The following is a 67,580-nucleotide window of genomic DNA, read 5'->3' as shown; positions in this document are numbered from 1 at the left end:
TTGATATTTTTTTAAAGCTATCAGTAGGAAACTTGTCGGGGTTCTCTTTTCATGGAATACTACTTCCTTTGTGTATGGGAACGATTGCTAGGTCTATTTGCATGAATCCGGGATTTGGCCAATGTTAACTGTGTACAGCAAGCGGTCATCTGACCGTTTTGATTTCAAACCCATAACATGTGTTGAGTCTAAATCCTTTAACTAATCATGTAGAAAATATGCGTTCCTTTTTTACCATACATGACGTGTTAAATGTCTTAAACCCAGTTGAGATTTTTAAAGCACTTTTCAGCTTTTGACTCGCTAGCATAATACTTTTCTTTATAGTAACTCTCAAAAGAAGTGACTGAAATGCTGACTCTATTTCAACTAATGAGTTTTTGGATTATTCGATTCTGGATTTGACAAAAACGTTACTTATAGATACCTACTGAATCATAGTTTGATATTAATATTATATATTTACATTCTACTGTGTTTTTCCATTAAATTCCGTGATGTTTAAATGCCTCTAAATGCAACACCTATTCACTGCGTATGAATTTACATGTAATTTACATAAGTAGTTCTCAAACAGTGATTTCTACGTAATCGGTTAAAAAATGTATTTCATAAATGTTGTCAAAACACCATGTTTTATAATTATTCAACAAAACAGTTGACTTTATTGTTAAAAGCAACATTTCAATAGTTATTTTTCATGGATTATATTTTCATGCTCGTCGATCTCATCTCAACGGTCTCTGTGAAAACCAGTTTAAACCGGTATTACAAATCAGCTGTTCTTGCTGTTACTAATTTACTCCCTCCGTGGTCTTCACTTGATATCACTTTATTTCAGTGACAATTGATTTCTTCAGTAAGGGAATGTAAATATAAGCATTAAATGATTTATTTTTGACGTCGTCGTGTCAATAACTGCCGTCAGGTGAGCAGACAAATTATCATAACGCGCTAACGCGCGTTATTCAATTTGTCTGCTCACCTGACGGCAGTTATTGACACGACGACGTCAAAAATAAATCATTCAATGCTATATTACCATTTTTGTCCTGCTTTTTTATTGCTCTTGGTTTCTTTTGTTGAAGCCATTTGCTATATCAAAATATTCTTTAGGTAATAAAAAATATCACAAAATATCAAAATGTATTTTTATAGTAATCGTAGATCAATCCTTTTTTACTTTATTTCCATGAATGAAATACTTTAAAAATAAAATGCTCGATAATGTGCAATGAAGCAAATAGTAGCAATATTTATAGATACCTTTAAGGTTTTTTTTCAGTAAACAATTCCTAAAATATGCTTCTCTGTCGCATGCACAAGGTTTGCATAACTTCATAACTTTACAGTTGTTTATCGCATCATTTTATTGAGAAACTGCAGATGTTTAATTGGCAATAAACGAAATTACCCTAAAATTACAAAACTGTATTGTTATATGCTTTTAATGTATCATCTAATCAATTAGGTTGAAAGTGACCTTTTTCTAATAATTGTATATTTCGGAAAAAAGGACATGTGCAATCAATTCATTCTTTGACATTTTATATATGTTCTTACAATGGCCACTTTACTGGATTATAATTTACATTTATATGATGACTATATTATAATTATATTTATCGACGACTTTATTAAACTACATCTGGCTTTATTACAAATTATATTGATCACCAGACCATATCATAGTTTTCACCAGAGCGTATCATAATTTTCAAACTGAAATTCTGTGCATCGTATTTTTGCTTTATATTGAATTAACCCTGAAGGCCAGTGAGCCTCTTCGACAAAATCACATGTCTAATTTCGTTTTTTTTCCCAGAAAACATTTCTGTGTGTCTCTCTTTAACTTAGTAAATAAAAGGTAAATTGCATGAATATAACATATTAATACAAATCCTTAATGCACAAAAGAGTAACAATTTAATACAAGATATAACGTGAAAAGCGATTTATACGGGATTCCCAAGTTCTAAAATGTGACAGTTGATTTCTTGCAAATTAATAGGTACCGTAAGGCAACCTAGCGTTGGCAGAAATCTGTGTTGTTGTGGGTTTAGGAAGTCTCGAGTTGACAAGTATGAGTTGTTATTTCGAAAGTCTTTAAAGCTATCGGTAGGAAACTTGTCGGGGTTTTCATTGCTTGTTACTTCCTTTATGTATGGGAACGATTACTATGTCTTTTTCCAAGCATATGTGATTTGATATATTTTAATCACTGGGTTAAACATGCGTTGTATTATATACAGTTTTAGTTCTTCCAAACCTCCTTAAAGTACGTGTTTGTTTCAGGAAACTCAATCCTTTTCTGACTGTTATTGTCCGTGGGAAGATATATACCAGTTGTGTACAGCAAGCGGTCACCTAACCGTTTTGATTCCAAACCCAATATCGTGTTGAGTCTAAATCTGTTAACTAACAATCATGTAGAAAATTCGCGTTCCCTTTTTATGTAAAATTTCTTAAACCCAGTTGAGATTTTTAAAGCAGTTTTCAGCTTTTCGTTTTCCTTTTTAGAGTTGAGTTCTTTTAAAAACTTCAAATCGGTAACCAATTTTTCTAAAGTTTAAACTGTCTTGGACTGGCTTGCATTATTCTTTTCTTGGTAACTCTCTGATTAAATGATTGAAATGATGACCATAATTTAACCAATGAACTTTGGGTCATTCGTAAGTTTCGATCTTGAATATGCATCACCACCGTTGCAGAACATATTAAGGACAAATATGTTCGCCTATCTGTTAGGGAGGCTTGATGGTCAACAAATTATCCATAGGAACATCCTAAAAATTTCAAAAGATTGGTATACATCTAATACTCTAATGCCACTGCCATTCAGTTCTTTTTTCACTATGGCTGTTTTCAGTTGTCTTTCGGGTTAACCGTTGTACACTCCCGAACAGCCTTGGTCTTAAAACAACGATATCGTCATTAGACAATTATAAATCTCATAAATCTCAAGCATTTTCTAAGTAAAATATTTGGAAAGACCTGTAAATTAGAGTGAAACGAAGACAAATCTGAGTTTTGATCATATGTTTTAAGGTGGCTCTATACACCACTTTTTGATGACGCAGTACGCAAAAAAGTAAATCTGGAAACATGCATTTCCGGTACTGGCTGATTTAAACTGAGGTGAATTGTATGGGAACCGCTATTTTGAAAAATTTGTTAAATGGATAGATTTAATTTGATAATTGGAAAATTCATTACTTACAAGTAATGTGGTTTGTGACACCTTCACGTTGTGTGGTATTATTTATCGAAATAAACAATAAAATCAAGTATAAATTTTTAAAGAGTTTCTTTAGCATCATCGATATGTTACACCGTAGCGCAGTGGATTAGTGGGTTCACTACAAACCAGTAGGTCATGAGTTCGATTCCCGTTGAGAACAATAAATTTTTTAACTTTCCAAAAACTTCTAAAACGTATTTTTTGGTTGAATACCGTGAACGAAAATTCTAAACAGGTAAAAATATTTCAATTATAGTATACTTTAATGCACATTAATATCGACACCTAACGGGGATGAGAGGGTTGCGTTGAATTTCTCTCAGGTTGGGATACATAAATCCTATTAGCCTAGTCAATGTTCCCCTTTCTTTATTTGACTTAGTTTTGCATTAAAGCGAATATATTCACTTATACAGGGCAAAGTCTATAATGAAATATGTATGTATTTATCATTCCAACATTATATTTAGGAAATTTTCTTCAACTCAGAAATGAAAAGTCCTCAAGGTGTTTGGGCCTTGGGACTTAGGAACGATAACCCTTACATGAGGAACTTTCATACCAAATAAAATTTAAAATATTTTTTGTGTTTATTTGCAATGGTTTTCATTCAATTTTTTATGTCACATTTATTAAAATACATTTGGGGAAATACTAAAAAAAATTGCAATAATAACATTTTTGAATGTTAAGAAGTGATATATTTTTTTTTTATGTGTCCGAAGGAAATATCCATCATATGACAAAATAATTTCTCTCAATTTGTTGATAGCTGTCTTTTTAAAAAATATTTTACAAAAACACGAAAAAACATTAAAAAATTCTTTTAAAATACCTATAGTATCCCTATCGTCATTTTAATATTTGATAAGTATATGTTTTGTGGTCTTCTATTGAAAATTAGAATAAACTGTGGGTGTATAGAGCCACCTTAAAGTTTTGAACATCTTTGTGAATTCACAATTTTATTTCATAGTGTCTTTTATAAACGTTTATTGATTATTAAGTATTTGCATATCTGTTCTTTTTAACGTATACACGATGCTGTCATATAGGGAGATGAGAGTAAAAGAGAAATAGATACTGGATGTAACATTTATTAATCTTCGTATTCAATCGTACTGTCTTTGTTCTTACAAACCATTATTTTAAGAAAAAAGACATTCAAACAAATCCATATTTGTTCAGATTTACCGTTTGTTTGGATTCAATTTAATATATCAGCAAAGATTGATGGTCCTCTCTGCTGGGCATTGCCAAGAACCATCACAATTACAATCACAATCATAAAGGTAACAAGCAAAGGCGAATCTGAATCGACCGGGGGCATAAATTGTGTCTTCTACTTCACATACTCTGCATCCTTTTCCCGTTTCCACTCGGCGGCAAAGGTCCTTTGTCAGGGCAGGCGGACAGTCGTATGTGCCGTCGCAGAGACATTTACATGTGTACTGGTTGCAGTCGCGGTTATATTGAAATGCATGGTTTCCTCTGTACCTAGTCCCATTTACAATGCAATCCCTACACAACCATGGTGGCTGGGCGAAGCACATAGCAGCCACTGAATACAAGAAAATCAACAAAAAAAACTCTGATCATCTGAAAACATAAATAACATATTGATGTATAGAACAAAAGAAACAAACGAACAAACCAAAACACGAAAAAATTAAGCAAAAAGAAGCAAGCGAAATAAATCAGCAAGCAGAAAGATCTGAACAAGTTTAATCTACACCAAGGTCCCTTGCATTAAGATTTTATATTATTTTAATTCATAGCTGAAATTTAGTATGATATGTTATACTGTTTCGATTCATGACTGTAATTTGGTAGATAACACAAACATATTTTTATTTCTTATAATGATTTTATTCATGCATAAATGTACATTTTTCTGAAGCAACACCGTATGCTTTATCTATAGAACAAATACTATTTTGTTTATGGTGAATGAAAAATAATGTATGGCCATTTTAACTACTGAATAAGATGTCAAAAATCTACTTTTTGTTTCTTTGCTGGTATTTTATTGCTCTTGGTTTAGTGCTTTTGTTGAGACCATAATAAGTTACATGTATATCAAAATATTCTTCAGGTACAAGAAAGTATCATCAAATTAAATTTTTCAAAAGTTAATTAAAAATCATCGTAGATCAATCATATTTTACTTTATCTGTATGAACTTTATACTTTTAAAATTAAATGATCGGTATTGTGCAATGGAGCAAATGGCAGCAATATTCATAGATACCTTTAAGATCTTTCTTTGTTCAGTATAAATTGATAAATTCCCTGAAGAATACTTTCCTGTCGCGTTCACACGGTTTAACTTACTTTACAATTGTTTATTGCATTATTTTATAGTGAAGCTGCAGATGTTTTTATTGGCAATAACCGAAATTACCCTTAGGCTAATATTACAAAACTGTAATGTTATATGCTTTTAATGTCTCATCTAATAATTGGTGTTGAAACTGATCTTTTTCTTACATTTAGTATATTTCGAAATAAAAGGACGTCTGCAATCTATTCATTCTTTGACATTTTAACAATGCTCCTAACATGATCACTTTACTGCATTATACTTGACATTTATATGGTGGCTATATTATAACTAATATTCTTATTTATTCTTTTTTATTTCCTATTCGATTGAGCTTAGTACATATTGAAGGAATGCTAAGTACTATGTTACTATAGGTTGTCAACATTCTTGTACACCTTTTATGGGATCTTTTGGTAGCAAACAAATTCAGTACATAGCTAGGACAAGATAACATATTTTGTACACAAGTAGAAACTGATTATTAGTCTTATCTGCAAATCCTCTTATATGTATATTTATAAACGGGTTTATTAAGCTATATTTGGCTTTATTACTAATTTAATTGATCAACAGACCATATCAAAATAACATGTCTTCGTTTATTCAGAAAGATTTTAAACTTCTTCAATCATGTTTGAGAAATCTAAAAAACCATTTGAATAAATACTGCTTAAAGTGTTTTGTTGCTGTTTTTCTAAAAAAAATTCTATGTAATTACGTTACTCCCTATAACCTAGTAATTAAAAGGTAACAAAGTCGTTTAGGAAGAATAATTTCAATATCACTTTATGGAGGAGATGTTTTCACCAAATGTAAAGCAATTAAAAACATTCATGAGAATATGATAAATTACATTCTCAATCGTTATGCTATAGATTGTTATAATATGACCATTTAGGGTATAAACTGCTTTCAGATATTTGTATATCATTGCAATATAATGAGACATAACTTTGTGAGTTATCTGTAATTGACATTTCAGCTCCGCTATACATATGGTCTGGTCACATTACTGAATTTAAAAGTATTCATATAATGAAATATGTTTGATATCCTACAGTTTCTTTTGCTTTGTATCAAACAGATTCCATTTATTTATCTGTTTGAGATACATGTATATGATATTTATTCAATCAATGTATAGCTAGGCACATGTAATATCTAGAATTCCATGGAGGTTCAGAAAAAAGAGCTGAACCTTTTTTTGAATCAGATATGATATAAATATGTTCCTAGGTAATCAAAAACGATTTAACTAATAAATCCCCTTTTTAGAAAATTAAATAAAACCTGAATTTGAAGATCAAACACAAGGACAAAACAGCGTATTAAAGATTAAAAATTGGTTATAAAGTAATATCAGTTGTATAATTCAACTATGTTTTTGGAGTTGACTTGGATATAAAATCAGGTTTTTTTTTATATTTATACGATCTAACATTTCAAATTATTCTTGTCGAAAATCAAATACAAATCAAAGTACTGAAGTACTGACGGGAGTTGATTTCATCGATTATCATTTATTCAAAATCAACGATATGATTTGTGAAACAATGTTTCAGAATACATAGCATCGAATTTATCGATTATTTTCAAGAACTAAGTGTTGTCAGCGGTATTGATTTGTGCTTAGGTCCAAACACTGTTTCACTTTCGCTTTGCCCGAGTAAGTGCATAGAAGAGTTGATTAAAATCAACTCCCCAAAAAAAGTAATTTGTTGATATTTTCTACGTAAAAACAGCACTGATTAAAATCAACTCCCGAAAACAAAAACAATGCCTGTACACTTTAAGCGTTCATGTCTCATTTGACTACTGGTTCTAGTGTTTTGTGAAAGAGTTGAATAAATACATGTATACACACACAGAACAAAGATAGCATATACATGTAGGTCTGGTCATGCATAGAACGAGCAAATGCCATTAATCATCAACTGTTTATATTGATAAATAACCTGTTGATTAAAAAATATTGAAATAGAAAAAAGCAAAACATCATTTACAAAACATTGAAATTCAGTTTGCAAATCGGAATTATCAGGCCCGCGAAAAAACACCCGGTTATGGTTAAATATTACAAGTATTTTTAAAAGGGATTAAAAGGGTTTATCTAACGGTTAATATATGGCTCTCTTCATTTGAAACAGTCTTTCATTTATAATACTAGTAATTCATCTTTGTCAAAGATTATAATACTTATGCAAGGTATTTTTTTATGTTTGTGTATGCCCAATGTAAAATTTAAGTAATCATTCAACGTACATTGAGATGCATACTTTTTATCTTGGTTTACTCAATATAACTGTCCCCCCACCTTGATGTTTATATGTAATCAATAATTAATGTCATTTTAGGTTTGATTTTTTTTTCGTTTACAGAACGTTAAGTGTACATGAAATAAAAATGACATGTCCTTAAAGTTATCAAAATGCCTCTCGACCAACCAGAAACCTTGAAATACATATACAGTTTTGGGTTTTGGGAAGTGTAAATGACTTTGATTTGTGTCCAATCGTGGAGAGATCCTCTAAAAAACAGGAAGAATGGAATACAACGTATAAAAAGAATTCCCCTAGCATATATCAAATCACTTTAAATTTAGAAAAATATAAAATGAGTCTTTTTGTTCTTCTTTTAGTCGAAGTGTTTTACTGTGATGGTAGGTTGTCTTTCATATGATTCACGTAATTCAAAAATGTTTATAGTTTGTTATTTTTGCTAAACTTAAAACTTAAGTTACTGCGGTCGGTATTTATAGCAAGTCTTCTGGAGGGGGGTCAAACTCTGCTTAACTGCCCAGACGGACAATATGTAGGATTCACACATGTAAGGTATTTCTACAATAGCTGTGGAACAGATGTAACCACAGCACTCAATATCAAATATCAGTCATGTTTAATCAAGGCAACCAATGACTGGCTTGGAGTTGATCCATGTGTAGGTGACATGAAAACTCTTGAATGGACCATGATTTGTCGAGGTAAAAAAAAAAGAGAATGATCATAAACTTTATCACTTAAGTTGGCTCTTTAAATATCGTTTTTAGAAATGCAAACGATATTTTGTTTTATGAATTACAGCATGTCAAAAAAAAAAAAAATAGGCGTTGAAAAATTGAAAAATACTATGAAGTGAATCATATAGATAAAGCTCATGAAGCACATTTAAGCATTTAGTTTTGTTTTTGTTATTGAACCATGTAGAGCTTTTTAATCTTAACAGTTTCACAACTTTTAATAATTTCTGGTCCACTTTTCGATACCGTTAATTTTTAATAGAGTGTTGTCAGGAAATTAAGCTCACAATATTCACATATATTTTGCTTTTGTCTTATTCGTAATTTTTGTCAAAAAATGATTTCGTTATTTCGGTTATAACCTCTGTATACCTTAATGTTCTCGATATTTTTAGAATCTTGTTTTATTTGAATAGATGTGCCCGGTTTGTGCTCTAGTGAACCCTGTGGTAATGGCACTTGCAGTAACCAATGCGTGTCTTACTCGTGCTCATGTTATTTGGGATTTGGCGGACAAAACTGTGAAATAGGTTAACATTAAGATTAATGTAAATCAGAGCTTCAAAAGGCATTTTGATGATTTAAATAATACGTGTCAACATTTAATGTTGGTTATTTACAAATTATGCAACTTGTTTTAAGATTTAAATGAATGTGAAAGTTCACCCTGTATAGATGGAACATGCCTGGACGCCATCAACAATTTCGTGTGTTTGTGTGATTCGGGTTACACCGGTATACAGTGTGATCAAGGTAAAAAATCCATATCGACATTTGTTGTCCGTTTAAACCACATATAATCACCGCATATTGATTTGTAATACTCCTACAACAGCAGTAATAAGATCTTAAGAAGATAGTTTGCTTGGCAGAGACAAAGTCAAGCATGTATGTGTATGATTGTGTTGATATTACTTTTAAGTTCAAACTAAATTCAGATATCTTCTTACACGATGTAATATGTGTACCATTTAAATGGTCTTCTTTTATTGACAAAATTTATCTTTCTCTCTATCAAAATAAATTCATAGAAGACAAATCGTTTCCTTTGTTTAATTTTTCTTTGAAAGCAAGTTATAGTTTAATTTTTTGTTTCAACTTAAGTTTTAATGCAAATGTCAAAGGCTGGATTTCCAGTGTTCTTAAAAAAACCAAAAACATGAATACACAAAAAAAAAAAAAAATACTAAAACGCAGACACCCCTCCTTAAACCCGCAGCAAGGATATCAAAGATAGTTTTAACGCTTCTTCAATGAAACAAATGAAGTTTTTTAAATATTATTTTGGTTTATATATTAAGAAGTTAAGGAAATTTTAATATTTTGAAGTATTTTGTAGAAAACATATACATTTGATAATATCAAAATACGTAATATCTATTTTATTTGAATGATTCTTCTGAAACAGTAATTTTTCTTGTAACAGTATATATTGCATAAAAAGATAAGGGATACCAAAGTTTTGATAGTAACATTCAATTGAGTTAAACTTATTTTTAAAAAGTTTTTGTATTGGTTTTCGTTGTTTTCTTGGCTGTGTTTTTTAAATTTTGTTTTACAAGGCAATCATTCTAACATCAAGGTCACAGTGATTCTACCGCTTAATAAAATATTTTGCACAAGGTTCCATAATTGATGCAAGCACACTAATGCTAGACACTCAATTTTAAGATATTGACGAATGTTCAAGTTCTCCATGTATACATGGAACATGCAAGGACGCCATCAATTATTTCACTTGCAGATGTGATGCGGGGTACACCAGGATAATTTGTGATCAAGGTATCTGATTTTACTAAAATATGCCAATGTTAATGAAAGTTGATTGTAACATTTCTATGTATTTCTATAATCTTTACATAAAAAAAATCCCTAAATGCTAGTTATGACATTAATTAATCATTGCATTCAATCGTATTATCTCAATTCTGTATTAGCCATATCAACAAAAAATATTAAACTTATTAAATTTTATAAATTTGCCAATTCTTAAGCAGCATATATCTTTGCATCTGAAGAACAACTTTAAAATTAGAGTATTAATAGGTAAAATTGTTTCCATCGTCTTTTAAATATAAAAAAGGGAATTCTCCATTGGCTATTTTTAAGGCTTCGACCCAATATCATTAAAAATCTGAAGACACGATTAAGTAACGTTCCTTATTTATGAACAATTACTTTCAGATATTGACGAATGCTTAAGTTCTCCATGTAAACACGGATCATGTCAAGACGCCATCAATCATTTCACGTGTTCGTGTGACTCAGGGTACTCCGGTATACAGTGTGAACAAGTTAAAGTTGTAAATTCAATGTTCATTAAATGATTTAGAACTGCCCCAATAAACCATATATTATCGCTACTTATTCATTTATTTATTAAACCCTTACTCCAGCAGTAATACGTGGCCATGACATACAGTCAAATTCAAGTATGAGTTGCTCAATCCTTTATGGGTGCATACGCAATTATGTTGGTCTTATCTATCATTATGTGTAGATCAAATTATTGATTTTCTTTCAGTGGCAAAATTTAAAACGTTGGGTTTCAAGATCAGATTGTTATAAGATTTACAGATACTATACAGAATGGAATATCATATTATATGTAATATAATGTATAATATAATATATAATTTGGTCAACTCTATCATAAAGCCCTCTGCGCTTTTTTAAATTTGACCACGCCCCGACCAGAATTATGACCTTATAATACTCAAAGAATGATTCCTTATTTCTTAATTAACAACCAAGAATAACAACTATTTAAAATCATCCTTCATTGTTCAATTCTCTTTTTTTCTAACTTCTATCGTACAAGAGGATTGGTTTTAGATATGATGTGAATCATGCAAGAAACTTTCCATCGTAACCCGTTTAGGTTATTATATTAATGATAAGATTTTGAGAACAATTTTTAACGGACTCATATGTTTTTTCTGGCTGCGGTTTAAAGCTTAACTCAAGTAAGCCTTTTTGATCACGTTTTGTCCGTCCGTTCATCTGTCTGTCTCTCTATAGTTCGATTCGTCTACTTTTAACTTTTCACATTTTTACTTCTTTACCAGAAACACTTACCAATCTTAACCAAACTTATAAAAAAGTATCCTACGGTGAATGGTACTCAAGTTTGATAACATGAATTGAAGGGACACATCTTCTTTAACGGGGAGATAATTCAAGATTTTTTGATATTGTTGTTATGTAAAAATAAAATTTTCGTATCGCTAACCATTCGGTCAGAAAAGTTGAAACTTGTGTGATAGCATCCTCAGGTATTGTATATTAACGTTTGTTCTAATTCTGTAGAGAATCGTTTTATAAGCTAAAGTTTTAAAAGGGACTCAATATTTCACATGAAAATGTGTGGAGAAAAAGATCTACACAACCAAATTTTCAAGATATTTTGTAGTTGATACCATAAAGCAGATTTGCTCTTGTTGCTCAGGTAGGCGATGTGGTCCCTGGGCATCTTATTTGATTTACCAGCAACAACTCTCATATTGAATCTGCTGTTTGGTTAAATATCTACAATTATAGCATAAGGTTTCGTTATTTCGTTATTCCAAATATGTTAAGAATACAAGAAAGCAAAAATATCCCAGACTTGTTCATTTTAATACAGTTTAAGAGTACATGCGAAACTTAATTACCATACATTGGTACGCCATGTTTATAATTAATACAATCAAAAACATTTAAGTAGTCAATTTTCAGATATTGACGAATGTGCGAGTTCGCCATGTATACATGGAACATGCGAAGACGCCATCAATAATTTTACGTGCATATGTGACATGGGTTACACCGATATACTGTGTGATCAAGGTATGTATTTTTTTTAATACAGCATCGTATATTTAGTCTTTATTTTAACCAATGGTTAACAAAGCAACAATTCTAACCACATTGAAGCGTGGTTCATAATATAAAGCAAAAAGGTTCCATATTTAAATTTCTAGGTGACGTCAAGAATATGAAACATAGCCAAAACAGTCTTAACTTATTTATATCCATAATCTGTAAATGTGCAACTGTAATTCACCATACAGAGGCAAGCTATGCTAATAATTGATGCAACTGATTTTTAGGTTAAGCTCTCAATTTTCAGATATTGACGAATGTGCAAGTTCCCCATGTATACATGGAACATGCCAAGATGCCATCAATAATTTCACGTGTACTTGTGATGAGGGGTTTACCAGTACACTTTGTGATCTAGGTATATAATTTTTCTTAATAGAATATGCCAATATGAATTAAGAGTGAGGGAACATTTCGATGAATTTTTACCAAAGAAGCAGCTATTTTATAAATGAATAAACTCTCCTTTATGAATCCCTTTTATTTAATAATGCAGCAAAATACATTGATATTAAGAAATTTTTTGTCAGTTAGTGTACTAAGTACATGATTATGTATCTGTCGGATATTTTCTAAGAGACGCAATATACATGGAATTCATACATGGATACTTCACTTAATGAAAGTTGAAAGTAAAGTACTTTTAAAGAAGTGAAAAATGTCATCGGTAGTAAATTGTCCACGTAATAATAATCTCATAATAGTGACACGCCAGAACCCTAAAATAGTTTCAAACGAATATCTGTTGATTCATATATGCAAATGCTTTTGTTGTTCATTTATCGTTTCTTTGGATGGTTACATAATATTTTTCTGTTTTGTCAGTAGCGGTATGCCATAAAATTAACAGGACATTTCTTATAAAGGCTTAATTTTAATATAAACATGTATATAAAGTAATTCATCATTTTATGAATACTTATCCAGACATAGATGACTGCTCGGTGGGACCATGTATTCACGGCGCATGTCAGGACCAATTCCATGGATTCATCTGTCACTGTGATCTGTTCCACGGGGGAGAGACCTGTCATCAACGTATTCCTCTACTTTAGTTTGATAAATCTTACAAGTATCACAGAATTCTGTTTTTATTTGCAACCACCAACACTTGTACTGTTATCATACCGTCATTTTGTCCGAAACATCATCTATAGGCGGCGAAATTTCTATATAATATTCTTAAAGGCGCCATTTCTGACGTTTTTCTGTCAAGTAAAGTAACAAAATCGTTGAAGAAGTCAGATATATCGGACTAACCATCGTTATGTTCGTTATCAAGATCACCATTTATTTTGCCTTATCCTGTAGTCCTTTGTTAAAATACTTTTTGCATGAACGTGAATAGTTTTAATAATCTAATTGAATATTCTTTATATGGACATAGGTTGTTTAAATAAAAGAACTAAAGTTTTTCAGTCACAAGAAATGTTTGATACATTTGACTATTTTGCTTATACTGACCCCTATTTTTTTTTTTTAAATTTAAGAATCTTATTGCATGGACAGTTTCAGCCAATCATCGAAACAAGCAATTCTGCAACCAAAATGCGTCTATTTCTCATTGCATACATGTAATTCATTACATGTATTATAAATAAGATTTCAAAAAACTCATATATTTTCGTTGCATTTCAGCTAACATTGTCATTTTAGCAGTTATAACAGCTTTTATTTGTTTGGCGTTGACAACGTTTGCCATTGCAATCATATTTAAATCACGCGGCAAAAGGTAATTCATCCTTTTTAATGTTGGAGCATATTTCGCAGATGAGAAATACCTTTACTACATAGCACATTTCTTTTTCAATTTTTTATTTATATAGTGTTTGACAGTCCTTGTAATTTTTAGCAAAATTAATGTTATTAGCGTATTAAGAGAAACATTTGGTAACGTCATTTATAAAGATGTATTTTGATTCTCCTAGTAAATCTGAAAGGACACTACATGTATTTTCCCGATATTCTAGATTATATTCTACATTTTATTCATATATTGATATAATTTTTTCTCCTTGCAGTTATCACGATCAAGAGAATGATTTCATTCTGCACTTTGAAGATGCACCTTTGGGTCAAGCAAAAAAGAGATACTTTCATCTCATGAGATCGTGAATGATTCACGAGAATCGTTAGCTGGTCATACGTATTGGTTTCTCGTATGTTTGCTTCATTACGAACTCCAATAAATTACATTTTTATATGTACTGAAATATTCATGTTTTATTAAATAAAATAATTTTGTAGTTTAGAATCAACTAGATTTATATTTATTCAAAATACAAACAGCCTATTTTTTCATAACTTGGTTGTTTCGCAACCTCAATTGTATGAAGATCTAGTGCAAATAACATACAGTTTATTTTATAATTAAAAAAAAACCACTGAAAATATTTTGATTAGCAAGAGACCTGACAGAAATCTATTTCATAGACTTGTCTTCCATCAATGCTGTCCCATGTAAAATAGCTGTTCATATAACAGTGCTCGGTCATTGTAGTGGACGTTCTTGTACTATAAAGCTTACACTCACATCATTTATTCAATGACTGCAGGTAAAAGCACCCTACAAGTTTTAAAAACAGTCCATTATTTCATTTAAACAAACGGCCATATTTCTTTTTGGCTAACTTAATCTGAAAAATAGTCGTAAAATCATTGAATATCAAATTTAATAAACATGATTTCTAACGTTACATGGTAACAAACAACTTTCATTGCACACATCAAAACATGAACGCCGAGCTTTCACGCTACGACTCATTAGTTTAAGAAACATACATTTGGCAACCTTTTTTGGTGATTTATACAAACGAAAACAAATATTATCACAAAAGTTATCAACAAATATTGCACAAATCGTGAACTCGACTAAGAATAATATAAATGGCGGGTGATTACGTCAGAGAACGTGAACCTCCAGCTCCTCGCCATCTTGGACCTCCCGCCACTGGTTTTTCAGAAGTAACATAAACTTGTTCATATCTCTGGGGCTCTGGATGAGGATCGTGGACTCCACCTCAGGCGGTGACTGTCGACCGCTAGAATCATTTTCAACACTGAAATGGTCCGATGACGTATCAACGTTAATCTCGTCTGGTTCATCGGAAAATATCAAGCTTAGTTTGTGCTCGTTGTCTTTAAACATAAGTACACGCTTTAGATGGCTAATCTTTTTGATCTCTGTGACCTTGTATCTGGGAGAATTCGGGAGCCCTCGTGCAAAATCTGGAATAGGGTAGTTGATCAAGTCCTCCACTATGAAACAGAGATACTGATTGGTCAGAACCATGTTGCGGGACTTCACGTGGTCAACAGATCCCACATGGTGTTCCTCTGTGGCCACGTAGCCAATGAAATACATCAGAATGTCCGCCTTACGTTTGGCCGATGTGGGAAGATGGAGATGTTCAGTGATTATGAACAGTAGATCAGACATCACATCCTCCCCGGGATAGATGAACTGGACTTTACTGGGATGTACATACTCCATTCCGTCCACCACCGTTTTTGTTCTTCTCTCAAATGCCCTGTAGAAATCTTGTTCAAGGTCCGACGCACTGCTCTCCAGCATTGGAGAAGAGGTGAAAATAGAAAGCATTGTGGTGAGCTGATTGACAAACCTCTCTGTGACAGCGCTATCACGTGTAACCAGCGTGTTCACGGTGTGTCTATCACGCCCAGTCAGCCTGATACACTGATCAAACAGCCCCACGTTGACCTGATGCAGATCTGAGTACTGCAGAATATGGTAAGGTCGGATGATGGTGCCGTGCTGACTACTGTGTATGATTCCCGAGGTATGATGACGATCCGTTTGGACAGGCTGCTGACCAATCACAATGGAGTCCGACTTGTGGCGGGTGTGGGTCATCCAGGACTGTCTTTCTTTCATGGGAGACTTTACCAGCTGGTTTGACACAAAGTATACTGCTTTGGTGCTTAGCATCACACAGGAAATGATCTCACAGTGTGGGCGATCATAAGGGATGACCACAGACCACAATACAAAGTGGAGCTGTTCGTAGTCGACTCCAATCATTGCAATGTCAGAATGAAAATACTGCGCCAACTCTTTCCCGGTCATGTTCTTAAGAACTTTCAGTTTAGATGGAATTTTCTTTGCAAGCTGATAACTTTGAATTGATTTCGTGAGTTGGCTACAGAGTTCATCCGTAAGATAATCAATCTCCGGTGGTTCTGTTTCTTTTACATCTGCAGGGGCTACATTAAGCCTCAGTTCTGAGATGGTAACAGATCGGCTTTTGGGAGCTGATCCGTTTCCCTCTGTCATAGCTTTTTCTAGAAATTCCTTTTCAATGGCATCTGCAGCAGTGACTGTGTCTTCTTCGGCCATTACAGCTTTGTCTTCTTCTGGTTCAACCTTAATTTGGGGTCCACTTGCGGGGGTAGGTACTGTTTGGCTGGCAGTTGAGTTATCAAGGCTATCAGAGGACTCGTTTCCCCCCTCAGGTTCCTCTCGAATGGTCGGGGATAGCCTATGGGCATGCTCAGATCTCAAGTTGGTCAGCCTATCTAAGAAACCATCTCTTGCTTTTGTTGAAAAGAAATACAAGTGCATACCCACAGGTCCCACAAGTTCATGGAAGATAATAGATAAGCCATATTTTTCAAACTGCAATGAGCTTGTGTCAACAGTCTTTTTGGATCTGGAGGAAAGCTTCAGTTTCACGTTCATTTTAATGTCACTCATTTTAGTTGTGATGGAATGGTTTTGAAGGAATGTGAAGTTTGGATTTTTGATATCTTCCAACACACTGAGGAAAGAAGGCCTAGGCCAGAATAGACAATCAATATGAACGAGATAAACCTTGTTTTCAGACAAGATGAGAAGACTGGATTGCTCCACTCCTGCTATAGTGACAAGCATGCTGTAAGCTATTCTACCAGTGCACAGGCCCTCCAAATCCTCCAAGGAAAAAATATGAGAAGCTAAGTCAGAGTTTTGTGAAAAGTTTGCAAGATTTAATGGTCCCAGATCCCCAGAACTGTAAGCTGTTACGATGCTGTGTGAGAAAGATTTACCATCATCAGGGTCGCTAACAACAAGAGTAAATGTACCACTGGCCCCAACAAATGATTCCTCAAGTCTGATATAGCTATAACATGGGCCAATCACAACCTCTTGTACATTACATAGAGGCAATATGTAAAATGTCTCTAGTTCTGGTACACCTGGGTACCCACTCTCTCCAGGCTTCAGCCTGAGGATGAAGATTCTTCTCTTTGACAACACAGCACAGCAGGGCACCATCAGCTCTTGACGAGTGAACTGAATGACACCACACCACAATACATTCACAACTTGTTCTACAATAGCACCAGGTTCAGTGTCTTTACCAAACAGTCTCTCCTGTAACCAGGACATGAACTGTGGGTCCTGATGGGTGGGGAGGGAGCTGATGGCGATGGTGTGGGTGTGTGGGGGGTCATCTTGGGACAGTGTCCGGTATCGAGGTCGTTGTTCCCTACAACAGAAGTATACATAAAGCTCACTCAAAACCAGAGCTTAGAAAATCTGAATGTTATAAAATTTAAAAATAGACAAAATATATATCTCTCATTGGGAATTTTTTTTTTAAATTTGCATTCTCAAGTTTTATAGAATGAGTTGAATAGTAAAGATGATGTTTTGAGGATGATCAACTGCAAAATAAAACAGAAATGAAATGAAAAAGAACAAAAATAGCTCAGTCTTGCTTCAACAATGCACTTAATTCAGTATGAACTAAAAAAATATAGTAATGAAATGATAACAGTGTAAGCTCGGTCTTGCTTCAACAATGCACCAAATTCACAATGAAGTAATTTTATAAAACTTGAGTAAATCAACTGCATAAAGAATGGTATTACTTTGAGAAGGTTTTGAAATTGAAATCACAGAAAAAAGTGTGCAGGAGGGAAAAAAAGGGAAAAAGAATAATAGACCAACCCCTTATGTTCCCCTTCACTGCCTGAAAAACTGGTTCTACTGGAATCGTGGGTAGGGTCCTTCACAAAATAAATTACAGACACTTGATGATAGGAATAGGGCAATTTCAATCCATTATTATAATGGTAGAACTATTCAATTAAACCTACATCAAAATAACATCAAACCAATTTCAAAAATACAAATACTAAGAACGGGCTGTGAATAATCTTGCTTGTATTTATCTACAGTAAAGAAAATCGAATTTTGAGTATCATTTTACAGTTTTTTAAAATCATATTACATATGTGGAACTCAAAATTATTCAAATATATGTTTAAGTATCCGTATTTACTTTCTTACAACCATCAAGTGACATGTTTGAATCTTTTTTCACTTCTTTTATTTATATTATTTCACATTAGAGAGAAAGTTGGATGGAAATTTTAGTAAAAATTCTTAGAAAACAATCCAGAACGTAAATTTCATTCAATGATCATTGTAAAGGACATGCACATAACCTACATGCATTGGACATGTTGGAATTAACATTTAAGAGCATGGACTCAAAATTTCTTCAATTTACCTCCATTTGACTTGCATTAGATGCTGTTCGTGATGAATTTGAGGAGTTCGCTTTTAGTGACGATTCTCCTTCCGACACAGAGGGCGTGGCACTAAAAGATCCATGTGTACTCCAACCTAACTCTGTAACAATAGGCAGGACATATAGCAAAATACATCTGATAAGCAAAATAAAAGTAAATGCTTTGTTGAGAAAACAGACCATAAATTCTGATAAAATTGCCCATTTGTTTGACTACTGTATTGTCAGTTATCTATGAGTAACGTCAGTTATTAATGTTTATCTAGTAATTAAACATTTACATGCACTGGTTCTTTGTAATTAAAAAACATTTTTTTTTAATTTTAAACTCTTTTTCCCCCATAACAGTGGCTTTCACAATTTCACTGGATTAAACTGTTGCACAATTTGAAATAAAAAGTTATCTTAAAAGTTTATTCTCAAATAATTTATCTATATAAGTTCCTAATTTGATCTATTAATGTAACAGACTACAGATTTAATAACTTTGGGCTTATTTCAAAAACTGACTAATTCTGTAGATGTTACCTTGACGTGAGGACATTTTCCCTTCACTACCAGACAGGCTTGAATGTCGAGATCCACTGGACTGAAGCTCACTAGCTGAAAGCTGAAAAAGAAATATCACAGACATACATATATATATATAATTATATATATATATAAATATATATATATATATATATATATATATATATATATATATATAGCGGAACACTCTGTTTTTCATTATTTTATTATTTATATAAATAAAATTGTTACTATTGAATGTCTGTCTTCTCACAGAAAATAATTATGTCCACTCCATATTTTTCTAAATGAATAATTTATATACTGTAACAATACATTGTGTGTTATTATGAGAGATCAAGGATTTTGTAAATTTCAAGTGACTTGAGAGTGTAAGTCATGGTTCTGTGGCCTAAATAAAATTAAACAAGCCGACTTTTGTGTCAATCTCACATAGTAAAAGTGAGACTGGGGTCAAATGTGAGCTCGTTTGAGTTTTAAAACCCCTGTTAGCTTCATTGGCTTACAGTTTCTATACTGTAGGAACAATATATATCTGGTAAGAATGTTTAATAGAATTTATACATGTTATTGTCACAGATGCGATTAAATCATGTAAATTCTGCGTAAAAAGACAAAACTTGTGCTTTGAGATATCTATCTATTTCAATTCAGATCTGAAAAAGTTAATACATTATAATAAATAAATATTTCTGAAGATAATTTATTTTGTAGAGTGAGAAGAAAGGATCGTCGCCGCACGCTAGCGTCGTTATTTCTAGATTTTTGGCAGTCTGGTAGAATTTCATAATTTAGTACTGTATAAAAATTGGCCACGATGCTCTGTTTTACATTTTTTTTCCTTTATTACAAAAAGTAACTAATTACTCTTTTTGTAATCGACGGGGTAGTATATTGGATATTATTTAATGGGTGATAAGTTTGTCAAGGTCTCTTCAAGAAGTCATGAACGTAACTTTATGATATAGCTCATGATGTAATAAGCTAGTTTTCAGTTTCCTTTAGAGCGTATATCTTCTGTCTATTTAATTTATAAATTAACATGACATATGCTTTTATCAGATATTGGAACCACGTTCAGGGTACCCTTTTCACTCGCTCTCAATTTTAGGATGATATATCAATTCTAGTACATTTTCTAGTGATTTCTATCCATGGCAGCAAAAAATCACTCTTCGCATGTCCAGTCTTTTTCGTCCTTGATATTCGAAATAGACGGTACCATTCCCTTTTTTTTTAAAACAGTTAGAAAAAGTCTATAATATATCTGTTTTAAAATATTGTGTTATTTGGGTCTTTTCAAATTTTGAAATTATGTTATTTTTACACAAATACGAAACTCAAAAAAGGCATACATTCATGACGAGGCAATGTCATGTATTTATCAGGCTATAAACATCATTGTTATACTTTCATGTTAAATACTGAAATCTGATCGGTTAAGAGGCAGTTAATAATATTTTCTATTACCCTCAGCGTTAGCAACGCACTTAGCAACGGGTAACATTAAAAAATGTTACATGCGCGAAAATTATGCGCGTACGGTTCGCTGTAGAATTCACGTTAGTCCTATATAAAAGCAGTAAAATTTTCTTAAAAATTAAGACATTCAGTATAACAAAATAAATAGTGCCTGTTTGGGAGGATAACAGTTGAAATTGACACCCCTCGAAAACCATTGTCAACCTCCGCTTCGCGTCGGTTTACAATGGTTTTCTCGGGGTGTCAATTTCAACTGTTACCCTCCCAAACAGGCACTATTTATATAATATCTTGTTAAGTGTTCATCGAAATTTAATCAAAATTTTAAGTTTAATTAGAATTTTCATACGGTACATTTTGATGTATCATTTTATACAATGGCGCCAGTGTTTAACACGGTGCATAGTGTGACATTACTTTTTGATCAACCCTTGTATTATTGTTATTAATAAAAAACAACTCCATCTACAAACCTTCCTGGTCCCAGACTGTATCTTGACCTTGTTTTCTTTGGACTTTCTGATGGCTTGTAACACGGCTACAGTGTCAAGTTCCTTCTGAGACGGCTTCAAGTCATCCAGGCTAACCTATATTTCAATAGAAAGTAAATCAAACACTCTACGCAGCCATACCAAAATGTATTACCACAGTCATATAGAAAAATTGTTAAAGAGTAAAACCCCAAGTCATATACGTGTTTTGATACAGACAATATATATTATTATATTTTCATGTTAAATACTGAAATCTGATTGGTTTAGACGCAGTTGGTAATCTGTTCTATTACCCTCAGCGTTAGCAACACACTTGGCAACGGGCAACACAACGAAATGTTACATGCGCGTAAATTATGCGTGTACGGTGCGCCGTAGAATTCACTTTATTTCTATATAAAAGCAGTAAAATTTTCTTTAAATTAAGACATTCAGTATAATAAAATAAATATTTCGCGTCGGTTGACAATGGTTGTCTCGGGGTGTCAATTTCAACAGTTACCCTCCCAAACAGGCACTATCTATATACAGACAATCTAATTTAAGGAGGCAGGGTAGTCATCAAATTACCTATCCGACTGTCTCAAACTTTGACATGATAATTTTGGCCATAAACTAATATTTAGTAAAGAAAAAATCCAAATTTCTTATATCTTTATACTTTGCTTTTCTTCCTCAAGAAAAAAATGGACATGACCATGGAGTGGTCTTGAGAAGATATTACTCTCTCTCTCTCTCTCTCTCTCTCTCTCTCTCTCTCTTTCTCACCTCAAGGACCCTGTCTCCACACTGTTCCAGTATCTTTGTTCGGTAGTCTAGAACTTGGTTCACAGGGTTTCCCTCGAGGTAGAGGTTCTCTATACAGGGGAGACAACACACATACTGCACCTCTTCTACCTGGAGATAAACAGGTACATGTGTAGATTACAAAATCATCATTAACAAGCATGGCAGGGATTTGTACAGCACAGGCATCATTCATTTTCAATTGCAATCAGCAAGATCATGTATAAGTCAAGCACTAATTAAACCATAAAAAGAACGCAAACAACATGAATATTTTTTAAATTCTAATAACCTTTAGCTGTTAATGCATTTTTAAGCACTTTTCACAGGCTATGTAAAAATCCAGGACTTTAAGTGGCTTGTATAAAGAATGGTTACAATTAATTACAACTTATGACAATTACATATCCTTCAAACACATGTAATGACTTTACAACTATTGTCTACAAGCTAGCGTTAGTAAAATTACCTGTGCTAAATTGTTGTTCCTAACATCTAGAGTTTCCAGGGAAAACAGTTTTGATAAACCTGTATATAGAAGAAAAATTAAACATTCAGGGAATAAGTCAAGTAAGATAAACGTATCCATGAACATAATAAACATGAATTGTTTTTAATTGTTTTGCATAACATTGAGTCAATGTTTAATGCCTTGAAAAAGTCCAATATCTTAAAGCATTATCAGTTTAATAATGGAAACCTTTGGACTACCTGTATATATTATTCAACAGACCTTTGAGACTGTCCATCTTGTTTCCGGCCAGGTTGAGTATTTTGAGGTTGCCTATCTTGGTGTGTAGATTCTCCAGGTCTTTGATCTCGTTGTTGGACAGGTCCAGCTGTGTGAGCTGACTCAGCCAGTTCAGGTGCTGTACACCAGTTAGTCGGTTGTGACTCAGGTCCAGAACCTCCACTCTCGGGATCAGTTGCTGAAATATCAGACAGATTATCAAACATTATGAATGACAAAAATTGGTTGCAATAAACATCTTTTTAAAAATATCTAACACAGAAATGATACATATCAACATCCCATCGCACAGTGGAAAAAGAGTTTTTTACGCAGAAGAAATACATGAATTCCATGAAACTTAAAGATCAAATGTTAAATTCAAACATGAAGCAAACATTTGTAAAAATGACCACCTTATCCCACACTGAAGTATAACAAGCGTAATTGTTTCCAAACCCTAGAAAATTTCTACAACACCATATAGTATCTGCTTCATTAGACCAATCTACACATACAACCGCTGTTAATACACCATATTTTATCTTCCATCTCATCAATTTCTTACCTCATTGTAATTGATCTTCCTAAAAATTACAGCACTTATTCTATTTCCCTATTGGATATGATACCGTCTTAAACATGTAAAACTACATTTGCCTCTTTGATAACTTAGTAAACCATATAATATACTATATCAATCTATTACTACATGTATATAAATACTGTGTATATATCACAAAAAATCCTAACACACCTGGTGATTATTTCACTGATCATTTACTGTAATAGTTGTCAATCTCTCTGACATCTTACTGATTTACCTCCCCTACAGCTTACCACAATTCTGTTTACTCTACAGTCAGTTATCTCATTAATTACTTACCAAACTGTCATCTATCTCACTGATAACTCACAACACTATTGTCTATCTCACTGATAACTTATCACATTGTCCATTATCTCATTAATTTCTTACAACACTATCATCTGTCTTAATATCAGTTATCTCGTTAATTACTTTCCACACTATTTTCTGTCTCTCTGATAACTTACCACACTGTGCATCTTAATAATAACTTACCACACAATCGTCTATCTATCACATGCGCGGATCTAGAGGGGGGGTCGGGGGGGTCCCGACCCCCCCTGGAAAATGAAAATTTATTAAATTTACATAGTAAAATTATCGCGAAAATATGCCTCGGACCCCCCCTGGCAAACACAATTATCCTTCGGACCCCCCCTGGAAAAATTTTCTGGATCCGCGCATGTATCAGATAACTTACCACACTGTGCATCTTAATAATAACTTACCACACAATCGTCTATCTATCTGATAACTATCTATACAGTCAGTTATCTCATTAATTACTTACCACACTATCATCTATCTCTCTGATGGAGTTCCGACTGAAGTCCGCCTCCACCAGGTTCTCCCACTGAGTGACCAGCACCGTTCCATCCTCAGACTTCCACTGAGTTAGGCCATTTAATACCAGGTCCTGTATCAAGGGTGCATAGAGAACATCAGTATGTGTGAACTGTATGATTCATAGCTCTATTATAATGTCATTATCATATCATATGATAATGATATCCATGTCATATCATTAGTATCAGCTAGATTACTCATCTATCAATGGAATGATATTCATACCAACAGACCAAATTTTATGTCTATTAAAAGTTACTTTAAATGGTGTTAATAGAGTCATTCCAATATATTTACATTATCCAGTGTCTTTGCCTGTAATAACACTACGTATCAATTTTGTACTATATAACCCATAATACAAATGACGCCAAATTGAGGCGCCAGCGGAGTTTGCTTATTTATATCTAAATATTTAATCGTATGATGGTTTAAAATTATATAAATATATTAAGTAATAAGGAATCATTCTTTGAATATTATGAGGTGATAATTTCGGTCAGGGCATGATCAAATCTATCATAAAGGCCTTCGGGCTTTATTGGATTTGATCACGCCCCGACCAAAATTATCATCTCAAAATATTCAAAGAATGATTCCTTATTCCTTATATAAAACACATATAAAATTCAGTTTTTTAACATTGAAACTACACCAGGTAATCATTAAAGGCTGAGAAAAACATGTACATGTAGATAACACAGAAGAGTAAATCTCGATCTAAAATGATTCACCCTCTGAAATGACCTTTGATACTGCACACTCTGGATGTCAGAACATTCATTTTAAACACTGTACATAAACAGCAATCTTGACAGAGTCATAGCAGTCACTGCCATTCTTCTGAATAAATTACAAAGTTATTTGACATTGTACAAAGTTCATGGTTTTCTCTGTTAAAACAGACCTACCCTGATATTGGTCAGCCCCTGCTGGATGCTGACTTTTTCTAGAGTTTCTTTCACAGTTTCAATTCCCAATATGTTGGACACATGACAGCACTCTGACTGTTAAATAAAAGTTTTAACCATTGTTGAATATTTTTTTTTATCTGGCATTTGTCAGCACTAAGAAATCCATTCCATACACAGCAAATTAAATGAAAATTAGGTAACATGAAACATACACTATTCAATCTATTGTGCATGCGAAAATTCTATAACATGAGAGACTTGGCAAGTCTGAATCCAAATTCAAATCCAAATCTGCACTAGGTCAAGGTCATAATACTAAAAATTAGCCTTGACATTGGGAAGAAGCATAAGCTACAGATAGTCTGGAAGTCTGTTGACAAGTAAAAAGCATGCTAAATCACTGTGTGCATGATTATAACCTTAAACATCTGCCATTCCATTAGTATTGTTCTGTTTATCTGAACACAGACATGATTATCCTTCGGTATCTCCCTCCTCACATTACCGTTATACTTTTCAAGAAATCCTTGATAAGACCAGATTGAAGAGCGAGATACTTTTCTCTATAGAGTCTTACCTCTAGACATTGTAGAGACTTGAACAAGGACAGGTCAAACTTGAGTTGTGTCATGTCTATATTACTTGTTCCGACTCTCTCACGACTTCCAGCCACCTACATCGCAATACAAAAGTACATTTATATGTTACAGAATAATCATGGTTCCTTATTTATTCTTATCCATTTTCTCCAACTTCTTTTATACTACTCATTTACTATAAAACAGGTATATGATAGGCTTAAATGGCTACACTCCAAAATAATAATCAGCCCTAGATTATTTTTACAAAAAGTTTTTGTTGTGTTATTAGGATAACAAGATAAGGTATGATAACTGATTGTTTAATAAAAATAAGGTACATTCAATTCCAAAAATAACTTAGCCAATACACGGTAAAACTATTGCCATGTAAGTGGCAAGTGGATACCTACCTTTAAACATTTTACTCTGGTGATGAAGTCCAAGATGTGCCCTATGTCTTTCTTAACATCACCACTCTCTGTAATAAACAAAGTGAATTTTTTAATCATAAATTGCTGAAAGAATTTCATCATTTTCAAAAGACCTAGTCACAATAATTTCTTTTTTACAGAGAATCTAATCTATCAATCAATTGAATATTGGTGTCAAAATAAGAAGTAAAAAGTTCCAAGGTAAAGTTGTACTATCCTTGTTAACTCAGTTCTTGAATCTGCATGGGAGCTACAGGTTTACAGGTTCCATTTGGCATTTATATAAAAAATCTGACCTCTAAAAGTGCTTCAATATCAGTAAAGTAAACCAATGATAAATGACTTAATTTGGTGAATAAAAATGATCACAATTTATTTTTTCATTTCTTTTGTTTATGTTTAGAACTTTCCATTCTGCTGTTGTAAATTTTCACACAAATCTTATTTGTTATTTATTTCGGATTATAGCTCTGTTGAGCAGATAAATGCAATAACTGTAAAATATCTGGTAGATATATTTGTAAAATTTCCCTTGGTATCTATACAAAGTATTGATTTGTCTACACAAACATGTACTATAATGGGTCAAGAATACAACACCTATTGAGACTATAACATTTTGTTATTTTTTTGGCTGATAATTGGATAACTTGATTACGATAATCATTTGTCTTGAAAGTTTGTTAAATATTGTTTACAAAACTTTTAAAACAAAGAGTCAAAGTAAGTGCAAATACTTTTTCTAGACTGGAAAAAAGAAACCGTAATGCATTGTAAGTCAGCTGAAAACATTCACAGACATTAAAACAAATCACAAAAAGCTGGACAAAAGGTGACATACAGGTATCATCAAACAGGGGTTTTGTTTAGCAATCTGGAGCAAAACCATACTTTAGATATGCGAAAGAAGGAAGACTTAATTATATGGTGCTTGGTTATAAGGAGAGGTACACAGAGAAGTAAGAAATCATTGGCCAATCAAAATTTGAATATTTGTTTACAGCTTTCTGTAATAAAAATGTGACCATATATATTTCAAAGACAAATGCACTAATTCATTAAACCCTATCTCTGGAACCAGTATTTTTTATTGACTGATGTCAGATATTTATGTATAGTTTATATTTCATATATGGATGTTGTCTTATACATTATATCATGACTAATGTTGAAGATTACCAATGATCTCTGCTCTGTCATACAATGATACATAATTTCTTTGCATGACTCAGTAATATTAAAGCTCATGGACTGAAATAATAACTGATTATTACTAGTCACCTGGGTTTTCATCTAGAATTTCCACTGGTCAAATGAGAGCTTTCAGTGACCCCCCCCCCCCCCCCCCCCCCTCAAGCCCCTTTACTTTTGAGTTAATTTGGCCACTTAATGTGAATTGAATCATTAACCGGTATATAGTTTATCTATTTGGGTAGGAGAGGAGGAGAAAACACAACAATGAAAGCAAGTAAATAAATGACGTACCTTCTATAAAAATGACACAACACCCATGCAAATGAAAAAAAAAAACCTATTAATATTACAACAGAATCCTGTAAATACATGATACACAATAAAACACAGTTTCTTCTAAATTTAATACAGTAAGTGTATTGATTAATATTTGTAGATTCTATATACACTGTACAGGTATGTACTATAAAGTTCATGTACAATTACAAGGGGAAGTTAATTAATACATGTACATGAACATGTAACCTACATTTTCTCAATAGATACCATATTCTATACACTGGTATTAAATTTCTACTATGGTAATACATGTACAGTACATGTACAATTATTCACATTTTTCAAATCTGGCCTATCTGCAAAATCAGTAAATAGCCGCTATGAATTAAAGTTTGGACTACAAGTACATGTACTGTAAGTTAGGATTGTGCAGCAACTTCTAATGATATGCATTATGCATGAGTTATTTCCCTTTTAAATTAGTACATGTTTTGTGCAACAACTTCTAATGATAAGGATTATGCATGAGTTATTTCCCTAGTGGCTGTGAGGGCAGACAACTCACCACATGTGGGTTCTGGAAGCTTGAGCCTCTCGGTCAGGGAGTAAAGCTGTAGGGGGGTCACCACGTAGGGGTCTCGGGACTGCAGGAGGATGTCACCTGCACAACAAAGAGCCAATGTTTTACCTATTTTCCAGGTGAGTTAATTTTATTATAAACTGTGAAAAAGCTGATGCAGTCCTTTTTTTATTACTCCATGTAAATATAACTAAGACTTCACAATGCTGTTACATTATTTTTTGAAAGTGCAACAATTTTTATTCTTAAACAAGAAACAAGTATGACCAAATACTTGCTATTAATTAATATTATAATGATAATTTGTTTGCAGATTTAAATTACTTTCACAAATGACATACTAAATTTTGTAATCATTGTCACAGTACCTCTGTTGTATAGCTCTTCAGCCATGCATTGTGTAATACCGTGAATTTCCTACAATGAAAATTTTATAATAAGCTATCAAATTACTTGCACTTTTAAAATTAAATATGTCACATATATAGCAAGCTCTCAGTAAAGAAACATATCTGTATTCACTAAAAAATCAAGTCATTTTGACATCAAATGCAGACATTAAGGAAAGAAAAGACCATTAAATACATTAACACTATTAAATGAAAATTGATCTTTATCTATATACAAAACACAATTTAATTGTATACAAAACTGTGAAAGAAAACGATGAAGTTCAATGGACATGATGAAACCTTACATATTTATCAAACTGTAGGAAACTGGCTAAGACGGGTGGGACTTTGTGTGCGAGATAGTACAGCATGGTTTGTAGGTACGCCTCCAGGTCCGACTGTCGCTTCTTTATAAACGTGTCACTCTGATTCCCAAACATTTTCTTAGGAGGAAGAAGACACTTGTCAACTTTACATGAATAAACCAGCTGAAAAAATCAAAACAAGAGTCAACTTGTGCTATTTATTCATAAGACATTAGAAACAATCAGCTTATTCACCTATACAATGGTGGTTTTATATATTTGGAATGTAGATTTTGATTACTACCTGATTATGAAGATCATGGAAATCATTGTACCGATGTTTTACTCGCCATACATAGTGTCCAACAGCAATCTCGATGATATAGGTCTAAAATATAACAACATTTGTCATATATGACAATTTTTTTTATTTCAAAGACATGTTCAAAAACAAAAAATGAGCAACATTACTTTAACTTTTAAATTAACAGACCAGTTTATGAACTTAATTTTTTTTTTATTTTTTATAATTGATAATGATGATTCAATGGTCCTAACCTGTTAATCTCAATAATGGTCTGGCCACTTATCAAATACACCGTAGTTGAAGTAAGTGGTGGACACATATTAAACAATAATAAATGTTTATTGACCATGCCCATTACGCACTTTGGTATACCGTATAGACTAGCAGTTTAAACCTTTTGAAATGTCAAGATAAAACTAAAAGTACACCGAAGCACCTCTTACCGTGAACTTATCATTCGTTTCCACTCCCACTATCCTAATCGTTCTTGTGGCACTAAAATTGTCGACATCTTTTCCAAAATGTGCCATTTTGGTGTCGATTTGTGACTTCACTCAGATGTATTATCCACCTTCCTTTCTTTCTCGCAATTTATTCGCCATTTTTGTTCCACAAGAGTTGTCGTTATTTTATACGGTGCCTAGTCAAATTTTATCCACATTATTCCACACCCTTTCACATTTGATCTTTTAAAAATCATTATTTCTCAGCCAATTGTCAATTAATGGCCCGATAGCAAACAAAGATAACGATTTTATTCGAAATGTTTGTATATTTACAGAACAAGTTGTTGTGTATATATTGTAACTTAAGAATTTTATATTTAAAGATGCTTCATTATTAACGTGGTTAATTAGTGTGTGTGTGTGTGTGGGGGGGGGGGGGGTTCCAATACACTAATTCAAATAACTGATTTTCCCCACAAATCTTTTACCATATATAACTTTTACGAAAAAACGTATAAACAAAACGTCCAACAACGTTGCATGATCATTATAATTGTGTATTATTCATTAGATATTAATTTTAACCTCTTATGTGTTTCTTTAATTGATGAATTCTGGGACGTTTATATTATATATATGCGTATATACTAAGTATATACGTCCCTGATGAATTTTGAAATCTTTGTAAGTGTATTGTTATTTACTTGAGTGCTCTGTTTAACTTAAAGTGACCGACACAGTCAAGTAGCATTCGCGCGAAGATTTCCGTAGCAGATTTAACCGGAATACATGTAGCTAGGCCTATAGATTTTAGAACACGTGTTTAAGTTGCAAATGAATGTATAATATTGAAAGTGAATTTATAACATTCAAAGAATGTGTAAAAATGGTTTGATATAACTTATATTCATATGGTTTTCACGAATTAATATTAGTCACTGACATTTTTGCGTTTAATATATTTATACAATGTCCACTTGCGCCTCAACAGTATCATTTGCGTCATTAATGAACTGTACTGAGTTATAGTGTCGTTACAATTGTGATATGTAGTGTGATCACAGACAATGTATATAATTATAACATCATTTCATGTTACATGTATGCATAAATCAAAATAAACCAAAAGCTGGCTCTTTTTTTTTCAAACATTTTGCAGAAGTAATAACTTGATAATAACTTGATGTTCGCTACAAATTATTTATATTGCGATTCGACCTCCCATATCACTTGTACTTCTGTATTCGAATATTTGGGTCAGGATCTCTGATAATCTACATTACTGCATATATAGAAATCGGAGTATATTTTTCTAATTCTTTGGTCAGAAAGGTAACCTATGCAACGCACCTTTAACATGTGGCTGCGTTATTTAGCCCTCGGGGCCATTGTTTGCGTTTGTTCTTGTACAGAAGAACCTGCGAATCTCGCCGCCAACGAAGACGAAAACATTGATATTTTAGAAGAGTTAAGGTTATTACGGAAAATGGTAGTAGAAAATAGAATACTGATCACAAAACAAGAAACGGAGCTAAAGACCGTGAAACGCGAGCTCGAAGAGACAAAAAGAAATTGTCATTGTGGATCAACGTCTGATGAAAAGAAAATTACAGCCAAAAAAGTAGAAGTCCCTCAGAAAAAGGCAACGCTAATCCGTAGAGGTAAATTTTCATGCAGTGTTTTTTTTGTTTTTTTTGGCTTTATTTCTGTGCTATTAATGCAAACAATCAAGTATATGTACATGTATTATACTTTGCACATACCACTCATACAAACTTGCAAACATCACTCATACCAAGATTAACAATATATATTATTGGAAAAGTTTAAACGTTATGCTGATATATACATGTAAATAAAGGGAAAAAAAAAGGATTTCCATGCAGTTTTACTCATTTATCTGGATCCTTTCATTGTTGAATTATTGAAATAATCCGTTAACTTGACAAAAATACACCCTTTGCAAAATAAAAAAAATAGATATAAGTGCTAAACTAAATGCAAAATGTTGCAACATTCAACACAAGGCAAAATTGAATATGGACATTTAAGGTGGTATGGTACATCTATCGATATTAATGTGAATTAAATTACATTAAATTAAAATACTCTCACCGGTTCAAAACTTTCAAACTTTACAACAGGTAACCAAAAAATACGTTTAATTTTTTTTGAAAGGTAAAATTTTTTAAAACTCCCCAGCGGGATTCGAATAATTTACAGTTCCGTATATATATATATAGAAGATTATATTGAACGTTTTTCGTGTTTTCTTATTTTACTTTATATATATATATATATATATATATATATATATATATATCTAACCCACTGCGCTACGCTGTTTAAACTTTGTATTTGATTTTATTGTTCATTTCGATGATGAATAATACGACACAACATAGAGGTTTCCAACATCACCTTAAGAAATAAATCAACAAAAGACACAATGTTGCACGTATATGATCAGACTGATTATTATAAACCACTATGATAAAAAATTGAATAAGATTCATAAAATAAGTAACAGTATGTATTGGATGTTTTAGGTAGGATAATTCCCCCCACTTCTCATGATGGACCCGTTGCGTTCTATGGTTACATGTCTACTCCAATGACGAACATCGGTGGCCACCATACTCTGGTCTTTGATGTCATCAAAACTAACTCTGGAAACGGACTACATCCTACCACAGGAGTCTTCATGGCACCGAGCTCTGGATTTTACGTTTTCACTTGGACTATTAGAGAATTTGACAATAGTTACCACAGCGTGGAACTGGTCGTGAATGGACAGGAAGTCGGGGCTCTCTATCAACACGCTGGACCTGGAGAGGACGATATGAGTAGTACCACTGTGGTCATCCATGTCAATGAGGGGGAAGACGTTTTCTTGAGAACCAAAATGGATTTCAACCAAGGAGTGATTAATAGCAGCATACATGGATACTCTTCCTTTGCGGGATGGAAGCTGAATTAAAAAAATAATAATAAAAGCAAAGGATGGTTTATTTATGAAACTTTTTTAACCCTTCTGTAGTGTTGTAAAACAAAAATCCGCCTTTAAGTAGGCCCACTGGAAAACAATCTGTCTAAATAGGGAACATTTTTCAATGATATCTCATCTAAAGTTAAAATCCATTGTCATATAATAGTTTTTAAACTTAAGATTGAACATCAGTATGAACAGGAACCACAGGATAATGAATGCTTAGGATGAAAGCTGACCATGTAACACCGTCTTTAAATTCCTGTTCCTTGCGTCTGAAAAGAATCCAATAGAGGTGGGTGTTTGTTTTACATCTACATCTTTTCGATGTATACATTTTCCTGACTTTTAAAGCCACTTCTTAATTCAGACATAATTTCAATTGATTTCGAATAAACACTTCTGTCTCAAATTACTTATAAAACGAGCTTAAATGATTATATTGTCTTCCTGCTCAATGATAACGAGCATAAAACATGAAATCATCATAACAATAAAGTTATAGTATCAGATAATGAACACCAGATGACTTTACCTCTGCGATTCTTTGGTTCAAAGATTGGAAACATATCAAATAGCTTTCTTCTATGAAAGTGTTACGGGAACAATGTGTTTAAGTTTTTACATCAAAGAATGTACCCCCTTAAAAATAACAACAAAAATGCCCCATCAAAACCATGACAACTTATTTTTGAGGTGCCATCTTTTTGCTGGTTTTGTATATATTGTATACAATTTTGAACAAAATATTATTGTTCTGTAATTTAAGGATATCAACATATTGATGTTATTAAACATTTTGTGTGAACAGGTTTTGGTCTGATCTCCTTGTATTAATTTTTCTTTATTTTCGTCAATTTTGACGAATGACATATTTCATCTCTAACCAGTACGCTTTTACCTGCACTATAAGAGAAATGGACAATAATTACCACAGCGTAAAAATACTCGTCTAAGGGTTAAAAAGACATAGCTCCTCATCAACACACTGTATGCGGTGTGTAAGCAAAGATTTTCTATCATATCCAGTCTCTCACCAGAGTTTATGCTTTGCAAGCGTTCTATCCATCAAAACTAAAATCGCGCATTCAAGAAACGAATTGCTTTATTTTATTCATCCAACATTTGTCAAATCTTAACTTCAATGTACACTCCAAGTAAAATCCCAGTAAATATATTCACTCTTTGCGCAATCATTTAATATCATTTCATTGTAAGCATATATTTTAATTCAAACTCCCATTGACTTTGATCCGCCAATGCGTTTACACCACCTTGTTCTCATTATGCTATTTCGGGCTGGTTTATCGAAAACGAAAGTAGTTTTCCCCCCATTAATTTCAATATAACTACTTATCAGGTGAAATTCAATCATAGCTTAAGGACGTCTTATGTCTAATGTTGAAATACCAAAGGAGTAAGCAGTTACTTCGGTGCAGGATGCTTAAGTTCATTGGCAAAACTTATATAAACATAACGTGTTTCGTTTACAAACTGAACATTCATATCAATTGCATTTCAGGCATTAAACATTTGGGTCAGGGTCTCTGATAAGGTAAATTATCACACAAGTAGAATTATATTTCTCTTATTCTTTGGAAAGACAGAACCTAGTATATAACGCAACGTTAACATGTGGTTGGTTTATTTAGCCTTTGGGGCCTTTGTTTGTGTTTGTTCTTGTACTGCAGAACACAGAAATAATGTCGCCAACCAAGATGAAAACATTGATATTTTAGAAGAGTTAAGGTTTTTACGTAAAATAGTAATTGAAAATAGAATGCTGATTACAAAACAAGAAACAGAGCTAAAGGCCGTAAAAACGAACTAGAGGAGACAAAAAGAAAGTGTCATTGTGGATCAACTTCCGATGGAAAGAAAACTACACCTAATGAAATTGGAGCCCCTTAAGGAACACAACTCTAGTCCGTAAAAGTAACCTTCAATACACTTTTTTTGGTTATTTGTCTGCATGACAATACGAAATTACGAATATTCTTTCACGATAATTAAAATAATTCGTAGACATAGTATATGCTACTCTCTTCACATTCAATTTAAGTCGATTTTGGTTTCAGTCTGATTGCAAATGTGAAAATAGATAACTTTAGATTCATAAAGTTTAATCGTCAGTCTGTAAAAAATATTGACGTATTGTTATGTTCATAAAATGGGAAAATTATTCTTTCGGTTAAATATATGAATTATTTTCTATTATTTAATTATTTGTAATAGAGGTTGGGGTTACAGGCATAACTATAAGAAATGCAGGTTTTTGCAGCAAAATGAAATTTGAAAATTACAGCTCAGATATTGCTTTAAATAATTATTTTATATTTTTTTAAAAATCAAACTCGTAACTGTTATTGTTTAACGATACTATGACTCTGGCGTCCTCACCTTATTATTACTTAACATAAGCAAAAGAGCAACTGAAAAAAATTAATAACAAACAAGTAAGAAAAATTACCTCCCCTCATGCAAGGTCTAAAGTACATATACGTATTTATCGAATCTAAAATACTCAAAGGAATCACTTACAGAAAATAAAGGGAAAATAATCAATGCAATTGCTTTGAATGTAGTAATAAGGTATCAATCTCTAGTATTTCATACTTCAATAAGTTATTGGCCGGGCTGCCATGCTGGTATACCTGTCTACTTAAAGTCGTTAAGAACATTCAATATGTGTCGCACTAGAAAGGAATATCTGATTACCTACACATAGATACATGTACTAATTTTTGTTTCGTCTTTGGTTTACAGATAACAAACCATAAGGTCTGTCCTGATATGCGACTGATTTACAAGCAAAACTAATGTACTTTTCAAATGTTTTGATACACAAAGAAACATTGACCAATATCATGTTTGCAAAACACCCTTTAAAATGTACAAAGTATTACGTTTTAAGAATATCCGGTAAATAAAACTATCAGATAATAAACTTTGATATCTGACTTTGAAGAGGGGTGTTCTGATCTACTCTTCTATGATTTAAGATTATTTTAACAAGAATGGAGCTGATTAATCACCATAATTTATTTATATATGAAAGTAGTAACGTACTTTATCTTCGCATGAAACGAATATAAATTTTTTAGGACAACTATTGGAACTATTTCAAATAGTATGAGATTGTCGTATTAATCACCTTCTTGCCTTACACAAAAACAGCAACTATGCTACATGTATAGATAGGAAAGTAAAGATTAACCGATAAACCCTCTGACACTTTTGCATATAATGTGAATGTCTAGGGCTGTGTACTTGAAGTAACACAGTTCTTTAAAACATCCATGGAAAAAAAAACATTTTCAGTTCATACATCTTAAAGTATATTTAATGTATTACATGTAGTGATATTTAAATTTTGCAACATTGCAATCAGGTTTTGCATTGAGGTAATAATGTACGGGTATACTTTAAATATAAATTTCCGCGAAATGTTGCCAAAGGAAAAAGATACTCATGGTTAGAGGAAAGAGTTTAATAGATTTTATTAAGGTGTACCGTTTAAAAGAAAGTTTTGTTTTGAGATATTGAAAGCATTACTTAATCACTTGAATTAAATTAAAATGCACCCCTCTAAAATACGTATTGCTGTCAATTTAAAGGTGAAAATGTTTAGTGAATAAAGTTAGATAATATTACTTGTACTTAATTTCATATAATGTGTGATGATTAAAAATGGACATTAGTACATAAGGTATTTTATCAGAATTTTGTTTTATGTTATAAACATGTTAATAATCTCTACTTTGTACTTGACATAGTTGTTCTTCGGTCAAGATAATACCCGATGTTTTCAGAAGACAACCATATTTTCGTAACTATATGGAAGCTATAAAAGCATAATAATAACCAATCGTTAAGCAAGATAAATGAGATGAACAATGTGGTTAATACGTTTAGCATTTGTAGCTGCTCTTTGTTTTTATTCTGTTGCTCAACAACATCTAAAAAATCAGAATCCGACTACCGCATTTGATATAATAGAAGAATTACGAATATTACGAAACAGTGAGGAGGAAAGTAGGAAACGTATCGCTAAACATGATACCGAATTGGCGACAATTAAATCTGAATTAGATCCAGTAAGAAGATATTGCGATTGTTGGTCAACAGATAATGATGAGTTACCTGGTTTGAAAAGAACAGGAGACCCTCAGCTGAGTGAACATCGCATACGAAAAGGTAGATAATTTTTATTTTAATTTATCAATGAAATAACTGTAAGGATAAATTGTGTGACATTCACAAATTAATACATACACAATCATTTTACTAAATAAAAAAATCGTTGACTGTTGTTTTAAATGTTTTAATGGGCTATCTTTTCCTTTTAAAAGATCGAATTATTCCTCCGTCGTCTCATGATGAAACCGTTGTGTTTGACGCCTACATGTCCACAAATATGAATAACATTGGTGGGCATCAAACTCTTATATTTGATGTCGTCAAGACTAATGCTGGAAATGGGTTACATCCAACTAAGGGAGTATTTACAGCGCCAAGTTCAGGTTTCTATGTCTTTACCTGGACAATCCGACTACACCACAATAGCTTCCACAGTATTGTACTTATCATAAATGGACAAGAAGTTTGTACCCTCTACCAATACGTAGGACATGGAGAGGATGATATGAGTGGTACTACTGTTGTCATCCATGTCAATGAGGGTGAAGACGTCTTTCTGAGAACCAAAAGCGATTTCAACCAAGGGTTGATACACAATAGCCCACACGGTCGATCTTCCTTTGCTGGATGGAAATTGCATTGATTAAACAAATTCTCACTAATAAATATTGGGAAAAGTTTGCCTCTCTCGTAAAGTTTTAGTTAACATGCTTTTATACAAAAGATATCCTATCCTAAAAATGCCTAGAAAGGACTGTTTTGATATGGTCGAATATCTACCCCAATTTTAACCAATTTTTAAAAAGTATCTTATAAATACCGGTATCAAATTTTAATAAATTATTAAACAGAAGATGCCTATCACTTTAATATTGAAATAAATCCTCATTGTTTATTAATTGTTTATATACGAAGTAACCTAAATTGGCTGATTTCCGTAATTTTGACAGCAAATGAAAATTTTGTAGTTTTTCCTCATATTTTGCCCCTGGAAGCATATATATAGCGTAGCTCGCTCAAGTATGACTTTTACATATGTTTTTGTTAATATAATTATACACATCATTCTTGAAAATGGTACTCGAGCAAGCAAGTGTTCGATATTTCCTAGTCGAAAAACCACCAAAAAACACCTATATTGTGCTTGAAAACATTTATTTTTAATTTATCAAAATGCAGGGGGTGTTAAGGAAGTACATGGAATCCAAGTTACATGTTATTCCGTGAATTCCAAAATTTTAGTTATTATGTACACATTCCAGTATTTGACCAACGAAACGTATACAAATAACAAATAAAAAATATACTAAAGACAATTTTTTCACAAAAAAGATAATAATACGTAGATTTACACATTGATGACGTCATGACTGAAAGTTGAATGTCGTGTAAATTTGATCGGAGCGTTGTAAACAGATTCAAAATATAGGTAATCTAGGGTCACTTATAAAATATTATGGTGTGATTTGTTGAGCAGTGAACATAGGAATACTGGGAGAGATGTTAATTGTATCAAACATTCGCTAAAAGGTATGTAAATTTGCTTTCATTTCTCGGCCAGACTTTCCTCTGTCGTTGTTTACGATATAAAAATCCGACTAGAACAACACATCCCCGTATACATTGAACTTCAAATTTTACACTTATAGATAGATTGAATAATGCTTAAGTTAAAAAGTGCTGCTAGAATCCTATGTTTTGAGTTGTTTTGATGCAACATACCGATTTCCATGCAAACTATATAAAAGATGGGAAGGTTTTTCGAGAACCGGATGAATCAAGAATAGGATTCTAGCAGCGGTTTCAATCAAACTGAGATGTTTTGCCTTCACTTGGTATGTTTATTGTATTTTGGAAACCGCGGGGTAGTGTTGTTCTAACGTTATCTCATTTAATGTTAAGGAATATACGTAAGCTATTTATAGTTGCCACGTGATAATGCACCAATCTAGCAGTAATGTACGACCCGATTTTATTGCATTCACTGATCTATTTTAAAGGATAATACTAAGTTTTTGATCTGATTTAAATTAGTTATTCAGTCTCACGATTTTGAATATAACAGTCAAAACAAGACGCTAAATTGCCCATATGCTTCCTTAACACCCGGCGAATAAGACAGTCTTCATGACGTTATTTCTACATTATGACGTCATTGTAGTGATAATCTTATACACACTTATTTTTTATATGATTTTAACTATCTTCAATCTTAATTTAAACTTATTTATAAAAACTTTAATTTTGGGGGCAAAAAATCCATAACACCGCATAGGGTCATTTAAAAATGATTAAATGGATGCACCAGTTTTAGTCCGGCTGATTGGTGAAAAAATTGCTCACTTGATGAAGAGAGCACCAAAGGCACGGTGGTATGTTTATAGGTGTACTTAGCAATATTAGCTATGGACCAACTCTCAAAAATTAATAACTTTGGAAGTTCTTATATTCAAAATGATAATTTTTGATATGGCCGTCATATTCAAAATGGCCTCATTGTAAAATACCTGTTAAATCTCCGTTTGTTTCAAACAATACTACTTTAATTTGATGATAGTTCAAAGTACAACAGAATTTACAATTGTGAATAACTTGGGAGCCTTAATTCACCCCTGCGAATGTGTTCGGAATGTTTTCTTTATCGTTGCTAAGTATGTAATAAATCCAGAGGTGCTCAAATGAAAGTTCACGAGACTTCACCGAGATTTGTTTAGTTTCTGTGAAATTTCGAGCGGAAGTAAATTAAATGTGTTTGGTTAATATTCTCAAAATACGTAAGAACTTGTCGTTTTTCATATCCCTACTTGGATTTATGTTAAAACATGAAAACCTTTTAAGATGCAAGTCTTTTTTCACCATCTAGCGGTTATTTACATTAAACGAAAATATTCAGAACAGAGTTATCGTTCGTGTTCAACCACGTGTAGAGTGGTTGAACATATAAACATTGGGTTGCTTAATAAAATCATAGCCATGTTTGATGCTTGTGGTGTACAATACTATGTTTTTAGAAAAATAATGGGTGTCTGTTTTGCATAAAAACTTTGTATATCGAGCCATTTTCAAGGAACATTCTGCATGAAATAGTACAGTCTGTTTCACTATTGATGGTATTACTATAGGCCAGGCGCGGATCGAAAATTAATCCTCAGGGGTGATCTCTACAAGAATGCTAATTGTTGCAACAGCAGACAAGAACTATTTTTGTATTGTCACATTTATTTCTATAACACATTTTATCAACCAATTAATGAAGATCAAGTTTAAAATCAATAAACCTCTAGATTTTATATTTGACTACAATTCTATGATTCTATGAAATACACTATAAACACGAGGCATGATTTTTACTGCGAAACTGAAAAGGTCAAATAAAATCACGTGGTCTAAAATTTAAATGACAATAACATTTGCAGGGGTGTAATTGATAAACAAATTTGATCTTTCAATATGGTTGCAATATTTTCTCTGACTGGTTTTATGTAAAAGTTTTCAATGAGTTCATTGATGACTGATATGAGGTGAAAATGTTTTACATATTAATGAATTTATTTAACTAGAATATCAAAAAACTGATAAAATGGACTTAAATATCAGTTAATCAAAAAATTAAGAAAAAACTGCATTGCTAATTTTTTGAATAGGTGATGTACATGTACACTTATACAAACATACAAATATAATATCACATAAAAAAACTTATAAACATAAACAGTAAAAGAACAATAAAAAACAATAAATAAATAGTTAACATAAGTTCTATCAACAAAAAGCATGAAACGCCATTGCGGTAAAAATTATAGAATGTTTTTGAAGTAGCTAAATATTGTAGGCTATTTACCTTGGAATAATGTCATCTTATTTCAGGCGATTTGACCAAAACAATTGTGTCTATATAACCTTTCTAATATATTGTAGATATAAAATTATATATCACTATATTATAGATATGTTAAAAAATAAAGAAAAGATAATCGCCCAACTTCTACTCTCGGATCTACTATCATTACATGTCTAATTTATTGGTGGCCATCATATTCTGGTTTTTGATGTCATCAAAACTAACTCTGGTAATGGTCATCATCCTACCACAGAAATCTTAACGGCACAGAGCTCTGTAGCTTATTGATATAAACTGTTGAAGATATGAATTTATTTGGTTGGAAAGTACTACTAATGAATTTAAAGAAACAAAAGAATAAACTTACAATTACACAAAGCAAAACTGCAAAATAAATCACCAAAATTCAGTCACAAAAACAAACAATTAACCGTTTTTTATTTTGAATAAAACCGACGGTATTGTCAAATTCTGGGATAGCCATGTGTGAATCTCTGTTCTAAGCAAGTTGATACATAGGCAATAACGCATATAGATATTGCATGTAAACCAGAGATGGAAAAATGGTAATTTGTTATGGTAATTGAGTGTAATTAATAGCAAATTTTGATGTAATTGAAAGTAATGTCTAATTGACCTATTTTACATTGGGTTGTAATCACGATGTAATGGTAATTTGATCAATTACTTTAAAAAAAAGCATGCAATTCAAATTATTTTTCAACTAATTTTAATTACACACTGATGATTGTGTATATGAATAGGAAAGCTGTCCACTGGTACAATCAATTTCTTTTAACTAAAAATTTAATTACATGTATTTTATTGGAATAATCAATGTTTCCAAAAATTAGTTGAGTTTGATTTTTAAAAACTCCGTTTATTTTACAAATTAGTTCAATGTTATTTGAATTGAATAAACTATTGAGTCATATTTTTTTAATTGCCAGATTGCTGAGAGCTATGGCTTCATTGGCTTTTTAATTTCTACTGTTTAATGTAAACATTAACATTACTTGGTAAGAATAAATTGTGCACACATTCTACACAAAGTAGCCGCTGCGCAAATTTAACACATTCTGAAAATTCCTAAAAATATTTTTAATAAATCCGAAAATAATTCTTATAAATCTTCGAAAAAGTGCTTAATGATACACTTTTAGATAGCCTATCAAAAATTTAAGATTAACGTAAATAAAATATATTTCAATCAAACCCGTGATAAGAATCTCACAAAGAATCAATGTTCACTAAAACATTTTATAAATGAATCAACCAACTTATTAATAAAGTTTCATAAATTTTTGACCACTAAATAATATTTTTGCATAAATGATTTTTAAGATTTCTTAAAATATTTTATGCATATTGATGATTTCTGTTAAGTTCGCGAGAGTTATCTTTCCTGCGGTATTGTCAACGTTATACAGCATCTTCATATATGGACACAAAATCAACGTCGTCGGAGGTAACCAATGAATTTATTCCGCGGTAAAATCTTGGGAGCGTCATTTTAATAGCGTGGGTTCTCACTTCTTTCAGGACGCCGATAGCTAAGCATTAAAAATTTTCAAAGCGACCTATAAACCACCTCCACCCCTCCACCTTCCTTTTTTATGAACATGTTTATAAAAAAGAAAAATTCTTGTGTATTTTCTTTTTTCTTTATTAAGCATGGCGCTTTCAGACCACAAGGATTATGTTTTTCATAAATTATCTAATCAATCACATCATTGATTACATCAGTAATGGGAGTTATGGATTAATTTAGTTGTAAAATATTATGGGTAAAGAATTAAATATTCATAATTTTATGATTAATTTTATGAACTTATTAATTATTGTTATATAATCATCTATTGTCATTTTCCTGATTATTTCAAACCAAATTTGGTTAACAATAAAGTCACAAAAGTGGCAGAGTGCAACATACCTATGTGTTATGTGATGTTTTACTGTACAAAAATGAAGGGCTCAGGTGGTTCAATTTCGAGCGGATAGAGGTTAATTATTTCACGAGTGAGAAATAATGCTATACGCAGTAATGGTATACTTTGAAAATTATCAATTATGGATAAAATATTTTAAAAAAAAAACCCGAAAGGTTTATTTAACACAGACATCAAAGGCAAATGACGCAAAGAAACATTTCACGGGAACTCTCGAAATGTTGCAAATAGTACTATGTTTTCAATCCCTCTGCATTGAGTAGGAATTACATTTTCAAGGATTTACATGTATATATTATCTTTCATGTATATCAGATCAATTGTTTTAACGGATAATAAACTTCATTAAATATTGATTTTTGGATCAATTATGGGTTTGGTTTGCTCATTTCATAATAATTACTGCCAATTTTATAATTGGTATTTCAGTGATCACAAACAATCAAAATTTTATAATTGGTATTTCAGTAATCACAAACAATCAAATTAGAGATTGACTACGTCCATTAACAAATCTTGCATAACTAATACATAATATAAAAAAGGAATAAAATCATTGATCGATCGTCGATTGTTCTTTTTCACCACGCGAGAGCAACGGAAGATTTATTTGTTGCTTTGCAACGAACTTTCCTCGTTTATTTTTTTTTTTACATTATAATTGGTGATGTTTGAAATGGGTAGTAAACTATTCACACTGAATTTGATAGAAAAGTAAAAGTAAAATTTATAGGTAATTATGATTTATAGTAATCCATATAAATTGAACCTGACATTTTTTAGTTTTTTTTAAGGTCAATGTACCTGATAGTTTTAGAGGACAACCATATTTTTGTAGCAATTTAAAAACTTCAAAAGCATTACGATAACATTTCCAAAAGCCTGATCACCTTTTCAAAATTTATGCATAAAATCTGTTTAATAATGATGGTTTTACATTTTAAAAGTTTTGTTTTAAGATATTGATAGCATTACCTCTAAAATACACATTGCTGCCAATTTAAAAGGTGAACATGTTTAGTGAATAAGGTTAGATAATTGTACTTGTACCAAATTTCACAATGTAATAGGCAATAATTGAAAATGGATATTAACCCAGAAAGTATTTTATAAGAATTGTTTTTTTTCTTTTTCGGTCAAGATATATACCCGATGCCGTCAGAGAACAACAATATTTTCGTATATGTAACTATATAAGAGTTATAAATGCAAAATGATAACCATTCGTTAAGCTAGATAAATGGGTGAACAATGTGGTTGATACGCTTTGTATTTGTATCTGTTCTCTCTTTGTTTCTGTTGCTCAACAACATCCAAAAACTTCAGGATCCGGCTACCGCATTTGATATAATAGAAGAATTATGAATATTGCGAATGATAGAGATGAGGAAAGTTGGAAACGTATCACTAAACATGATACTGAATTGGCGGCTATATATTAAATCTGAATTAGATGCAACAAAAAAAAAATTGCAATTGTTGGTTAATGGATACTGTTGAGTTACCTGGATTGAAATCAAAAGGAGACCCTCAGCTGAATAAAACTCACATCTAAAGAGTAAATCAGTTGAATTTAAAATTTAAATGAAATAACGGTAACGATAAATTTTGTTACATTCACAAATTTATACAGACAAAACCATTTTACTTATTATAAATAAAACGAGCTATCGTTCGAGCAATGTTCTAATGTACTACCAATCGTCAAGACTAACACTGGAAATGGGCTACACTCAACAACAGTGAAGAGAAGTTGGTATCCTCTACCAATACGTACATGTAGGACTTGGAGAGGATGATATGATATTAACGTTGTTATCCATGTCATTGAGGATGAAGATTTTTTTCTGAGAACCGAAAGTGATTTAAGGTACTTCATTACACCGATACTTATATTTTTAAAGACACTACGTCACAAGATGGCGATTTAAATGTTTTGTTAAAGTGTTTGTATCAATAGATTCAGATGTATATCGTCATAGCTCAGTGGTTAAAGTATCATGCTTGTGAACCGCAGGTCATGAGTTCGAATTCACCTGGGCTTTTGTTCATGTTTACTGAATGACATTTTTAAAAATATAATTTTTTATCTAAAATTGCACATTTCTCCGCCTGTTTGACATATATACTTATTATCCATCATGCTTTCTATCATAATAAAGCAATTTTCTGCCGATTTGAGAAACAAATTTCAAGGTGTAGTGAGGAACCTTAAACCAAGGGATGATAAACAAAAGCCCACATGGTTAATCTTCTTTTGCTGGAAGAAATTTGCATTGGTTAAAAAATCCCTCACTTATAAATATTGACACAAGTTTGCTTCTCTGTAGAACTTTAGTTAACAGGTTTTTATGCAAAAAATATCCAGATGACTAAAACTGACTATTTTTGATTTAGTCGAATATCTGCTCCAATTTTAACAAATTTTTAAAAAGTATCGTATAAATATCAATTTCGATGCCTTTCATTTTAATCTTGAAATTGGTCATCAAAGTGCATTAGTTGTTTGTCTTTGAAATCATCTAAATCGGCTCACTCCTGCTATTTTGAAAACGAATGAAAATATTGTAGTTTCCCTTCATATTATGCCTTCGGACGTATAGAGCGCAGGTCTTTTGTTTATATATTTATACACATAATACTTGAAAATGTATTAAATACTTAAGCAAGCATGCACTCGATAATTCCCAGTTGAAAAACCATCGAAAAACACCCATATTTTGACGTCACTGTGGTGATAATCTTTTACAGACTTATTTTAAATATGATTTCAACTATCTTCCACCTTATCTTTAAAGTTCTTTATAAATTCTATTTTTGGGAAGAAGAAATACATAACTATTTATAAGAACGATAATATTAAAGGAAGGAATTGAATAGCTATACTTTATATGAATAAAGAGCTTCACGGTTTATAAGGTGTAAACTACTTTTACACTCTACAATTATTTATTGTAGAAAAAAAGATCATTCTACCTTTAGAATGACCTTATACAAATTCAAACGCGACGTTCGGCGTTACATACATTCCACTTTAGTCCTACAGTGACGCAGAACCATTTTTTACGATATAAACTAAAACTTTTAGCCAACATGAAAGCACGTTACAACTATCATTAAATCAGTTCACTTTTCATTGGTAATTTGCGCACAGTAATACCAAACAAACACATAACATAGTTTTGAAAGTTTGGAGGGGGCAGCCTTATCAAAAAATGTTGAATTCTACAAATAGTGAAAATCCTAATCTGTGGGGGGGGGGGGGGGGGGGCTGCATAGTATTCCTTTTTTACCTTCAATTTTAATGTTGATTTACTCATGTACATGTTCATTTATTACATTTACTTTCTCCCACAAAAAAGTTGGGGTGGGGTGGGGTGGGGGGGAGTTCCTGGTGATTTAATATCTTATAAGTAATCTTTATATATATAGATTTACTTGTTATAGAAAAATGTATGCTGCAAGGAAATATCTGAAGGGGGAGGGGGGGGGGGGCAGTTTGGTATCTAAATTGGTAGAATGGTGCCTGACTAACTCACCAAAAACTTGTATGGCAAAAATTTACCATATTAATGCTACTGATGTATGTCATATTTACAGAAGCGAAACATTTTTTTTTATTCTATATAGTACATTTAATTGGCATCGAATAACAGCATCATTAAGAGTTGATACTGACTGACTACGATGGAACTGTAATGTAAGCTCACGATCTACAACTGTGTAAGATTTGCGCATGTGTGACGATATAAAAGTACGCCACACGGAAACGTTCTACAATGATTGAGAATTTTCGTAATATGATTGCCTGTATTTTAATTTGTTTAGTTTCGTCTTTCATTAGATATTTTTTTACCAATGCAGTGGTTGTCGTATATTCTTCAAAGCGCGTTTCTATAATCATATGCGGCCAATGTAGCGTATTCGGGCGAATAAGACACATAAACGCAGTGAAGCATGATTGGACACGGTGAAAAAAGAATGGTGCCCTTGACGTTTTATAAGGTGTATGCGTTAAGTGTAACAATAAAAATGAGAAAATAAAATGGCAGTGTTCTGATATTACAGTTATTGGAGATAAATGGAAATAATGTGTATTCATGAATTCAAGTCAGCTTTAAACACGCTTTGATTTTAATCTTTTTAGCATGGTACATGTTTATTTATATATTAGCAATGCTGCTACATGTATAACTGTTGAACATTACTAAACTATTTAGTTTTTCTTAATCAATTGTCACAATAACAATATTACACAAAGTAACTTAAATAAAAAATAACTAATATCAATGTAAATATACATCAGTAGCATCAAACTCTGAACACTTTGGAAAGTTCTTTGGTGTTCTGGGTATATACGGGAATGACTCGTTTAATAATAAAGCCATTCCTTGTAGCGAATGTATCTCGATATGACAATGAATAATCCAGATTCCTGGATTATTAGCCTTGAATCGTATAACAGCATAACCACCGTCTGGAACAATTATTGTATCTTTACGAGGAGGGTACCTTAGTTCTTGCCCTGGTATGTTACCATTTAACCAAGATTGGTTCCGCCAGGTGGCGTTTTTACAGAAGCTGTAGTCATTGCTTCGTTTTTCCCCTCCACTGCAATCGATATCACTATTTTGTTCCTCGAGAAAACCATACTTTTCGTCAAATGTAGCGTATCCCATTTTGATGACGTGAAATGAATGCCCATGCATATGAATAGGATGAAACCAACCAGCTCCCAAACCAAGGTTTGAGAGAACCAGCTGCACAGTATTGCCGTGTTTAATTTGTAGAGAAAATGTGCATTTACATTCGTTATCTTGCTCACACATGCTCGAACATTGGTTATCAATTTTATGTGCTTGTGTTAATGCTGTCACACCAGGCATTTTAAAAACATTTCCGTTTACAGATGGGTGTTTACCAGGGAATCCAAAATTCAAAAAATGTTCTTGAAACCTTCCAGGAACATATGGAGGTGCAGGGTCGTATTCTCGGTCTGATTTTAAGTGATCAAACGGAATACACTCTATTCCTGTCATAAATCCAAATGCAGAAAACGGACAATTTAATACACGACATGGATCATATTCGGTACAGACACCTCGTTGCGTGGTTGGTTCAATATCATCAGCACCATCATATCTCAATATCGCCTCTGCTTCAGAGTGACGTTTGTTCTCCAATGTTTTTGCACGGATCCAGTAGTTACCCACAGGACGTATAGTTTCTAGTTGAAAATCGAACCGTTCGCCGGGATTGATAACGAATGATTCCACAATAATCGGTTGAATGGAGTATCCATCTGATTCTATTACAGTCAAAACATGGCCGTCAACAGATATCCGGAATGGAAAGTTTGCTCCGGTCGCGAGTACTCGGAATCGATAGGTAAAGCCCCTTCTCACATTAAAGATTTCTAAGGGCGCACCATTATGGTGTTTTGTTGATTGGTCATAATAAAAACGCCCTTTACCATTAATTAAAGCAGAATGAAAAACCATATTACTGAAAATCATTCCGTCGTGAGAACTAGATGAGGATATAGGAGATCTATTTTCAACCACTCTGTGTTCATGAAGCAACGTTTGTTTCAGAGAATCATGATCATGGTTCCACTCCATCACCTGCATTATATGTTCTTGAATAGGATTACGTTCTCTCTTTCTAACAATAAAAGCTCCAGCCAGTCCATTTGATCGCTGAGAACCCGAATGCGAATGATACCAGAAACTACCCCTTGGATAAGCCTGGAATTTGTATGTAAATTTTTGGCCTGGTAAGATAGGACACTGAGTGATAAACGGTACACCATCCATGTAAGGTGTGTTATGCTGGTGAAGGCCATGCCAATGTATCGTCACTGAATCCGAATGCATTTTATTTATGACGTGGACTTTAACAGATTGTCCTTCGTAAACAATTATATCAGGTGCTGGCAGCGATCGATTGACAACTGTAACCATTCGCGGCGTCTCCCAACCATCAGCTGTTATAACATCTTGATTTGGTATGGGTTTCGCCATTGTTGTATTTTTCACGTTATACTGATAAATGTGTCTATTAGAAACAAACACTGCAGAAAACCGTTCGTGAATCATTGTTAGATAATTCTCCACAACTAATGTAGTTTCACATTCTGAACTGTCCGGGTCACAAATATAAGACGCTACCTTTGGAAAGGCAATCGTTGTGTACACCCACAATCTAAGCAGGCTCAAGACCTATATCAATGTGAAAAATATAAAATAAGTGAAGCTAAACCTCATGTTATAATACTAGTAATCCAAAATTATTGAAATGTTACAATTGAATTAATTCTTAACGAATGGAAAAAATTCAAAGAAAATGAAATTAAGTAACGTGCATATCAAAATTGTACAAGAAAACAAAAATTGTACAAGAAGTTTACAAACCTGGTTTTGTTTAAACGCATACATTTCACATAACCTCGTTTAACCACGATTTATCCAGAAAATAACACTAACACTGAAAAAAGAAAAAATAGAAATTTCTAAATCACCTTTTGTATAACATATTTTGAATAACCAAAAGGTTGATATGCAAGCTTATTAAGATGTCAATATAATGCAGTCCTTTGTCCAACATAGACACGAAAATAAATGAAAATATGCAAATAGGTCAAACGCGTTCACTCGTTAAAACAGTTGAATTAATGAACAAACCATTTATATCAATACCTTTTTATAAATTAAACTCGAATAAATTTTTCCCTGAAAGAAGAAGAAGAATATAATGTATATTAGAGTTTCATAACATGTTTAAATTTGCATAAGCGCCGGAACCGGGAGGAGAGGTGGGCTGTGAGGGGCTAAGTAAGACATAACTATAACCATTTTTTTCCCTTTTTGCTTCTTATAAGTCTAGCTCCCTCACTTTCAGTTTGCCTCCGACGACACTGATTTGATTTGTTTATTTATATAATTGGTGATATTTTAGAATAACATGAATCATAGTCTATTTGATAAAAATGAGCTAAAGATTTAAAAAGAAAAAAAGACGATTACTAAGATTTAAGATTTAAATAGGAAATTAGTATTGAGAAATATGAATTTTGTTCAATAAATACAAAAGGTTAAACTTGATTATAAGATTTCACTAATTATATGATTTTTTATAACAATTTTCTTCTTTTGAAATATCAAAATACTTTTACCTCGATATGTTAGAAGTATCCCTCTATGGCATTTGTATGCATATTATATCACCATTCTAATTAACGCCAGATAAATTCCTATATGGAAATATCTATCAAACAACACAAAGCTTATCCAAAGATCCAACTGTGATTTAAAAGAGAAAATAAAACAAATGTTTTTCTAATGACCGGTGAAACATTCATTTGAATACAAACCATCGTGACCCTGTGATTGCTTAATGCCGCTTTGGTGCAGTAAACCTGATCTGAATTTAATAAAGACGACAGCAGTTTACCAACTGTAAAAAACCAAGCCATGGGTGACATTTTGACGAGTAATGCATATTTCTATATCCATGTATTTTGAATTTGAAAAGTTGCTTAATTAAGTATTCTTAAAATTCTTTTTATTTTTTGTTGTAAGATTCATACATTTCGTTTAAAATGAATATATTTGTATACAAATTAAAAAAAAATATACGTATATAATTTTGGGAATTTGAGAGCATGCTCAACTGTTCTTTCTTTGTAAGTATTATACATCGATCGTTAAGATAATTCAAGTCTAATTCTTTGTAATAAATATGATGTATTAATTCATGCTTGATTTGTGTCCTGTCATGTAGTTAACATGTATTAAAAAAAACTTGACGACTAGAATCGAAGAGGTTTAGAGGTATTTGAATGCTTTAAAACTATGATCAATGTCCACACATGTAAATCAAAACCATTCAATTTTGACGTTTAAAAATGTAACCTCTTTGTTGGTACTACGCATTTTAGTATAACATTATCTGTTGAAAACATTTCTGAACATTTGATCAATTGTATGTATAGATAGATAGATAGATAGATAGATAGATAGATAGACACACACACACACACACACACACACACACACACACACACACACACACACACACACACTATATATATATATATATATATATATATATATATATATATATATATATATATATATATATATATATATGATTTGATTTACAACTGTTTAACAGGTACATTGTATGAGAAATAGTACTGAATTTATATCGAAGCCTTACTTATTCAATTTTTGTTTATGAATAATTATAAGACACATACACCATTCCATAACAAAATCTTGCTGTGTAACTTTGCTAATTTGCAATGAAAAATGGATATTTATTCTCGTAAGACTTGACACTGAATTGCTTGCTTTGCATTTGATAATCTTTTACTGACTTTAATTTATGGAGACCACCATAAATATCAATTCTCCTTAGACACAAATTTACATACATTATACACATGAAATAAAAGCTATATAGGTCAGATAGGAGCTCCTAAGATACATGTTAACAGTTGATTTGACGTTATCTTATTGATACTTTGATGCGGCTAACAATAAATAGTGGTTTTCATTACATTTGAAAACTTCGATCATCCTCCCTTTTTTTCAACTTGTTTATAAGTTAAAATTTCTATCAAGTCAAAAGTTTGGAATTTCATTATCATTTTAATGTGCATTTACAATTTAAATTTACATAATATGGTTGGATCGACAGCATAAAGAGTAAGGTCATGTCTACTGTGTTAAAGCAGAAATTAGAATTTGTACTTTAGAGCTAAACAGGAATATACATATATCCATTTACGAAAAATTGATTAAATTTCTTAAAAACAGGTAAATGTTATAATTTAAATTTATTAACATGAAATAACCGTATAATGAACCCATCTTACTTCAAGCTATGAAGTATCTTTGGATGTCTAATGTATAAAAAAGATGCAAGTTATTTTTTTATCATAATATTTATGCATCTTTGAAAAAACAATATGTTATATATGAATCCGTCATATATATATATATATTATATATATATATATATATATATATATATATATATATATATATATATATATATATATATATATATATATATATATATATACATATATGTTATACAGATTATGTGGACATCAAGTATTTGAGAATAACCTTTAGGCAGACCTCAAATTAAGGCAGACAAAAACGGGTCTGCCTGATTTCAAAAGCAATAATTAACGTTGCTTTTATTATTAATTAACTTTGTTTACCATTTTTATGCAAAAACTATACACAATTAATTCATGGAAATACTTTTTGTGTAAATTGTTTATTATTGGTCAGAATGAAACATCATTTAAAATGTTGAATGTATGTTTTTACAAATACGCAGCATACCCTTTTGGTGGACAATGTTTAACTGGATAAAAAACATACTTTTTAAGAGTATGTTTCATGTTTTTAAACCTTTTTTGTCAATTAAGTTCATGTTTTATCGAATCCCATGGTTTTTTCCGAAAAAAAAGTTATGATAAAAAAGTCGATATATTTGCCACCGTGCCAAGTCTTCATTTGAGATATATTTTTTGTCCGAAAATGCACTTCGGTTTTTTACGATGGGTTGCGAGGGCTTCCGAACAAACATGGCTGTTTTGAGTTACGAGAGATGCGTAAGTAGGATCAAGCTTATTTAGACTAGCTTACTAAGTTTTTATCTTGTTTTCTTGATATTTATACTTTTAAACAGTAAATTTTATTTGTTGTCACACTCTATTCATGAAATATGACGACAAAAAACATGTTGAATTGAGGAAAACATTTCAAGGACTTAACAAAGTTAAACAATAATACATCAAAACTGATTAATAAATAATTAAATTAAAACAAAATATTTGCAGTTTTAAGTCAAGAGAAAACTCATTCTACGAGATGCATGCATTTCAAAACAGTAGGTTTTACATGTTAGATAATATGACGTCATGGTTGATTTTGGCGTCACCACAAAAAGATGTAGGGCCTATTGTAAATATTAGCTAATCTAGTGTAACGTTAAAGAGTTAAATAACCTCGTGTTCGTAATAATTTTATGCATAATATGTATACGTTTTCAGCTGAAAGCAGTCCTAGAAAACGATATAAAGAAAAAGGTAGGTACATTTATGAAATGTAAACAAGTATATGCCCGGCCCTGATGTGTACATGTACCTAACGTTATAATAGCGATGTTGAGTTGTCTCACTACTGTTATGTCGCAAGAGGCTGCTTGTTAAATTATAGAATATTACCTAAATCATATTTAAAATAATCTATTGATAATTTGGATAATTATGAAGTTTGTGTTCAAAAAGGAGGGGTTGGTGGTTATTTAGGAACTCTTCTGTTTCTTGAGGTAATAATTTTCGGTTCACTGAATGGATGTTGAACCTCGTCTGGGTAAATATCTTGTAATTTATAGCATTTCATCTTGAATTTCAATAACATAACATGAAAATGTGTTCTATATATGTATTATAATAATATTATATGTATTACGTAGTGGTAATTTTGAAGATTTTTTGTGGTTCTGTGTGTATAGTGAATAAACGAGTCCAGTATGTATAGTATCATGGTATGCGGTCAGTAGTAATATCAGGCATCACTTGTATCATTTCTTTTATCACTTCTAACAAATAAGTTCTGTAAAATAGTGTCAAGTAATGTGTGTACATTTTTTTGAATTATTGCAATCGGGTTCGTTATCGGGGTTGGGCTATCCTCTTTGGTTTGATTCGGGGTACAGAAGACGGTAAGTAATGATATTGTGCATTACAGGCCATTTTTTCACAAATTTCTACCAGCGGATACTTAATGGACTTGGCTATATTGCCCGAGATAAATTAAAGAATATTATTTTATCCACTTTGTATTTTATTTCAATATCAACTGCATAGTTTGAATTTCCTCTGTCCTGTTGTCTCCTAGTATAACATGTCAAATATTATCATTAAACTAAACAATCCGAAAGAAAATATTTTACATTTAATAAGAGTAAAATTAAGTCTGTTTTTAATATTAGAGTAGAATATATAATTTGAATTTGCTCTGTTCTTTATCTCTTATTTAAAAAAAATATGTAAAGCTTAATTTCATAAAATATTACCAGGGACGTATACTGTACATGTTATATATGTCTCTGATATTACAAACCAGTAGGGTATGTGTATTGCTTATGCTGCAGTACTCTCAGAGTGGGCTTGTATAACTAATTACACACTAGTTTCCCAGTGAAATGTTGACTATCTTCAACCCAAGATATTTACATGAACTGGTATTTAGTCTGACAAGACGAACAGCGTTTTTTGTTTTTAGGTTTACAAACCCGCCACTTGGTTTTCTGAGTTTTTAGGAAAAAATATAAAATTACAAAAGAGATCTTTTCCCCACGACAGCAAATTTTTGATGGGATTTAGATTTTTGGTGATTTCATATCGGGATCAATATTGTAAGGCAACAACTTCCTGTCAAATATGGCATGAGAAAATGTACACATTAAACTGAGGTTTAATTGTGTTTATTATGGCCTGGTTTAGTCTGAAATTTTTTCGCGGGGCTGGGAAATGCCGAGATCAACAACTTTAAAAGATGAAACTATCTTGTCAGACTGATATGTAATTTAAATTAATGCATGTGATGTCGATGCGTTGCAAGTGGAAAGAAACCGGTCACCAAGCATCCAAAACGCAGCTAGAATAAAATGAAATTCTAATATCATTTATTTAAAGAAAGTTAACATATTCTAAAGCAACATTATCTATTGATAATGTCCATGCTTAACACCCCTGACTATTCATTTATTTATAGAATTCCTTATTTCAACCATTTTATATGAAATTTTGTTTCATTGGTATTAACGAAGATTACCCTTAACAAACAAATTGGAAAACTATTTGTACCAAGCTAAAATGTTTATATGATACAACTATAACTAAACATTCTTATAATGAAAAATGTATTGACCCCTATAAAATGACAAATGAACATTCAAAGCTGTATGTCTAATATTCTATTGTACTTTTTCAGTGATATGTTTCACAGATTACATACTTTTCACATACCGGTATGCTACATCTCATGCTACACTTGATCATCACATCACAATCATGAAGTTGCCATTCATTTAATATTATTAGAATAAAGATGATGTTAAAAAAATGTTGTCCTCAAACAGAACTTCACAATTTTGTGGTTCGTAAACCTAAAAAAAACAATATGTGCCAAAAGTGATTTTTTTTTTGTAAAAATTCCCTCTTCCTACGGATCTTTATCATTTTCTTGTTCGTAACTTAATTGATAGAAGGCATACATGTTAACTCTATCGCTTTTCGCGGAAGTCTACAGCTTTTTACCTCTTAGTCTGTTACCCACTTACTGCTTTCATTAGGAAATCTACCGCTTTTCTTCAAAATACATACGTTGTTTTGATAGCCATGTTATGGAAGGCATTGTGGTCCAGAAACTTTCTCATGTTTGAAATTAGAGCATGAATTGAGTCTGGTTCATACATAGTACGCTTTTTTAAGTCATTTGAATGATTAGTTTTCAAGCATGTGTGTTTTACATTAAAAGATGAAAGAAACCACTTATAGTGATTTCATTAGACATGTCAATATTATCTTTACCAAGGAGAAACATTGAAAAATTGTGTGAGGTATTCCAAATGAGCTCCAAATGGTAAAAAGATTTAAACATTTCCCATTATAAATCTCCGTAAGATTTTTGTTTTTGTTCCTGTGAACTTTATTGAGTGAAAAATGATAATTTGTCAATAAAGATATCTTGGATATATACCCTTTTATCAATTTCAATAATAACTTGGGAGAGAATGAAGTTCTTACTTCTCTTTTTTGTAAAATTTTGATAACTTAACCTATTTTTACTAAACAATGGCAATTGTTAAAGTCTCGGCACACAAAGATTTTTTTCCTCCAAAAAATAAAATTGCTTTATCAGTTTGATGGTAAATGATTACTATTTTTTTTTTGGGGGGGGGGGGGGGGGCATTTGTTGATATTGCTAAATTTGTCAAGTCTTTTATATTTCAGTTGATATCCTTAATTACAAATAAGAATCTCTATTTACATAAATAGTATATAAAACTATATGCTTTAAAATATACTATACACAAAAAGGCCATGTGCAATGCCATCTCTTTCGGGTTCTTAATCTACCTCTTTTTCATCACAGGAGGTTAGCATGTATGCATGTAGAAGATAGAAAACATTGTTAGCCCCCAACCATCATAGAAAGTCCTCAAACATGCAAACACAGTTGCTGGAAAATATAAAATAAAAGTGCAATTCATTTTCCTCAGAATTTTTTCAGGATTACATTTTTTATCTATTGTTCAAATTTTTGTTTTAGCATTGATGCAGAGGGTGTTACTAACAGCATTAGTCATTTCACCAATGATACAGACAAAGATGCTAATTTGGTCATGAAGCTGAATGTCTTTAATGACAAAGAGGACCTCTGTCTGTATGCTGTGAAGAATATACAGCCAAGGGAATAGATTCAATACAATTATGGAGATAAAGAGAACCTTTGGTGGAGGAGCAAGGTAAAATATATTATCTAACATCATGGAGAAACTGAAATGTTTTACCGGTACTTGTAATTGATTAATAACATGAATAATGAAAAAAAAAGAAGAAAAACATTGAAATTTTTTGAAGATGTATTTTAATGTTAATTGTTTTAAATTTTTAATATGTTTGTCGCCCCCATGTCTTTCTTTCTGTCTGTAGATTTAATTAATTTTAAATATACTGCATGGATAAATTTTCTAGAAATGTGTAGCTAAGTTAAACAATATCTCAACTTGTTCGAACTAAGTTAAATATTCTGTTTGATTGGCATGAGTGAGGGTTGAGGTATTTATTTAGGAGTGAAAATTTTATCTTTTATCATCTGTATACTGTAGATTCCTAATTAACTGCGAGGAATTAATATTCACGTAAAATCGCGAGAAGCACCCTTCGCGGATTTTAAAATCTTGCTATTATTTTCTAAGAGTTGAAAACTATAAGAAATAAGGATGGAAATTCCGTGTTCGCGATTTTATATTCTCGCGATTTGATCCGATTCCACGAGTACTCGCGTAATAAAAGGAATTTACAGTATAACTAGCAGGTTGATTTTTTTCAAATGGACATCAGTTTGGTTTAAAAAAACCAGAATAATGTCAAATATGAGAATTAGAAAAATCAATGATTATAGTGCAGAGAATATTATCTTTATTTTGATTTACTCAACAGTAATTTCTAAGATGGCACAACGAGAAGAGAATGCTGCAGAGGTGTTAGATTGAGATGTTGAGGTAAGTTAAGAATGAATGTCTCTCGTATTCTGTTACAAATATTTTAATATCAAATATATATAAATAAAGTATCTAGTGGACATTATATTAATAGTGCCTGTTTGGGAGGGTAACAGTTGAAATTGACACCCCGAGAAAACCATTTCGCGCATGTAACAATTCGTAATGTTACCCGTTGCTAAGTGCGTTGCTAACGCTGAAGGTAATAGAACAGATTATGAACTGCGTCTAAACCAATCAGATTTCAGTATTTAACATGAAAGTATAACAAAAGTTAATTTGTCTGCTTATGAGGGGTAAAAGGAATTAACCGTTTTACTCCTAAATAGTAATAATCCTGTATCTCATGTGTAGTCAGAAAATACAACTTCAGAATGGTGAAAATTACCCAGTATACATTATAACTACAGTACCGACAAGACCCAGCCTAACACCAGAGCAAACTCTAACTAAACCCCAGGTTTACTTTCGAGGTTTACTTTTAGTAAATGTTTGTCCAGATGGGGTTTACTTTTGGTCTACTCGGGGTTTACTTTAGGTTTACTAACGTTTGCTTTTATGGTTCTATTTAAACATTGAAATGTGAAGCAGACCAGTCTTTTATATAATTATGTTACTGCCTATAATGCCCATCCTTTGTAAATTCCAAATACACATGTAGCATCTGTCTCGGGGGTCAACCTCTGGCAGGGGAAACTCTAGTTTACTTTGGGTTTACTCTGGGTCCCCTCTAGTAAACCGGAGTAAACCCCGAAAGTAAACCTAGGGTTAAGTCTGTGTTTACTTTCTATTAGATTTGGTTTGATTGGTACTGTACCCAAGCTTGGTAATTCACATAATGATTAACTCTACTGGGGTGTTTTTTTGTAGCAAATGGATTTAGAGCAATGTTAAGAGAATGCTGGAGAGGAGTTAGATGGAAATGTTGAGGTAAGTTAAAGATATTTTAGTATCAACTATATATATATAAACAGTATTTGGTGGACACAAGTGAAGGTGTCTGCTTAAGAGGGGTAATAGGATTTAATAATTTTACACCCATAATAAATATATGTAATTAATCCTGTATCTCATATGTAGTCAGAAAATGCAAGTGTAGAATGGTGAAAATTACCCGGTAAACATTATAATTACACTATTGATCAGACCCAACCTTACACCAGAGTAAACCCAAGGTTTACTTTCGATATTAATTTGGGGTTTACTTCAGGTTTATTTTTGGAAATTTGTGTACAGTTGGGGTTTACTTTGGGTTCACTCAGTATTTACTTTGGGTTGACTCGCGGTTTGCTTTCATAGTTCTCTTTAAACATTGAAATGTGAAGCAGTCGGGTCTTTTATCTAATTATTTTACTGCCTGTAATGCCCACCCCTTGTATATTCCAAATACTCATGTAGCGTCTGCCTTAGGGTTCTTTCGACAGAAGTTACTCTCTAGTTTACTTTGGGTCCACTCTAATTAATCCGGAGTAAACTCCGAAAGTAAATCTGGGTTTTGTCTGGGTTACATTCTGTAAACTTGGGTTTGATTAGTACTGTACCCAAGTTTGGTATCTCCAACCTATTTATTAACTTAATGGGATGTTTTTTGTAGCAAGTGGATCTGGAGCAAGAAGCAGAGAAAGCTGGAGAGTATGTTTTAGATGGAGACGTTAATGTAAGTTAAAAATGAATGTCTCTCTTTAATATTCTGTCTCAAATATTTTAATATGAATATATATTTATATATATTATACAGTATTTGGTGGACACAAGTTAAGGTGTCTGCTTAAGAGGGGTAATAGGATTTCATAATCAGCTCACCGAGACAAAGTGGGGGTGGGGGGGGGGGGGCTTATGCTATACCCACGGTATTGGCGTTGGCGTCTGGATCTTGTTAAGGTTTTTATGCAGGCCCTGTATCTAAGTTATTACTTGTCCTATCTTCACCAAACTTGCAAGGATGATGCATCTGGACCTAATTATGGACATGAAAGACTTGGATGCTGAATCTTGGCCATGAATTTCAGATGCTGGAGGAGGTTAAGGTTTTTGGATCAGGTTCAATTTTTTGGTGCAGGTGCCCTTTGATAGCCATTTCTAAGTTACTACTGGTCCTAACTTCACCAAACTTGCATGGATGCATCTTTGCTATCCAAGGTTTTCTGATCCGCACCACTTCTCACAACCATTGGCATATCGTGTTAACAAAAGTTCGTTTTTTTTTCCAGGATTTTGATTGGGGTTTACTGAAACCGTTCGACCAATCAAAAACTACAAAGCATATCTGATTTAATCAACAATGTTTTCCTTATGTTTATTCACGAGTGTCTCTACTATGAATAGCTCAAAACCCTTATTTTTCTCGTCTTTCTGTTTGAGTCTTCATAATGCATGTATCGATTATTCAATGGTGCAAAAAAAAGTACACTATATTGTTTATCAACAGAGGTGTGCACTCGTAGATTGAGGATTTACCACTCACAGTCTTTTGATCACCTTTCGAATGAATTCAATCCATATGTAACATTTCACATTATTCCTTTTTATTGAATACACTGGGTAACTTGTCAATATCAATGTCTACAGAGGCTGCCATAACTGCATCAGGTACGTTATAGTACGGCATCTTTGATTTAAATAGTGACGAAAAAATCCTGACTTTTGATAGCACAATATGCCAAGGGTTTGTGAAAAGCGGTGCAGATCAGAAACCCTTGGCTAGGGAAGATGGCATGGATGGTGCGTCTTGTAATACTGATGCATTTGAGCCATAGGTTTTGGATGCTGAATGAGGTTAAAGTTATTTGAGCAGGTGCCCTCTGATGATTATATCTTAGTTATTACTTGTCCTAACTTCACCAAACTTACATGGATGGTGTGTTTTATGATATATGCACTTAGCAGGCTCGAATGCTGAATCTGAGTCATAAGTTTTAGATGCTGGATGCGGTTTAGTTTTTAGGAACAGGTCACATTTTTAGGATATAATAGAACTATTTCAAACTTGCATAGTTGATTTAACTATAATACAAATAAATTGCAGAGGTATCTTCTGATGAAGAGCCTGATCTCCATTATCAAGAATGCTAAAAAAAACCTTCTACCTCACACAATCTTTTTCGATAGATGTTATTATTGTGAAATGATATAGCATGATTCCAATGATATAACATGATTCCAATGATAAAGTATTGTAGGATATGAAACACCATTGTTTTATATGATACCAGCATTAAATAGAGAATAATACATATTCTTTTCCATATCACAGCAAGTATCGGCCCGAGACTCCAATATCAGCCCAGGGGCAGAAGGCCCGGAGGATGATATTGGTCGAGGGCTGATACAGGCTGTGATATGGAAAAGGGTATTTATTATACCCCCGCTCCGAAGGAGGGGGGTATACTGTTTTACCCTTGTGTGTCTGTCTGTCTGTCCGTCCGTCCGTCTGTCCGTCTGTCTGTTCTTCCGTAACAAAAATTTCTGTCGCATTTATCTCAGCAACTATTTATTGCAGATGCTTGAAATTTTAACACAGTGTTTGTTAAAGGTCATATGAAACGATATCCTGACCATATTGAGTTATATACGGGAATGAGTTCATAAGTGCCTATTTAATAAGACTGACATTGTTTTCTGAATATTTTATGCAAAATGTGAGCGCCACAGTCGTTCAAAATCACTTATTCGCGAAAAGGAACATTGACTTACGCGGCTTACCTCCCTTGCTTATGACGTCAGTAAGACCCAATAGCCTTGTAAAGCTATGTTGTGAATACAAATATCCATGACATTTTGCAGCATTTTAAAAGACGAAAAAAAATACTATTCTATATAAAAACTTGTATAATTATAAAATAATCGACCACGTCAGTATTTTTTCTCTCAAGAAATGAAATCGTGTGTGTTTATATTTAATAGCGTGTACATATTCAGTTTCGAGACTGCACGTACGGAGAATGAATGATTTTCTTCGAAGTTCATAGATTCACATGCAAGTTTAATAATATATAATTTTAATATATGCATGTATATATGTTTTATTTCGACCTTTTTTTTTTATGAAATTGACAAATTCAAAAATAACTGATCGGTTTTTCCCATTTGCACGTTCATGCGATTCATTAAGATTTTTTTTTCTAAACTTATAGGCCTCGTGGTGCCTCATTCGCTTCACGATTATACTGTTTGTTTCGCTTTCAAATTCACAAATATGTTACCATTTAATTATTTTTAGTCTAGGAGAAATTTCTGCAAATGTTTTGTTTTTGAAACGTCAGTACTTATATTGATATGTGCGGTGTTTTGATTTTACAACGTGTATATACATGTGCGGTGTTTACTCACAGATCCCTTCTATCTCACTTCCTTCCGCAATTTTTTCTTTCGTTTTTTTATCATTATTGATGCTTGTTCTTAATAAAATCTGTTGATTATCTTCACATTCGTTCACAGCTATTTTTATCAAACAACCGATTTATTTTTCCGATACATTTCTAAATCCTTAAATGCCATATTTCCGCAATCTTAATAAAACGTTAATACACGTGTATTTTCTAATGATATTGCTACATGTATATATCAATAAGTCAGAAATTGATATTATTTTAAAATAAAATTTAAGAATAATTTTGCGGCATTTAACAGCAGCTTTTAAATACAAACTATGTACACAATGCCTCAAACATTTTCATTGGCCTGTCTTATACTTTTTTTATGTGACAAAATAAATCAACTAAAATGATTTAATTCCCTTTAAATGTAGCTCAATCATTATACGTACCGAAGAAGAAAATGATGTTTCTATTTTAAAAGGATAAGCATAATTCATTAATCAGCTGTTAATGTTGGAACATTTCTTTCGTTAAATTTCCACTGCAGTACGTACGGGATCTTCATCATTAAAGCTTATTCATTAACAATCAATTAAAACCAAGTCGTCTGTAGGCTACTACGAAATCAAATTATCTCATTTGAAAAGAAAGACACGTTCATATATGCAAAAATTACTAAAATTTAATCGATAAACTTCTTTAAAATTACACTAGTTTTAATGCATTGTTTACATCGGTGGGTCTTTGTGACGTCATAAATCCACAAAATCAAGAACGATAAGCGGGGAAGAATTTTTTGAGGTGCTCAGTTTTCACGGTTATTTCTCAGTAATGCAAAGGCAAAAAAATCTTACATCACGTATTTTGACATTTGTTTATAACAAGCTTTATATTTATGAAAGAAAATCATAGTGTTAAAAATCGTTTCATATGACCTTTAAGGCATGACATATCGTGGGATATATTTTTTTACCAATCAGACGTCAACTTCCTGTTAAATAATGACTTTGTTTATTTTTTGCCAAAATTTTCAAACAAATTTTCGTCAAAGATTTCTCAGCAGCTATTTATCGGAAATGCTTGAAATTTTTACACAGTGTTTGTTAAGGCATGCCATATCGTGGGATATATTTTTGTACCTATCGGACGTCATCTTCCTGTTAAATGAGTACTTTGTTTATTTTAGCCAAAATTTTCAAACAAATTTTCGTCAAAGATTTCTCAGCAGCTATTTATCGCAGATGCTTGAAATTTTAACACACTATTTGTTTAGACATGCCATATTGTGGGATATATTTCTGTACCAATCGGATGCCAGCTTTCTGTTAAATGTCGACTTTGCTTATTTTGCATATTCACATCAGAGCGGGGGTATCACTAGTGAGCATTGGCTCACAGATATCTTGTTATTAAATTTATTACAAACATGTATTTAGTAATGAAAGTTTGACGCTTTGTGTTTCATATGATCTGGTGATCCGCACCTGGCAACTCGACATGATCCGCCCCTTTGGATCAAGTTACCGTTATAATAATATATATGTATCATTATATTTTACAGTATTGTATCATATGACATATATTGTATAGTATCATAGGATGCAATATTGTATTTTATATTATTGTGTTGAAAAACATTGTATCTTACAATACCTTATAAAATGAACATATGATTATCAAACTATTATTAACATATGATACATGATATTGTGTCAAATTAGTATACATGAATATCAAAGATCATTTACTATGATTTTCATATAATATGATAAAGGTGGTCTCACAAAGATGATACCTGGTATCGGTGAGCTTTGTTATCTTTGATTTGTTTGGTTTTTACTCTTATACTAATAAGTAATATGTTATTAATATTGTATCTCATATGTAGTCAGAACATGTAGAAAAGGCCAATAGATCTGTGATTAAATGACTGTTAGATTCACATGGTATGAATGCTAGGCATACTATATTACAAAACACATGCCAATGTGTCAGAGATGGATAATTCACATAATTCATATAATATATGCTCAGATATATTATACAAATATTGACTGGGGTGGAGGGCAACATTGATTATATTAGCCTCCGAGGGATTAAATATTGCCCGACGCGAAGCGGAGGGCAATATTGTTGTACCAAGGGGGCTAATATAATCAATGTTGCCCGAAAACACAGTCAACATTTGTTTTGTTATATGAAGAAACAAACCAAAATTAAAGAAAGTAATTGAAAACAGATCACTGTAAGTTTCTCAGCTCAACAAAGAATTCGCGAATTCAATTTTGTGCAAAGTTCATTTCCAAAATATCCTCAGCATCAAACTGTCACTGATGATATTCCACCGCCCGTAAGAAATAATATACAGATGTTCCACCTGATTTCACTTGCAATAATTTGCAAATTCTTATATCCGTTATGATCGCAAACCGTCGCATTGCGCTTCCGTTGTTTACTTGCCTTTACTGACTGTCTATTATGACGTCCCATTTTTTTGGAGTCGCGAAGAGTTATTTACATCATCGTTTATGAATCAACAAATCAGAAGCGATTAATTGAAATAGAGAGCATATTCTCTAGATATTATTCCTAGCCGGTCAATATTATACAAATATTGACTGGGGTTGAGGGCAACATTGATTATATTAGCCCCCGAGGGACGAAATATTGCCCGACGCGAAGCGGAGGGCAATATTTTCGTCCCAAGGGGGCTTATATAATCAATGTTGCCCAAAAACACAGTCAACATTTGTTTTGTTTTATGAAGAAAGAAACCAAAATTTAATAAAGTAACTGAAAACAGATCGCCGTAATTTTTTCACCTCAACAAAGAATTCGCGAATTCAATTTTGTGCAAAGTTCATTTCCAAAATATCCTCAGCATCAAACGATCACTGGTGATATTCCACCCACCGTAAGAATTAACATACAGATGTTCTACCTGATTTTACTTCACACTACTTCGCAAATCCCTACATCCGTTATGATCGCAAACCGTCACATTGCGCGTTCGAAAAGTTATTTACGTCATAGTTTACGAATCCTCAAATCAGAGGCGATTATTTGAAATAGAGGGAATGTTCTCTAGATATTATTCCTAGCCGGTCAATATCAAAAAAATATTGACCGGTCAATATTTTTCGGGCGAGCTAATATTACATTTATTGACTATTCGTCTATATAGAGTTATATAGTGATAATATACTACTGAATATAACAATAAAAAATATTAAGTGGTCAATATTTTTCGGACGAGCTAATATTATTAACTCTCATGTGGTGTTTATTTTTTGTAGCAAGTGGATTTGAAGCAACGTTAAGAGAATGCTGGAGAGGTGTTAGATGGAGATGTTGAGGTAAGTTAAGAATGAATGTCCCTCTGGTTTGTATCAAAATATTTGAATATTAATTTCATATGTTCTTATACAGTATTTGGTGGACACAAGTTAAGGTGTCTGCTAAAGAGGGGTAATAGAATTTAATTATCTTATTCCTATGATAATGATATATAATTAATTCTGTATTTCATATGTAGTCAGAACATGTAGGAAAGGCCTATAGATCTGTGATGAAATGACTGTTAGATTCATGTTTGGTATAAATTCTAGGAGTTCTATATTTAAAAAAAACGCATGCCAACGTGTCTGCCAGAGATGGATAATTCATATAAATATAATTATGCTCATATATATATATATATATTTAAATACACATGTTTGGCTTTTATTTTGTTGACTTTTTATCTTTAAAGCTGGACACCGCTCATAAATAGGCACCATCACACAGATACCTGGTTTATAAATCCTTCGATTTCGTTACACCAGATTGCACACCTGAAACTTCTTTTCATGGTCTTATGATTTTATGCATTTAATTCTTATTTTATGTGCAAATTCTGTTTGTTAATTATATTTTGACCAGTTTATTTGATGTTAGCATTCTCCTGACTTGAAAAAAGTGCATAAAACTTAATAATTTCATTGCGACCGAGTAACACGGTGAGGCAAGTTGTATGTCAGCACAGGTGAGACCTCTACATCGAAATACTTTAAACTGCGAAGAGTTCCGCAGCTTTTATAGGGGTTGTAGGGATAACTGTGGTGAGAGAGAAATATGGCAGACATTGCCTATTTACAAGCGACGTTCAGCTTTAATTGCACTCTCTTAATCATCAACCGTCATCCGCGATTTCATCGATGTTTTATCACTGGCCAATATATTTTCTATATATAATTTATCTTAATCTTATGTTTTTAAATTTTGTTTCAAAAACATCTAAAACCTATGCACATTTTTCATTACAACAGTATAGTTTTGATCATTATCTCAGTTTACTAATATGTAGTTCTCAAAGTAAGGTTGGTCCCATAACATCTCATCCCCACCCGTCCCTCTGAAAATGCATGAATTTCTACTAAAATAAGAAGCATTTTAAAACAAAAAAATCAGACATTTACCACATTGTTTGTTTAGGGGATCATCTCAAAGTTTGTTAATTTTTAACATAGGACCCTATGGGATTTTGCTTGAAATGTATCAATTTTGCACATTTTTTCAAACTTCTGCCTTAGGGATTTTTTTCATGTTCTACATATGAAGGTTATTGTTATAAGGCATCAAATAGTCAAATAAAAAAAACCTTTTTCCTCCTGGTTTGTTCTAGAGGTCTTATCAAAATTTTATTTGTATGCCCAATTTCACATCAGTTGTCAGATAATGGCTAATTTTTATTTGATAAAGGCGAAAATTGTGACATTTATATTGTTATATTAAAGAATTATTAAATTTTATAAAAGATCATCAACTTTGATTTTCATAAAATAATAAAGATAGTCTCATGTGGGTGATGCCTCATCCCGGTAAGCTTTGTAATTTATAATTACCTTTGCATATGTTGTAGAATAAAATATTACATATAGATGTACTAGTATCCTTATATGACACAATGTGTTTGAAATTTCATAAAGTTATATTTCTATTTCCTTTTCAGGTAAAACATGTCTGGAGGGCTACTTGAGCAGATCTACATCCTTTTCTTGCACAGTTCTTCAGTTCAGAACAAAGATCATGAATGAAAAGAACAAAAGAAAAAAGAAGCATTCCAATCGATTAAAAAACTTTTTTTTTTTAGATTTTTTAAACCAAAACTTTAAATCAAATGCTTTCGTTTACTCCCTTTTAGCTAACCGGAGATGAAAGCTCATGTGAGCTTTTCAGATCACTTTTTTGTATGGCATCTGTCTGTCAACTTTCATATTTTCAACTTATTCCCTAGAACCACTTGGCTAATTTCAACCAAACTTGGCATGAAGAAACCTTGTGTAAATGGCATTCAAATATGTTCGAATGAAGGGCTAAGTCATATCTAAAAGGGGAATGATTTTTAAATCATATTTTTAACAAATCTTCTCAAAAAACATTTGGTTGGAAAAGCTGAAACTTGTGTCGAAGCATCCTCAGGTCATGTAGATTCAAGTTTGTTCAAATCATGTTCCCAGGGGGCAAGGTTGAGCCACAATTGTATAATATAAATGATATATAAAGACAAATCTTCCAAAAACTTTTTTTTCAAAAACCAATAGGCCAGACAAGCTGTAAATTGTGTTGAAGTTTGATTAAATCAGTATGCCGAAGGTTAGGGAGAGGCACCATTGGGAGGGGGGCAATTTTTACATAAGAATATATTGAGAAAAAATCTTTAAAAATCTTTTTCTTTATAATTTTTTTTTCTCAAAAGCCATGCTGTGACTTGTGTGGAAGAATTATCAGATAGTGCAAATGTCATCATGTTCAAATCATGTTCTTGAAGGTATAATTAGGTCACATTGGTGGGGGTGGTATATTAATCTAAGAAATAATTTTAATTATTCTCCATAACTCAAATTTTAAAATATATGGTATTGCTTATAACCAATCATCTTGACTTTTTGATTCTCAATTGTTGGACTGTGACCGTGGGCTACAAAATTAGTTCAAAGTTTGATGTTCTTGATCTTCATGAGAAATGAAATGCTCAAGATGTAGACAATTGATAATGAAATTATCCAGTTTTTAAAAAAGCACAATAGCATTAGAAAATGTGTTAAAGAAAATTGAAAATCTTTTTATACAGAATCTTTTCTCATACATTGTTTTGATATTTTGTAAATGACC

General features: G+C 32.3%; 3 protein-coding genes, 2 long non-coding RNA genes and 1 pseudogene across 9 annotated transcripts; 4 read left to right on the top strand and 2 right to left on the bottom strand.

The window, feature by feature from the left end:
- Positions 1–13,387: 13,387 nt before the first annotated feature.
- Positions 13,388–14,959, top strand: LOC128159651 (uncharacterized). The gene is made up of 3 exons (XR_008240168.1): positions 13,388–13,485; positions 14,086–14,179; positions 14,469–14,959. It is a non-coding gene; the product is annotated as an uncharacterized LOC128159651 (long non-coding RNA).
- Positions 14,960–15,101: 142 nt separating this feature from the next.
- LOC128159650 (nischarin-like) lies at positions 15,102–30,042 on the bottom strand. Its single transcript, XM_052822819.1, has 17 exons — positions 29,871–30,042; positions 29,425–29,508; positions 29,121–29,303; positions 28,792–28,840; positions 28,409–28,504; positions 26,350–26,417; positions 25,936–26,031; positions 25,356–25,451; positions 24,389–24,514; positions 23,013–23,208; positions 22,749–22,807; positions 22,262–22,390; positions 21,473–21,586; positions 19,515–19,596; positions 18,966–19,087; positions 18,401–18,459; positions 15,102–17,936 (listed from the first exon to the last, which is right to left on the bottom strand). Exons 1-17 carry the CDS (start codon positions 29,955–29,957, stop codon positions 15,350–15,352), a joined length of 4,233 nt encoding a protein of 1,410 aa, XP_052678779.1. The 5' UTR covers positions 29,958–30,042; the 3' UTR covers positions 15,102–15,349.
- A 1,121-nt stretch (positions 30,043–31,163) lies between these two features.
- On the top strand, positions 31,164–32,869 carry LOC128160578 (heavy metal-binding protein HIP-like). The gene is made up of 2 exons (XM_052823912.1): positions 31,164–31,534; positions 32,423–32,869. The coding sequence occupies exons 1-2, from the start codon at positions 31,213–31,215 to the stop codon at positions 32,851–32,853; spliced, it is 753 nt and encodes a 250-aa protein (XP_052679872.1). The 5' UTR covers positions 31,164–31,212; the 3' UTR covers positions 32,854–32,869.
- Positions 32,870–34,463: 1,594 nt separating this feature from the next.
- Positions 34,464–37,705, top strand: LOC128161790 (heavy metal-binding protein HIP-like; annotated as a pseudogene).
- A 9,307-nt stretch (positions 37,706–47,012) lies between these two features.
- On the bottom strand, positions 47,013–49,499 carry LOC128160481 (uncharacterized). Its single transcript, XM_052823811.1, has 2 exons — positions 49,206–49,499; positions 47,013–49,013 (listed from the first exon to the last, which is right to left on the bottom strand). The coding sequence occupies exons 1-2, from the start codon at positions 49,227–49,229 to the stop codon at positions 47,079–47,081; spliced, it is 1,959 nt and encodes a 652-aa protein (XP_052679771.1). The 5' UTR covers positions 49,230–49,499; the 3' UTR covers positions 47,013–47,078.
- A 3,625-nt stretch (positions 49,500–53,124) lies between these two features.
- On the top strand, positions 53,125–66,764 carry LOC128160490 (uncharacterized). 5 transcript variants are annotated; one of them, XR_008240289.1, is made up of 7 exons: positions 53,125–53,189; positions 56,157–56,352; positions 57,050–57,111; positions 57,982–58,041; positions 58,706–58,768; positions 64,724–64,783; positions 66,418–66,764. It is a non-coding gene; the product is annotated as an uncharacterized LOC128160490 (long non-coding RNA). The 5 variants fall into 5 exon arrangements; XR_008240291.1 differs by lacking the exon at positions 53,125–53,189 and adding an exon at positions 53,327–53,541; XR_008240292.1 differs by lacking the exon at positions 53,125–53,189 and having other exon boundaries at positions 55,804–56,352; positions 58,706–58,743.
- Positions 66,765–67,580: the final 816 nt, after the last annotated feature.

The sequence above is a fragment of the Crassostrea angulata genome, chromosome 8, assembly GCF_025612915.1.
Source record: "Crassostrea angulata isolate pt1a10 chromosome 8, ASM2561291v2, whole genome shotgun sequence".
Classification (NCBI taxonomy): domain Eukaryota; kingdom Metazoa; phylum Mollusca; class Bivalvia; order Ostreida; family Ostreidae; genus Magallana; species Magallana angulata.
This window is presented reverse-complemented; position numbering and strand designations above follow the sequence as displayed.

Excerpts from the sequence above, each read along its gene's own strand:
- LOC128159650 (XM_052822819.1), bottom strand. The coding sequence starts at position 29,957 with ATGGCACATTTTGGAAAAGATGTCGACAATTTTAGTGCCACAAGAACG. Across the intron at positions 23,209-24,388 it reads GAGAGATAGATGATAGTGTG|CAACTGATCCCGAGAGTGGA; the intron begins GTAAGTAATTAA and ends CTGATATTTCAG. Across the intron at positions 18,460-18,965 it reads CTAATGCAAGTCAAATGGAG|GACCCTACCCACGATTCCAG; the intron begins GTAAATTGAAGA and ends TATTTTGTGAAG.
- LOC128160578 (XM_052823912.1), top strand. The coding sequence starts at position 31,213 with ATGCAACGCACCTTTAACATGTGGCTGCGTTATTTAGCCCTCGGGGCC. Across the intron at positions 31,535-32,422 it reads GGCAACGCTAATCCGTAGAG|GTAGGATAATTCCCCCCACT; the intron begins GTAAATTTTCAT and ends TGGATGTTTTAG.
- LOC128160481 (XM_052823811.1), bottom strand. The coding sequence starts at position 49,229 with ATGTATGCGTTTAAACAAAACCAG. Across the intron at positions 49,014-49,205 it reads ATGCGTTTAAACAAAACCAG|GTCTTGAGCCTGCTTAGATT; the intron begins GTTTGTAAACTT and ends ACATTGATATAG.